The following is a 71,864-nucleotide window of genomic DNA, read 5'->3' on the forward strand; positions in this document are numbered from 1 at the left end:
AGGGAGGGGGGAGGGGAGGGCAGAAGGACTGAGGAGGAAGTTTTGGTGGGTGGCAGTGAGGGAGGGAAAAAAGAAAGGGGGGAGAGAAAGAGGGAGGGAGGGGGAAGGAGGCAGGGAGGGAGGGAAGGAGGAAGGAAGGAAGGAGAAGTTGAGTGTGTGGGTGGAAGGAATGGAGAGAAAGAAAGAAAGAAGGAAGAAAGGAAGAAAGAAAAAAGAAAGAAAGAAAGGGGGGAGAGAAAGAGGAAGGAACTGAGGGAGAGAAAGAGAGGTGGAGGGAGGGAGAGAAGGGGGAAGGTGGCAGGGAGGGAGAGAAAGAGAAAGAAAGGAAGGAGAAGTTGAGTGGGTAGGTGGGTGGGTGGAAGGAATGGCGCAAAAGAACGAAAGAGGGGGAGAAAAAGAGAAAGGAAGGAAGAAAGGAAGGAAGGAAGGGGGAGGGAGGGAGGGAGTGGAGGGCGGAAGGACTGAGGAGGAAGTTTGGGTGGGTGGCAGTGAGGGATGGAAAAAAAAAGAGGGGGAAGAGACAGAGAAAGGAAGGAAGGAATGGAGGGAGAGAAAGAGAGAGGGAGGGAAAGAGGGGAAAGGAGGCACGGATGGAGGAAAGGGGGAAGAAGGAAAGAGAAGTTGAGTGGGTGGGTGGAAGGAATGGAGAGAAAGAAAGAAGGGAAGAAAGAAATAAAGAAAGAAAGGGGAGGGAGGGAAGGGGGAGGGAGGGAGGACTGAGGAGGAGGTTTGGGTGGGTGGGAGTGATGGAGGGAAAGAAAGAAAGGAGACAGAAAGAGAAAAAAGAAAGAAAAGAGGGAGGGAGGGAGAAAGAAAGAAAAGTAATGAAAGAAAGAAAGAGAGAGAAGTGAGGGAGGGTTGGATGAAGGAAGGAAGGAAGGAAGGCAGGAAGAGGAAAGTTGGGTGGGTAGTTGGGAGTGAGGGAAAGAAAGGAAGAAGAGAGAGAGGAAGGAAGGATGGAGAAAGTTGGATGGATGGGTGGGAGGTAAGAAAAGTAAGAAAGAGGAAAAGAGAAAGAGAGAGAAACGAAGGAAGGAGGGAGGGAGGGAGAAAGGAAACAAGGAAGAAATAGAAGAGAAAGAAAGAAAAAGAGAGAAAGAGAAAAATCCTATTATTTTTAATTGTTTCATGACATGACCACCAAGCATCACTTGCTGAATCACATTTCCATGAAGCCACCCCCCGTCACATGACTAGTAAGCCCCTCCCACCCAATCACATGACCATCAAGCCACAGCCACAAAATAAGTCACACCCACAGAGTGGTAGTAAAATACTTGGGAAACACACACACAAACATACAAACATACATACACACACACACACACACACACACACACTGCTTTGGAACCATTATTCCCTGAGTAATTCAATGGGGCAGATCTGTTGAGGTGGTTCCCCTCCTTCTCCTCGGGATTCCTCCTCCAAAGGATCTGAGATTCATGGATCCCTATCGGGACCCCCTACCTGCCACGGCTGCAGCCTTGGAGACCCCGACCTCTTTTCTCCCTCCGTCCTTCTCCTCCTCCCTCTGGGGGAATAGGCGGCATTCAAGACATGGGCCAGAGTCTTCATGAGGCTGTAAAGGTCATAGTAATTTGGGATCTGTTTTCTGTTCCGTTTCTCCTGGGTCTCCAGTGGGGCTTTTTGGGTGCATCTTCTGCGGCCTTTGACAGAAAAGACGTTCTTGGAAAGAGAACAGAGAAAATAAAGATCTTGAAACTTTAGTTCCACAAAGAAAAGGGGTTCAAAGGCTTCATCTATTGGCCTTCTTTTGGGAAGATAACCAAACTTCAAAATACTGTGGATGTATTTGAGAAGTCTGCGCTTGTCCATTGTATATGCTCCAAAATTTGTGAGGATCCAGACTTTCTCTTCAATGAGTCCCGGCAAGCGCAGAAATGTTAAATGGAAAGGAAGAATTCTGTCCCAAAGGGGATCAAATTCCATGAAGTGAACAAAGACATTGACTTGTCTCCACTTAGAGAGGGCATCCCTGAGATAGGCTATATATCCTGTTGTTGAGAATTGTTGTGATAGAACCACATAAATTCCATTCCTGACAAGCATAGGAGGGAAAATCCTCATGAAATTCTCTCCCTTCTCTGTGTCTGAAGCAAAGAGGCCAATCAGGGTCCATCTGAAATGGAGGAGCAGTTGGACAATGGCTGGGTACTGGATCCCTTCTTTGATGTCCGTCTGGTGGAAAAAAGGGAATTTGCTTTTATCACTCAGAGCATCTGAAGCACTTAAATATCTGATCTGAAAAAGCAATGAAAATGCTGTGTCATATTTGGGCTCAGATCAAATCCAAAATGTTACATTTTAATAAATCCATCCTGCTCCTCATAAATGTATTAGAACAATTTGTAGTTAGACGTTGTTTGAATTATTAAAAACAGAATATTAGCAAGATTGTGTAATAAAAATGAAAAAGAATAAATTTTAAAAACTATACACATTGTGAATAATATTACTGTACCACCTCTACAATTTACCACAATTAGATTATCACATTGAAATGCCGACTGAAGTATTATATTCCAATAAGGGGCCTATTATAATTTTTGAGGATTGGTGCATCTTTTTCTGTTTCTGTATCTGCTTGAGCTGGGGGTCAGACTAGATGGCCACTGAAGTCCCTTCCCTCTCTATCATTCTGTAAGTCTCCTGAATGAGAAGGGGGGTCAGATAGATGGCCACTGAGGTCCCTTCCATTCTCTATCATTCAACTGGTGTGTGTGTGTATGAAAGAGCAAACTGTCCCATTCTTTCCTTCCCAAAGTAGCATTTTGTAAGAATCGTTCTGATTGGATGGTGGCGAAGTGTCTCATGTGGCCAAAAGGCTGTGGCTGAAGGTGGATTTGTGTGACGAAAGGGCTGGGGCCAAGAGCTAGGGGCCTTTGGGCGAGGGAGAGAAGGCAGCGGCCGATCAGCTGCGGCGGAAGAAAGAGCTTCGTCCAACTGGCGGAGGCAAAAACTCCCATCCCCCTCTCTGAAGCCCCAAACATCAGATGGATGTAAGAACATGGCGGAAACCTTGGCATCTTATGCTTTGATAGTTGGGGCTGAGGTACCTGGAGAGCTATGAGGTTTTCATTTAAGCACCACTCTCACTCAGGCCCTTTCTCTGACTGAGTTCCTTTGATGATGAGGGTCCCAGATTCAGTCTCAGAGAAAACAACCCCAGGTAAAGAAAGGTGTTACACGCTCCATTGGCTGACCAACTGTGGCTACCATGTCATTTCCCAAAGACCGTAACTATTGAACTGGATTGATTAATTATCAGATAATTATTATGACAAAAGAATCCAAGTCTTGTTCACAGAGTATACAATCCAATGTGAAACTATGATAATATCATTTTGTTAGTGTAAATTAGTGAGTTCCAATAGGTATTTAGCATGCTCAACATGTGTACCTACAACAGAACTTAAAACAGAATAAAAGAATTGGAAGGGACCTTGGAGGTCTTCTAGTCTAACCTCCTCCTCAATCAGGGGACCATTTACTCTTCCAGACAAGTAGCTGTGTGGTCTCTTTTTAAACATCTCCAGTGTTGGAGGACACACAACTTCTGGAGACAAGTTATTCCACTAATTAATTGTTCTAAATTTGAGGAAAGGTCTCCTTAGTTCTAGGTTGTTTCTCTCCTTGATTAGTTTCAATCCAATGTTTCTTGTCTTGTTTACCGGGTTTTGGAAAATAGGTCAACCCATCCTCCCTATTCTTTGGGGCAGCCCCTGAAATATTGCACACTGTTATTAGGTCACTGTGAGAAAAGGAAAAATAATGACACAGGAGCCAGGTGAACAGGAACAGATGATTACTATCTCCTTAATCAAGGAGAGGCCAACTCAGGTAGAGAATCACCCCTGAAGAAGGCAATTGACATCTTCACACCTCCATTTTTATACCAAATCGACAATTCATGCGTGACTCTCAGTAAACCGAACATTCCCATAAGTGATGACGTGAGCTATGACATATGTTCTTGATGTGGTTTTTCCTCTTACTAAGGGACTAGCCCGAGTTTCATATCCTGTTTTTCACACAATGAGCTAAAAATACAACATGTGTTCATAATACTGCTTCACACGCATGGTGATATAATGGTAGAGAGGGAAGGTCATTTGAGTATAAAAGTCAACTTGATATTACAATATGGCTTCACTTTGATTGTCTTCTTTACACAATAGAAACCATCTTTACATTTTCCTCTCAGTCACTCAAAGTCCTTTTCATTAAACTAGACATATTCAATTCCTGCAACTGTTCTTCATATGTTTTAGTCTCCAGATTTTTAATCATCTGAGTCTCTACATTTCTTAAATAATATTGTGATCAAAATCGAATGCAGTATTCCAAGGCATTATAAAGCGATACTATTACTTCACATGATTTTATCCATCGGTTGATGCAAATGTTTTTGGCTTTTTTGGCTGGTGCCAAACATTGTTGGTCCATTTTTAAGTGATTGTCCACTCCAAGATCCATCTCACAGTTACTACAATTGAGGCAGATTTCACCTAATCTGTAAGTGTACATTTGGATTCTCCAGCGTAAGACTAAAACCTTACATTTCTCTACATTAAATTTCATCTTGTAGGGGGGCCTGGGACAGGAGTTTATCCTCTGTCCTGGTGCTTCTTGACCTCTCAGCAGCTTTCGATACCATTGACCATGGTATCCTTCTGCACCGGCTGGAGGGATTGGGAGTGGGAGGCACTGTTCTTCAGTGGTTCTCCTCCTACCTCTCTGGTCGGTCGCAGTCAGTGTTAGTGGGGGGCAGAGGTCGACCTCTAGGTTGCTCCCTTGTGGGGTACCTCAGGGGTCGGTCCTCTTCCCCCTGCTATTTAATATCTACAGACCCAAACTCAACCCTGATAAGATGGTGAGGCTGTGTGTTTTGCCTCCCAAGGACAATTCTATCTGTCCGTCCATCACCCTGGGGGGGGGGGGTTTATTGCCACCCGCAGAGAGGTTAAGCAACTTGGGCGTCCTCCTCGATCCACAGCTCATATTAGAGAAACATCTTTCGGCTGTGGCGAGGGGGGCGTTTGCCCAGGTTCGCCTGGTGCACCAGTTGCGGCCCTATTTGGACCGGTAGTCACTGCTCACAGTCACTCATGCCCTCATGACCTCGAGGCCCGACTACTGTAACGCTCTCTACATGAGGCTACCTTTGAAGAGTGTTCGGAAACTTCAGATCATGCAGAATGCAGCTGCGAGAGCTATCATGGGCTTTCCTAAATATGCCCATGTTAAACCAACACTCTGCAGTCTGCATTGGTTGCCGATCAGTTTCCGGTCACAATTCAAAGTGTTGGTTATGACCTATGAAGCCCTTCATGGCACCAGACCAGATTATCTCTGGGACCGCCTTCTGCTGCACAAAGCCCAGCGACCAGTTTGATCCCACAGAGTGGGCCTTCTCTGGGTCCTGTCAACTAAACAATGTCATTTGGCGGGGCCCAGGGGAAGAGCCTTTTCTGTGGCGGCCCCAGCCCTCTGGAACCAACTCCCCCCAGAGATTAGAATTGCCCCCACCCTCCTTGCCTTTCGTAAACTGCTTAAAACCCACCTCTGCTGCCAGGCATGGGGGAAATGAGATACCCTTTCCCCCTAGGCCTTTACAATTTTATGCATGTTGTTTTTATATTAGAAGATCCATTAAACTCTATTTTAAAGTTAATAGACCAGTTAGAAGAATATGGATCGCTGGCCGGTTTGAAAATAAATAAAAATAAGACACAAATATTAACTAAAAATATGATAGATCCCCAGATTCAACAACTAGAAACAAAATCAAATATGAAAATAACCAAAGAAGTTAAGTATTTAGGTATTTGGATAACAACAAAATCTATGACATTAAAAGAAGATAACTATACCAAACTTTTAAAACAAATTAAAAATGATTTGAAGACCTGGAGTAACTTGCAATTGTCTCTACTAGGCAGGATTTCCACAATCAAAATGAATATTCTACCCAAAGTATTATTTTTATTCCAAGTAATTCCAATTAACCCAGGAAAAGATTTTTTTATAGAATTAAATAGAATAACAAAAAAAATTATATGGCAAGACAAAAAACCTAGAATAAGACAGTGTGCTTTAGAAGACATAAAAGAGCGACGAGGCCTTGCCTGTCCAAATTGGAAGTTATATTATCAAGCGGCAACTTTGACTTGGACCAAAGAATGGCTTACTTTACAAAATAGAAGATTATTAAATTTAGAAGGACATGATTTAATGTTAGGATGGCACACATTTATATGGTATGAAAAGTATAAAACACATTCCTACTTCAAAAGACATATCATTAGGAAAACACTTATAGATGTTTGGAATGAAGTTAAAAAAGATTATTTTTTAGTTATGCCAGAATGGATATCTCCCATTGAAGCCATAACTTTTCCAAATTTATTACAAGAGGATAAGATCTGGAAATATAAAGATTTAGTAGATAATCAGTGGAATTTGAAAACAAAGCAGGAACTGTTGGAATCGGGTCTGGCAATAGACTGGTGGCAATATACACAGATCAAGTCGAGATTTCATAAAGACAAAACAACATATATACTTAGGAAGGACAATAATATATTAGGTAAATTACTAACCACAGATCAAAGAAAATTGATAGGAAAAACATATAAATTTTTAATTAATAGTAAAAATATAGAATGGATATTAAAGGATAACATGATTAGTTGGTGTAGAAATTTAAATAGAGAGATAGACTTGAATACCTGGGAAAAGGTCTGGACGTATAACTAGAAAATAACAAAGTCAACTGCTTATAAAGAAAACCAGATCAAGATGTTTTATAGATGGCACTTACCACCAAGTAGAATTTCAAAAATGTACCAAACTAATTCGCCTAATTGCTGGAAATGTAAAATAGAAATAGGTAGCTATTATCACTGTTGGTGGACGTGCCCATAAAGCTAAAGAGTACTGGAACATAATAGAAAAATGGCTGAAAGAAATAACTCAATTAGATATTAAGAAAGCACCAGAATTTTTTCTATTGGGCATATCAAATTATAAATATAAAAAGATATATATTATTTAATAGTTCATATATTAGTAGCAGCTAGGATAGTCTTTGCACAAAAATGGAAAGATAGTGAGATTCCAAAAGAAACAGATATTCTTAAGAAGATTTTAGATTGTGCCGAATTAGATATGATGACGAGACGGTTAAATAATCAAGAAGAATCAGAATTTTATGATATCTGGCAGAAAGTATATATTTGGTGGGAAACAAGGAATAAGAGATAAGCGTGTTGCTATACTATTTTGCATATTTGAATTTAGTATTAGAATTGTATAAGATGGTAATTAGTAGTATAAATATAAATCCTTTTCATCTCTTTTTTCTTTTTTTTTCTCTTTGTTTTTTCATAAAAACTTTCTTTTTCATATATACCTTTATAAATTTTGATACAGACTTAGATTTATATTTAGATTGACATTTTTATTCTATATAACAATATGTATTTTATAGATAAACTTTTTACTTTCATATGAAGACTTCTATTTTGAGTGGAGCGACTGTAGCTCCATTAAATGTTATATGTTTTGTTTGTTGTGCTTGTTACTTTGAAAAAACCAATAAAATATATTTTTTTAAAAAAGAATTGCCCCCCCTCTCCTTTTGTAAGCTCCTTAAAACCCACCTCTGCCATCAGGCATGGGGGAACTGAGGTATTCTTTCCCCCTAGGCCTTTACAATTTATGCATGGTATGTTTGTTTGTATGTATGTTTAGTTTTACAATAAGGGTTTTTTAGTTGTTTTAGTATTGGATTTACATGCTGTTTTTTATTATTGTTGTTAGACACCTTGAGTCTACGGAGAGGGGTGGCATACAAATCCAATAAATAAATAAATAAATAAATCTAGATCCTTCTGGATATTCACCTTATCTTCTGGGGTACTGGCTATTCCTGCCACTTTAGTGTTGTCTTCAAATTTGATGACTTCCCCATTTCTCCCCTCATCCAAATCATTCATGAATTTGTTGAAGAGTCTTGGGCCTAAAATGGAACCTGGGGGTCCCCCACTGCTGGTTTCCCTCCAGGCAGACGTAGTTCCATTGAGGACCACCGGCTGACTCCATCTGGGCATCAGGCTGCCTATCTCACATAGTTTTAGCTTACTGAGAAATAGGTTGTGGTTTACCTTGTCAAAGCCTTTCTGAAATCCAAATGTTGTATACTATGTGCACTGCCTTTCACTGGTCCACTAATTTAGTAAATGAAATAACATTTATTTATTATCTGTTTTTTATCCTGCATTAGTCCTAGTAAGTCATTCACATCTATACTGAATAACAAGGGTTCAAATATGTATCTTTCCTTTCCCTGCTTGGTAAGCATAGGTCCTTCTTCTAGTGGCTGCATTGAGCCCAAACTTCCCTCTCCAACAAGGGCTTGGATCAGGGCCAACAGGCTGAGCTCCATTTGGAGGGCAATCCATTTTCTCCATCCTCTTTCTCTGTTCATTCAGTCAAATGTTGCACTAACATCTAGAAAACCTGCAAACCTTGTTTTTGCTCACTGATATAGATTAGATATTTCACGACCAATTTGAGCCAATAGATGATCATTAACTTATGCATTGTTTCTTCTAAAATCTACATAGCTTTTAACCCTACTTAAAACCTTCTGGTTCTTCTGCAAGGAATGCATTTTTCTCAAGTTTAACTAAGAGGATCATGGCATAAATTTTAGCCACAATATCTGCTAGTCCATTTGGTCTATAATTGCTAGAGTCCTTTTTATTCCATATTCTAGGTACATAAAATGCAACTATTGCCAACTTCAATCCTAGTAGATAGGGCAGGTGTTGTCTTCTAAAATGAAGATGCCAATAGGGGCCTCAACAACTAGAGATATTTTTGGATCAATTAACTAGTTGGTAGAATGTCTTCTCCAGGGAAGGTATTGCTTGCATTTCAGGCCTTTTATGATTAATCTCAACATGAACATAATGGGGTAGAACATTGACATTTTGGCTAATATGGAGGAAATCAGTTCCCGAATTCCATGCAGAAAAGATGGTGGCATCTATTGCTCATCTACCATGACCCACCACTTACTTTTACCAGGTGGAGAAAAAGACACACAAACCTGTGGGACTTTGTAGATGCCTCCTATTGTTGACATCTGGATGGAGATTTCCTTGTCAGCTGCATCAAGAAGAGCCAGAAGGTTGTCCTTCCTTCCACAGCCGTAGTTGGGGGCATTGGCTTCTCCAGTGGAGAGAATGTCCAGCAAGGCATCTGAAGTGCGAAAAGTGCTAAAGTAGTTGTCATGGATATTGCAGCCAAGTGTGAGGTTGTGCAGGAGCTGGGAATTCTTGTTGATCAGTTGAATGTTGAAAATTAATCTTAAGCCATGTGAAAAACCATAAAGATCCCTATTGTAAAAAAATGTTATTATAATCAACAGCAACAGCAAATACTTCTTTTAATATATATTCCTCCACAAGCCTACTTAAGCCAAAATTGAACCAAAAGCAGCAATCAGTTACACAAATATGGAAATCGGCTGAGATACAGCAACTACAAACCAATTCCACCACTGCTTCAAATAAAATTCATTAGTCAAATGATAAATTACAGATTGAACAGAGAGAGGAAAATAATCTGCAGCCCTTTCAGGTTTTTTCAGCCTTTTTGGATTTGAATCTCTTTCACAAAATCAGAGAAAATAGAAAAGCTGTGGAAATCAAAATCATTCAAGAAATTAGACATATTCCCCAATATAGTAATAAATGGGGGGGGGGGGAGAGAGAAAAGAAGAGGTGTGTTAGAACGAAGGGAGTGCCACTCCGTCATTCTGAATGACTTACGGATCACGGAAAACAAACTGAAGAGAAGGAGCCATGTTGAAAAGCAACTTTGTACGCAATATTTCATATCCAGTGAGGACTATACCAATGAGATGGTCTCCTGCGCTGTAAAAACTCTGTGGTTGTTTTCCATCCTGGTGCTCCAAACCCAGCGGGCATTTCCTTCTCAGCTTCCCAGACACTGGATGGGACACAAGCAGCACCAGAAGCAGGAGGTCCATGATTCATGAGGTGACTCAATCAATCTCCTTCCTGTTCCTAAAGAAGAATTAGAAGAATTCAAAGGATTCTCACAAGGTGGAATATGATTGAAACACAGCTTCCCCTGGAAAGGAGAGAGACGTACATGCAAGAGCACGGATTCTGCCTGTCCTCCAACTCCATATTTCTCTGCCCAAAGTCTCCCCTGGAGGATTCAATCAAAGAGCAGGGCTGAAAGTTTGATCTTAATTCTCCCTCTGAAGAGAGATCCCTGGATAATTAAACTTTGGAGAATTCTCTGGAGAGAAATGAAAGGGAAATAATCCCCAATATGGCACATAATGGCAGGGGCAGAGATAGAATTAAATCGGTCATCTAGAATTGAGAGTTTTGGGAGCTCCATGCTTGAAACTGACCCTGGAGGGAATACACAGCAACTGTGGATGAAGAAACAAATAAATCTCAGATCTGTTGGCATGAAGACAAAATCCCAGGGGCCAGTTAATACCAAAGCATCTCACAGATCTGAAATAGCTGCCTGCTGAGTTAAAGCCAACATGTATTTAACTTTATTTTGAAAGCTAAAGCTCAAAGGCCCCACACAAAAGGGCTGATGCAACTTTAGTGAAAAACTAGTTGCCAAAACTTTGCAGAGTTTTAAAAAAAACATTTCTCTCTCTGTCTCTCACATACACACAGACACACACAAAGAGAGAGAAATTAGAAAAAAAACTGGCTAGATTAGCAACCTGAAGATGAGTAGACTTCAGCTACCAGTATTCCACAGTCAGCACTCAGGGACCTTCCTGCCCTGGGCCTTTCCATGCTTTAGCTGTCCCTTTCATTGCCTGTACGGGGCAGTCTGTGTTCTGGCTTTTAAATCATAACTGGCCTTATCAGGCAGTGAGTTGGACAACTAAAGCTGGCAAAACCCATCGGGGGTTTTTTAGGCTCATTCTCACCAGGCCTTTTGAACATGTTTATTTAAAGATAAATAAATAAATATAAGAATGATCAGATGTGGTTACATGTAAAACTACATTACCCAGAGTGCAATTTCACTACATTTCCCCTAATGAAATGTCTTTGAGGAACATGTCTCAATACAATATCACTATTTCTGCCTGTGGTGACTTTTGGTGGTCTGAAGATGGCCACAGATTGGGGGGAAAGGAGGCCTTTCCCCCCTCCTGCCTCCGTCCCTCCCCCTCCCTCTGTGAAGTGTCTTCAAGGGCTTTGGGCCTTTTGTGGCCCCTGTGAGGAAAAGGCCTTTCCGTCTAGAGGAGCCTTGGGGGCATCAATACAGGCAGCCCTCAACTGACGACGGTTCCCTCAGAGACCGTTTGTAGAAAGAAGGGACTCAGGCCGCACGAATCCCAGCGACCGATTAGGTCCCACAGAGTGGGCCTTCTCCGGGTCCCGTCAACTAAACAATGTCGGTTGGAGGGCCCCAGGGGAAGAGGCTTCTCTGTGGCGGCACCGGCTCTCTGGAACCAACTCCCCCCGGAGATTAGAACTGTCCCTACTCTTCCTGCTTTCCGTAAACTCCTTAAAACCCACCTTTGCCATCAGGCATGGGGGAATTGAAACATCTCCCCCTGGGCATGTTTAATTTATGCATGGTATGTTTGTGTGTGTGTCTGTTAGTATATGGGTTTTTTAAAATCTTTAAATATTTTAATTAATTGGATTATTTACGATTTGTTCCACTTGTTGTGAGCCGCTCCGAGTTTTCGGAGAGGGGCGGCATACAAATCCAAATAATAAATAAATAAATAAAATTTTCACCCTTATGACCCCAGGGTCACATGGTTGACTTTCTGATGCTTTGCGGCTGACTCAAATTTATGACGGTCACAGTGTCTGGGAGTCACGTGACCCCCTTTTGGGACCTCCTGACAAGCAAAGTCAATGGGGAAGCCAGGTTCACTTCACATCCTGTGTGAGTCACTCAACATCTGCAGTGATTCACTCAACAACTGTGGCAGGATAGGTCATACAATGGGGCAAAATTCGTTCAACAATGGTTTCGCTTAGCAACAAATAATGTGGGCTCCACTGTGGTTGCAAGTCAAGGACCCTCCTCATGGTGGATATAGAAAGTCTGCAGAGATGTTTCTGAGATGCAAATAAAAAAAATCAAACCAAAATTAATCCCTTTCCCTCCTACCTTTAATACAACAAGTAAGCTATTCAATTCAGCTGAAAATCTATTTGAAATCTTTGAGGTGGAAAAATAACAATCCAGAAAGTAGATGAATGTGGCCGTGTAAACAGTTCCTGATCTGTTGGTTTCCCTGAGCATATCTAATACACCTGATAAATGGTTGCACCTTTTTTCCTGTAAGGAGAAGCTTCTGATTATCATACCAGAAATAGCAAAATTGGATTTTTATATGCACAACTGCGCACAAATACATGAAATTATGTTTAATATTATTTAATCTAATAGTTTCAAGTAAAAAAGCGCAATGAGTCTAATTTCTCAGACTTCATGGACTCAGCCATCAAATAATATCCATCACCCACGGTATAAACCTAATTCCTCCAAAACAGGCCTGGCAGAATTCACCTCTTATTTCCAAAGGGAACCTGTTGCACAAGACTCGAGGTGCAGCCTAAAAGAAAGGCTCTTCCACTTCATCCCGTTTCCTTGTTCAGGGACGGAAGAGACTCCGAAAGCCCCCTCCCTCTTTGGGACCTCTTCAGCGCACATCCCAAAGGGGCTTTTCAAAAGACAGCCAGGAGTTCTTGGGTTTTTTCCCTTGAAAACGTTTCCCTTCCCGTGCCAGAAGCTTCTTCAGTTCTGACTGAATGGTGGGTAATGGAAAGATTTGTCCCCTTTGCAGTCGTTTGGTGGTGAGTATTGAGAAGGTCAGCCGTGAGCTCTCTGAGAGGCCTTGAGGCCCCCTGGGGGTTTATCTGCACCCTCAGGGTCTCCTGAATCAGAGGGTGAATATGGGGCAGGGGGACCTCCTTGGAACTGGGGAGACTGTCTTGGGAGAGAGCAAAGTCCACCCTCTGGACAGAGGAGACCCATGGTTGGAAAAAGGGCTCAAAGAGGACATCTGTGTTACAAGTAACAGCCTTCTCTCAACAGAGGGGGGGATATGGACCCCTCTCTCTCCTGTCTGCCACACAGTCCTGAGGACAAGGGATTTTGGGGGTTCGCCCAGTCTGTGTGCAAGGAGTCGTCCGGGTCTGCAGGTTTCCAGAACTGAGAGGATCGATCCCAGCCTGGCCTGCTTTCTGCCTCCATCCTCCAATGCAGAACACAGGAAGTCTCCTTGGTGGGAGGAGGAGGGGACCCCAGAGACCCCTCAGGCCCCTCTTTCCAGGACGAGGTTTAACATTGGGGCCCTTCCACCCAATTCCTGCCATGCACAAGTGGCAGAACTCCTGGCTGACCCACAAGTATGGCCATCTGCGATGGGGAAAGGGAGGTTTTATAGGTGTTATTGCAGGAAGTCCAGATTATTCTTCCTTGCAAAACTGAAAAAAAATGCACTGCTTGAAAAAGAGAAACTTATTGACATCCATTAAGGACATTAATAGCCTTTGTCATTCCCCCCTCAGGGGACGATGAGCTGGAAGAAGAGACGACAGAGATGGAGAGGGGGGCTCCTTTGGCCTTGGAGGAAACTGGGGAAGGGCAGAGTCAGTCCAGGCCAGGCTGTTCAGGATTAGAAAGGCTTGCAGACAGGGAGGAGGAGAGGGGGAGGGGGAGGGGGAAGAGGAGGAGGAGAGGCAGAGCTCAGGCGAAGAGCAAGGATCACCCCCTCCTGATCCCAGAGCACGGAGAGAAGAGAGAAGGGGAGATCAACACAGACTGAGCCCTAAGTGGGAGGAGAGCCCCGCCCCCCTTCGCAAGGCACACCTGGGGACTGAGATGGAAGGAGGGGGCAGTGGTAGGGGCACTTTTCAGGAACAAGCCTTGAATCTGTGGAGTCTCATGGACCCTTACCAGTGATAGGCTTCTACAGGAACGGTCAGGAATGCAGTTCCAGTAGCAAAATTTGGAGCTCCACCCCAAAGCACCCAATTTGCACTGAAAATTTAATGAATTATGTGAATATAGATAAATTAATGAACAAGTGTTATAGATACACAGAAAATATACCAATATACAACATTGATAAATGAATATTGTTTAGTGTTTAGGTCTTGTTATGTAATGTCATGTGGTGTCTTTTGAAAGATGGTTTTGTACATATGTATATTTGTATTTATATGTTTTAAAACTCTTCAATAAAATATATTTTCCTTTAAAAAAAGTATATGGAATAAAAAGAAAAAACGGGGAGTGAAAGGCCTTGGGAAGATCTGGGGCTAAATGACTTGGGGAGGGAGAGAGAAGGAGAGAGAGAGGAGGGAGGAGGAAAGGAGGGAGGGAAGAGAAAAATACACAGAAGGGAAGAGTGGTGGGATTTAGCTAGTTCTCCCTGGTTCAGGAGGTTGGGATTTCGATCCTAAATAGAGGCAGATGTAGGTTCCGTTGCGTGGGCGGAGGGTTGGACTAGATGACCTGCACGGTCCCTTCCAACTCTGTGGATGTGTTCACCTGAACCAGCTGAATTGCCTGGCCCTAGCTCTTCCTTCTGGCCTCCCCTGCCTGGCCCCGTCCTGCCTCACCCCTTTCCTTCTGAGCGCCCTCCCTCCCCCCAGAAAACGACCTGTCTCAAGATCCCGTGGATCCCTTGGGCTCAGGCAGTGGGATTCCCCGCCGGTTCTCTCTCTGCGCCAAGCGAAGGAATCGAAAAAAGGCTGCTGAGCCCAGAATGGAGTTTCCTCGAAATTAGGAATTATGAGCTTCCAGAAAGGAGTAGGACCAATGGTAATTCTTCCTTCTCCAGCGTCATCGGTCTCCGGGCAGACTCTCCTTTGACTTCAGCCCCTGGAGGAGAGAGTTCCGCCCAGAGAAGCCAAAATCCCCCCTCCCACTTTCCCCGCTTCTCTCCTCCTTCAGGTGAAGCCACAAAGGACTCTGCCCAGAAGCCGATGACGCTCAAGCAGGGAGAATTCCCATTGGTGCTGTTCCTCGTTCCGGCCTCGCCCACCTCCAATGGCCGAGATAAACGCTTCCTCGCGACACCCGCGCCCCCCACCCCCCATGCGGATTCTTTCTCTGGGGCTGGAAGCATCTGGCTGCACACACAGAGAGAGACACACAGAGAAAGAGAGAGAGAGACGTTTCCCCTCATGGAAATTTGCATAATCCATCGTAGAACAAAAGGTTCCTTTTAATTATTTTTATTATCATGACATAAAATAGAAAATAAAAGTAGTAAAGAAACGAGGAAGGGGGAAAGAGGGGGGAGAAAAAGTGGAATAAAGAGGGGGGAAAGGAAAGGGAGAGGAAAGGAAAAAGAAAAGGAAAGAAGATAGAGTAAGGACAGAAGGAGAAAGGAAAGGAAAAGAAGGTGAAGGAAAAGAAAGGAAAGAAGAGAGAAGGAGAGAATATGCAAAAAAGAAAGGGAAAGGAAAGGAAGATAGAAGAAGGACAGAAAGGGAAAGGAAAGAGAAAGAAAGCAAAAGGAAAGGGAAAGAGAAATGAAGGGGGAGGGGGAAAGAAAAGGAGCTAGAAGAAGGACAGAAAGGGAACGGAAAGAAAAAGAAAGGGGAAGAATAAGGGAAAGGGAAAGGAAGGGGGAGAGGAGGGAAAGAGAAAGGAAAGAAGACAGAGGAAGGACAGAAAGGGAAAGAGGTGGAGGGGCGGAAGGGCTGAAGAGCCAAGTCTCAGGATCTCCGGGATCCCTTTGGATCAGGCAGTGGGTCCCGCTGGTTACCCCTCTGCCCAAAGGGAAGGGGTCGCCGCGGGAAGAATGCATAGATTTGGGGGTTGAGAGGGGAAAGGGGGGTTTCATTTCAAAGCCTCATCTTAGCTGGCCTGCCCTAACTGGTGATGGGGGGGGGGTTAAAAAAAAGAAAAGAGAGAGAAACGGAGGGGTGGGGTGGGCTGGTGAGGAGAGAGAAGGCAACTCGTACTCCCTTATGCACAGCTGCTCCCAGTCCAGGGAGAGGGCACAATCGAGAGGCGCTCTGGATCCTAAGCTCTGGGTTGCCTCCAAAGTAAAAAACCTCCTTAGCTGCTGGCTGCCCTTTTGCTTTGTGCACCTCGGGAAAGCAGCGCTGATTGGCCACCGCAGCCTGCTTGATTCTCTCTCCTCGCCCTCCCTTTGCCCCATCCCGGCTAGCCTGCTGGCTAGCACAACAACGCATGCGCAAATGATTTAAAAAAAATAAATTTAAAACTTTAATTTTTAAAGATGTGATCCTGCCAGTCTGCTAAAAATTTCATTACTCCCATAGCGTTCCCTCCCCCCCTTGTGGGCAGCAGCCCATGATGGGGTCTTGGGTGTTGTGGGCGGGGACGGAGACGGAGGATCACGGAAGGGGGCGGATGGGCGGCTTGCTTTGGCTGGATGCAAAGCCCCGTATGCTGCTGTGAACTCTCGGGGCGAAAGAAGCAGGGCCCCTTCCCTTCTCTTAAAGGTGCAGTCGCCGCTACCACGCGCTTGACGGGGGCAAAAAATAGGGGGGGAGGGAGAGAAAAAAAATCCTGTCAGGTTGTTTGGACGGCAGGGGGAGAGAGAATGGTCATAGCCGGGAAACAGCCCTTGCAAAGGAGAGAGCCCCAAAAGGAGGGAGACTCCCACCCACAAAAACAAATGAGGCAGGCGGGATCCCTGTACATCACCCGAGCGGGGGCCGCTCGCCTCGGAAACGTATTTCCTCAGGTCGCGCCATTGGCCTGCGCGCTAGCTTGGCTATCCGACGCCAGCTAGGCCTCTCACAGCGCTGCCAGGAAGAGAGTTTGGAGAGGGCGTCCCTGAGGCAGACATGGCGTTGCCGGCTTGCGGTTTACCATCAGCCACCATCTTCTCAGGTGACGGTTGGCCTCACAGACGGTTGAGAGCGGGTGGGTGGGGGTGGAACAGGCAGCGTCACTTTCTTTGGGAGACGGGGGGAAGGGCCAGCGTGGAAGGTAACCCCATGCCTTGGGGGGGGGGGATATCTCTGCTCAAACCTGAGAGAGGGGCCTCGCTTAACTCTGAGGAGGGGAGACTCCCTTTGGCGGGGTGGGGTCTCTCGCAGGAGCGCCGGGGAGGGAGGGGGGATTCGTGGGAAGGCGCCCCTCTTCTCCCTCACTCCTTTGTGAGGTGAATTTTTGTGACATGTTCAAAAGTAATCAAAAGCAATCAAGGCTATAATTTGAGTCTCATGTTTAGTTTACTTGACAGCTATTTTGGTAGCACCCTCAAAACTCTTCCAGGTGTAGATACAACTGCCAGCAGTAAACCTGTGGGCGGTTTTGCTTGGTTTTTTTTTTTTTTTAAATTTTAGAACGTAAACAACTGGTTTTCAGAAATTATGGGTTTTTAATGCACAATCTTTTCAATGTGCCCTCAAATGCTTGGAGGCAGGATAATTAAGTCATAAAAAATATACCTTTAAAACAAGCCCAATTTTTAGAGCTCATAGATTTCAATCTGTTTTTTTATCTGGATGTTAGTTAACCAAAGATAGATTTGTGTGGATGGCCACACAAATCAAACTGAATAAATAAGATACTATAGCCATTATACATTGCTTCAAGTTCTAGTATTAGAAGAAAGTGCAATATTTATGGACTTTTCTCAGAATAAGCCTTCAATTTGCCCTCCTTTTCTACATGTTTTCCCCAAAATAAGACCTATCTTGATAATATGGCCAATTGGGCTTTTGAGTGCATGGCAATAAGGCCAAGTGCATATTTTAGGGTTCAAAAAATATAAGACAAGGTCTTATTTTCAGGGAAATACAATATGTATGTATGTATGCATGCATGTTGATCTATTGGAGAACCCCACCTGATTCGGGGAAAATAAATATTCCCTTTAAAAAATGAAGGGAAAGAAAAGAAATCAATATTGAAAAAAAGCAGAAAAATATATTTTCACCCGTCATCTTTTAATTTTTCTAAAACCTATACTTTTTATTACTACCTATAAAAACTGTGGATGAACCAGGTCATATTTCCCTAATATTTTTTACATTCCTTAATATAAAATAACCTATACTAGTATAGGAATTTTTGGTTTTTTGCTTACACAACTATTTGCAGTAGATCAGGCTAGGGATTAGTCTGAAAGCTAATGTTATTTGGATAATTCCTGTTTATGCAAACAAAATGTTAATACACTATATTTTGCATGGTGTATGCAAATATGATCTTTTTGATAATGAGCTGTGAATACCGATGAAAACTTGAAAATTAAAACTAAGAACATAAAAGATTACAAATATTTTTAAAATGTTTATTAAAACAAACCTATGTTGAATGAAAAGTCAGACATATAAAAGTCAAGCATTTAAAAAGCAGAAATCCAGAGGAATTGAAAACTAATAAGGATCTTAATAAAACAAATTCTCCAAAGGGCAGGGGAGAAATAGTGGTCAAGGGATGAAATATAGAGAGATAAAGAAAAATAGCAAAAGGGAGTAGGGATATCTTTAAAAATATTAAAAAGAAGAAAGAAGAGGGGAAATCTTAGGGTTAGGGTTTTGTCCAAATAGGGCATAAAAATGACTGGACAGAATAAAAGTGGCTAATATTTTTCCTCTTACTTCTACTTAAGAGAAGGGAGCTTCAACTAGTCAGAAGAGCAAAGTTCCACAAGCTTTCAATACTCCATATTTGCATTCTTCCTCAGATGTGTTTGTCTTTGCCAGATTAGGGCTCTTTTCTTCTAAATGTAGCTGAATTTAGAGATACCTTATAAGGAGGAATAACCAACAAGGCAGCAGCAACAGGGTTTCACTGATTTCTCTCTTCACTGGTTCCTTGGGAAAGAGTTTTTTGATTGGCCTCAAGTTCCTGTCTCAAAAAGAACCTCAGACAAACAGGTGGGGTGTTCCTTTAAGATTGGTTACAAACCCCACATTTACAGAGCAGCAAATCCTGAACTATGTCTGTTGGTCATTTCCAGTATTTCCCGCCTATTTCTTGCCTTTGTTGAGCATTTGCCTGAAAGGGGGCTGGCAGGATATAGGGATGAAAAGCGCCCCAGGGTCCAGATGGGGAAGACATTATGATAGGAGTTGTAGCTGATAGCACAAGTCTTGTTGAATACACCCTCAGTATTCTCCTGTAAGCAAAAGAAGAAATACAATGTAAAGCTTCCTTCTCTTCTTTCCTGTGCATTTCATAGCACCAAAGATCCCACAGGAAAGGAAAATAAAACATCTGAGTAACCTGCCCTCTAACATACATGACCACATATTTTAGGAAGCTTCTAACAAGTTGAGTTGTCTTGTATATCAAAAGACTAAAATGTCTGCATGCTTTAAGGATAATGCAGGCATTCAAAAGGGAGGGACTTGCTGCTGTTGAAATGGATTTCACCAAGAAAGGTATCAGAATAAATCAAAACTGATCCCCTGATACTCTTGCAAAGTAAAAGGCAGTAATGGCAGGTGCTTTTTGTTCTCCATACATACTTAAGCTTGATGCCAGCAACTTCATGAGAGTTTAGGGATAACCCACTGTATTTTAATTCATATATTAATTATTATTTAGCACATAGCAATAGCTTTGGGGATGGTATGGTTATCCACTGACTCAGCTGCTTTGTTGTGCAGGTATAATACCAATTGATGGAAGCCCCACCATCTGCCTTCCTGCTGAAGAATGGTTGTCCATTAAGGTGACGGACAACATCCAGGTACCAAGTTCTCAGGAAAGCTTTGAGTGTATAAATATTATTGATAAGATATAAGTCTTAGCAAACCTTGTAAGCTTTTGTTGAACTATGTTACTACTAAAATGTATGCATTATCAGTATTAATTTTTACAGTTTAGGTCTTCTTGTGTTATGTAATGTCATGTGGTATCTTTTGAAAGCTGGTTTTGTACATTATATTTGTATTTATATGTTTTTAAAACTGTTCAATAAAAATGTTTTTTATTTTTTTAAAAAGTATGTGGAATCAATAGAAAAAAACAAGGAGTAAAAGGCCTTGGAAAGCTCTTGGGCTAAATGACTTGGGGAGGGAGAGAGAAGAAGAAAGAGAGAGAGGAGGAGGAGGAAGGAATTGAGGGAGGGAAAAGAAAATACAGAGAAGGGAGGAGTGGTGGGATTTAGTCAGTTCTCCCTTTGTCAGGAGGTTGGGAGTTTGATCCTAGGTAAAGGCAGATGTAAGTTCCGTTGCGTGGGCGGAGGGTTGGACTAGATGACCTGCAAGGTCCCTTCCAACTCTGTTGGTGTGTTCATCTAACTGGCTGAATTGCCTGTCCCTGTCCCCTCCTTCTGGCCTCCCTTGCCTGACCCCACCCTGCCTCCCTTCTGATGGTCCCTCCCCCCTCCCCCCTCCCCCCCTGAGAAAACGACCTGTCTCAAGATCCTGTGGATCACTTGGGCTCAGGCAGTGGGATTCCCCCGCCGGTTCCCTCTCTGCCCCAAGCGAAGGGGTCTTCCAAAGGCTGCTGAGCCCAGAATGGAGTTTCCTCGAAAGTAGGAATTGGGAGCAGTCAGCAAGGAGGAGGACCAATGGGAATTCTCCGTAATGCAGCGTCATCGGTCTCCGGGCAGACTCTCCCTTGACTTCACCCAAGATCCCCCTCCCTCCCACCTCCCACTATCTCCGCTTCTCTCTCTCCTCCTTCAGGTGAAGCCGCAAAGAATTCTGCCCAGAAACCGATGACGCTCAAGCAGGGAGAATTCCCATTGGAGCTGTCCCTCGTTCTGGCCCCTCCCACCTCCAACGGCAGAGATAAACGCTTTCTCGCGACACACACACTCCGCCCCATACAGAACCGCGGGTTCTTCATCTGAGGCTGGAAGCATCTGGCTGCACACACGCACGCACGCACACACACACACACAGAGAGAGAGAAACGTTGCCCCCCAGTGAAATTTGCATAATCCATCGTAAAAGAAAAGGTTCCTTTTTATTATTTTTATTATGGCATAAAATAGAAAATAAAAGTAGTAAAGAAACGAGAAAGGGGGAAAGAGGGGGGAGAAAAGGTGTGGAATAAAGAGGAAAAGAAAAGAAAGAGAAAGGAAAGGGGAAAAAGGGAAAGGAAAGGAAAGAAGATAGAAGAAGAAAGGGAAAGGAAATAAAAAGAAAGGGAACGAAAGGGAAGGAGAAAGGAAGGGGGAGGGAAGGGAAAGGGAGATAGATAGAGGAAGGAGAGAAAGGGAAAGGAGTGGAATGGAAGGGCTGAAAAGCCAAGTCTCAGGATCTCCCGGAAAGTTGTTAACTTTCTGAGCAGTTTGGCAAACTAGTTTTTCGAAGAAACCATAAAGGCAGAGAACAGGTTGTTAAATTACTTGACTCCCACCACTGGTTCCCACCCTTATTCACCCCCTTCTTGGACCTGGAGGAATATTATGCAGCATTAAACTTTTGTGACCTGTCTTTAGACAGGATCCCTTCAACATCCTCCTGGGAAGAGTCTCAAGTTCTTTTTCTCTTGACATCTTCCAGCCCTTCACAGACAAGACACGCTTGGAAGAGGAGCAGAGAAAATCTTTAGGCAGACATTGTAGAGTGGAAAATTAAAGGACCTGAAAACTTCTACTTTATTTTTCTGCTTGAAAGAAAAAAAATCACAGTGGAAATTTCATTACAAACTTTATTTTTAAATTTTACTTCTTTTTTTTAAATTTTGGTGCGAAGTACAGAAACAAAAAATAATGATCCCAAATTGAAATCCCAAATAGCTGTTCTGCTAAAAGTTTTCTGCAACTTTTTTTTAAAAAAATAATTCTATAAGATGGATGAAGATTTCCCTTCCAAGCTGACAACCGATCAAACATGGCATTTCACATCATTCTGGCATTCTCACAGTATCAGGCAACCAGGATGGTATTTGGTTCCAAGAGCTTTCTTCTGACCTCCTGACCTCTTTTCCTACTCATTTTCTCCCACAAACACTTTACCTGCTGTCAAGAGGAACAAGTGTCCAAATTATTTTCTATAAGCTTTCACATTCAGTAGCTGTTGCTGAACAGCTTAATTCCCTGAATTTTAGAAAGATCTCTTTAGCAAGATTTATTGAAAGGGGGTGGAGCTGCAAGAATTCCCATCGTTCAACAATTTCCCATTTTGAAACATATAGATATAGTTTTCTTTGACTCCGACATACAATCTAAATGGAAATTAAATAAAAGTCATTAACAATTTTTCAAATATCTCAATGTTGTTATATATCATGTTTTTGCATTTGTTCTGGATGTGAGATTCTCCTTTGTGTTCAGGTCTGGCCTCAGAAGGATAATGTAGCACTTGGGGATAAAGATGCAACCTAGCAGACCAGCACTGGAGGCTAGGATGGAGAAGACCTGAACAGCCACCATGTATTTCCCTTTGGTGCTCAGGTAGGTGGGCACAAAAGTCACCCAGACACTGCAGAAGACCAGCATGCTGAAGGTGATCAGCTTGGCTTCGTTGAAGGCCCCAGGCAGATTCCTGGCCAGGAAAGCCACCGTGAAGCAGATGGCAGCCAGGAAGCCCATGTAGCTGAGGGTGACATAAAACATGACAACAGCCCCTTCGTTGCATTGCAGGATGATCTCTCCATGTTGGGAGTGGAGTTCAGATTCAGGGAAGGGGGGAGAAACTCCCAGCCAGATGGAACAGATGATAATTTGGACAGCAGAAGAAGAGAGGATGATGGAGTTGGCCAAACTCTTCCCCAACCATCTCTTCATTTGGTTTCCTGGTTTTGTGGCCAGGAAAGCCAATACCACCGTGATGGTTTTGGCCAAGAGAGAAGAAACAGCAACTGAGAAGATGATGCTGAAAACTGTCTGTCGGAGAAGGCAGGTGGCTTTCCTTGGTTGACCAATGAAGAGTGAAGAAGACAAGAAGCAAAGCAGGAGGGAGACCAGGAGGATGTAAGAGAGGTCCCGGTTGTTGGCTTTGACAATGGGGGTTTCTCGGTATTTAATGAAGATGATTAAAACGAGGCCTGTGATTAAGAACAACAGTAGGGCAAATGAGACCAGAATGATGCCCAGAAATTCTTCATAAGACAGGAAGGTTATAACTTTGGGGATACATTGAACTCTGTGCTCATTAGGATATTTATCATCCGGACACTTGGTGCATTTTTTAGTATCTAAAAAATAAAAGGCAATATTTCTTTTATATTTTTTTACATTGCATGAAATATCTTTTTTGGACAACACCTAATTCCAGGAACATTTTCCAAGAAGTATTTCTAAACTACTTCATTTTAAAAAGCTAAGAAGGAAATTTAAAAAAATGTATCTAGTTATATGAAGTTGAGGAAAGTCCTAGGATATTAACCATTTGCTAGGCAATAGAACATTCATATGAATCAATATTATTAGAGGTTAATAATGAATCATATCATCTTTTTAGCCAAATATCCTGAATCCTGCCCCATGGCAGTTAATATAAGGGACTTGGAGGATGCCTAGAGTATCCTCTTTTTTTTTAATATTTTTATTTTATTTTATATGACTTACAAACATTTAGACATCAAACAATACAACATTAAACATTTACACTTGATATATTTACAAGATTAATTTTTTAACAATTCTATTTACTCTACCTTTTTCTTAATTTCCACCCAGTTGTAAATTTTTTCCCACACTTTGTAATAGTCCTTATTTTGTTGGTTTTGAATTTCGTATGTTAATTTGCTAAATTTGGCGCAGTCTAATATTTTTTTAATTACCGTTTCTTTGTTTGGAATCTTATCTTGTTTCCAGACTTGTGCATATGCTAATCTTGCAGCAGTAAGTAAGTGATTTATTAAGTAGTAATTTTCTTTGCTATGTTTGCCTCTAATTATGCCTAATAAATACATTTCCGGTTTTATTTCAATTTTATAGCCCAATATTTCTTCCATCCATGCCCTAATTTGAATCCAAATTTTTTTTGCTTCGTTACATTGCCACCATATGTGGTAGTATGTTCCCACTTCTTTTTTACACTTCCAACATTTGTTACTAATGTTTACATTCATTTTGGCTAGGCGTGCTGGCGCATAATGCCATCGGAAGAACATTTTATAAAGATTTTCTTTATATGGTGTTGACAAAGTCATCTTATAATTAACTGACCATAGTTTTTCCCAGTCTTCTAGCTGAATTGCATATCCAAAGTTAGTCATCCAAGATATCATGTTAGGTTTAACAATTTCTTCGATGTTTTCATAGTTTAATAGATAAATATACATTTTGGTTATAAATTTTTTGTCAGATCCTGTCAATATTTTGTCTATTTCATTTTGTTTATTACATATTCCAAATTTTACCAAGTCCCTTTTATATCTGCTTTGAATTTGGTAATATGGAAGCCAATCTATTACTATGCCTTCCTCTTTAAGTCTTTCTCTAGTTTTAAGACTTCCTTTAGTATTTAATAGGACTTCGTAGGTTATTTTTTGTTCTTGGCTTATTATATTTGGATGAATTTGAGCTTCTAGAGTGGATAGCCATCTGGGTATTTCATTATAGTGTTTTTTCCTGACTTTCCGCCAGTGTGTCAATAGTGTATTCCGAATTTGGTGTTGTTTAAAGTGAGAATGTTTTGAATGTTCTTTTTCCCACAAATGTGCGTGCCATCCTTCATTTATATCGTGGCCTTCTATTGTTAGAATTCTAGGATTTTCAAGGTTGACCCATTCTTTAATCCATAGTAATTTAGTGGCTTGGTGGTATATTTCTAAGTTGGGTAAACCGAATCCTCCTCTTGTTCTTAAATCTTGTAGGGCTTTCATGTTTATTCTTGGTTTTTTATTGCACCAGATAAATTTAGAAATTATTTTATTTATTTTAGCAAAGAACGATTTGTTTAATTGTATTGGTGCTGTTTGGAAGAGATAGAGCCACCTTGGAAGTATATTAGACTTTATTGTATTGATCCTTCCCATTAAGGATAAATTTAACTTTGACCATTTTTCTAAATCTTCTTTTGTTTTTGTTAATAATTTCATATAATTTAGTTCTTTCAGTGAAGAATACCTTGTCGTAAACCAAATCCCTAGATATTTAATTTTTTTTTCTATTTGAAAACCTGTTTCTTTTATTAATAATTTGTTTAAATCTTGATTACAATTCTTGGTTAATATTTTAGTTTTATTCCTATTTATTTTTAAGCCAGCCACTTTCCCATAGTTCTCTAATTCTTTTACTAAGTATATCATTGAGCTAACTGGGTTCTCTAAGAAGAAGACCAGATCATCAGCGAAGGCCTGTGTTTTATAAATTTGTTGTTTAATTTGGGTGCCTTGTATTGATGATTCCCCACTAATTCGGTTTAATAGTATTTCTATAGACATTATATATATTAAGGGAGATAGTGGACAGCCTTGTCTCACTCCTTTTTTAATATCGAATGTATTGGTTAAATCTCCATTTATAATTATCCTTGCCTTTTGTTTGGAGTATATTTTATTTATTGTATTTTCAAAGTTCTCTCCTAAATCCATAATATTTATTAATTTTTTGAAAAAGTTCCAATTGAGGTTATCGAAGGCTTTCTCAGCATCTAGAAATAGCATTGCAAACTCCTTATCATTATGGCTTTCATAATATTCTAGCATATTTAATGTAATTCTTATATTATTTCTAATTTGTCTGTTAGGTAGGAAACCATTCTGATCAGAGTGTATTATTTTGTTTAATATATTTTTTAATCTGTCTGCTATAATTGACATATAAATTTTGTAGTCTACATTTAACAGAGATATTGGTCTATAATTCTTAATATACTTTGGATCTGTGTCTTCTTTATGTATCAGCGTTATGTTAGCTTCTTGCCATGATACCGGGCATTCTCCATTCGTTAACATTTTATTATAAATTTCTAATAATAATTCTCCCGTTACATGGAATGTTGCCTTATAGAATTCAATTGGGAAGCCATCTGGGCCTGGTGTTTTATTATTATTCTGTTTCATAATTGTTCTTTCCAATTCTTCTTTTGTTATTTCTTTGTTTAATATTTCTTTATCTTCTTTACTTATTAAATTGATTTTACATGTCTCTAAATATTTTAATATATCTTCTTCCTTAATATTTTCTTCACTATACAATTCTTTATAGTATTCTAATGCAATTTCTTTCTTTTTTTTTAACTGGTAATGTGTTGTTTCTTTTTTATCTGTTAATTGTTGGATTAATTTCTTCTCTCTTTCTTTCCTCAATTTATACGATAGCCATCTGCCAGGTTTGTTTGCGTGCTCAAATTGATTTTGTTTTACTTCTCTTAGTTTCTTAGTTACTTCTTCTATCTCTATTAATTCTAGTTTGTGTTTTATCAGCATAATTTGTTGCCTTATATTTAGGTTTCCTGGGTCTTTTTGGGATTCTTTTTCTAATTTTCCTAATTTAAATATCCACTCTTTTTGATTTTGTCTTTTTTCCTTGTTTTTTCTTGATTTATAAGCTATTGTTAAGCCTCTTTGATAGGCTTTTGCTGTATCCCATAAATTCTGGAGGGAGGTATCTGGGTTGTTATTTTCTTTTAAAAATAATTTCATTTCTCTTTCAATCCAATCTATATATTCTTGTTCTTTTAATAGTTGTAGATCTAATCTCCAACTCCTATTTTTCTTCTCCTCCTCATTCCATATAATTTTTATTGGGTTATGATCAGCCCAATCGTTTTTATCAATTTGAATTTGTTTTATTAAGTTTCCTATCTTATTATTAACCCACGCCATATCAATCCTAGACCAACTTTGGTGCGCATTGGAGTAGAATGTATATTCTTTTTTATTTTGGTTTCTTGTTCTCCAACAATCCCTCAAGTTTAATTCTTCACACATCTGATCAAACGTTTTTGGCAGTACTTTTCTTTTTTTATATCGATTTTTATTAGCACTTTTGTAATCCTTAATGGGATCAATAATACCATTAAAGTCACCTATCATGCAAATGTCTTCTACTTCTAATTCAATCAGTTTCTGGTGCAAGTTATAGAAGAATTTTTTTAAATTTTTATTTGGTGCATAAATTACTACTAGTGATACAAATACATTAACAATTTTAACTGTCATGATTAAAGTTCTTCCCTTTTTATCTGCATATATTTTCCTTGGATCTAATTCTTTTTTAACGTAAACTGCAATCCCTCTTTTTTTGTTATGTGATAAGGACGTAAATACTTTCCCAATTTTCTCATTTTCTAATTGCTTTTCATTTTTTTGTGGAATGTGTACTTCCTGTAGACAAACAATGTCTAAATTTTGTTTTTGTAATTTATTGAATATACTATTTCTTTTCATAAATGAGTTTAAGCCATTTACATTAATTGAGATTAATTTAATTTCTGATCCCATCCCCCTTTAATTCCTTATTTGTCTTCTGTTTGTCCTGTTTTCTTTCTGTGCTCTTGTCAATATTCTTTCTTCCTCCTGTACTATATCTTTAGAGGTTCCTTCTTTCCCGCTATCTGAATCTACCTGGGGTTCTTCTATCTCTTTTTGACTTCCTGTTTCCACCCTCTCTTCCACTATTAATTCATCATAAAATTCCTGAGCCATAAGTTCATTATTTACTTTTATTTTTTTCCCCTTCCATGTGATAAGCATCCCCTCCGGAATTAACCATCTGAAGGTAATTTTACTTTGATTTAACAAATCTGCCAATGGTCGGTATCCCCTTCGATTGTCCCTTAATTTTTTGGGGATTTGCTTAAGAACTCTGATTTCCTTCCCATTATGAATTATTGCTTCGTTTTTTGTAATTTTCAATATTTCATTTCTAATCTCCTTTTTTACACATCTCACGTGTACTTCCCTAGGAAGCTTATGTTTTCGGGCGTAGTTAGTGTTCACCCTGTAAATCTCATCTATTCCATTAGCTGTTTCTTGTTTATCTTTTTGTAATATATTAGCTATCATTTCTGTCATTGTCTCTACTAAATTCTCATCTTTCTCTTCTTCTACATTTTGGAATCTGACATAAAATTCTGCTCTATCGACCTCAAAATTAATTATTGATTCTTCTAACTCTCTATTTAATTGCATCAATTTATCATCCATTGTTACTACTTTTTTTATCATTTTGTTCTACTTTCTTTTCAATTTGTTCTATTCTTCTTTCATTTTTTTCCAAAATTTGATGGATTATTTCAATTTTATTATCCATTTTTTGCATATCTTCCCTCATTGCCTCATGGTTCCTATCTAATTTTTTCCTGCAGTTTGAGCATTGTTTCTTGAATTGCCATTAATGCCTCCTGTGTTGTTTGTGGGGTGTTGCTAATATTACCGGTACTGCTGGCCTTTTCTGTTGCTAACATGCTAACTATTGATTTTTGGGTTGAGGGGGAACCAGATGGTTTTTTTGTATATTTCTGGAAAGTTGCCATTTTAATCTTTTTAATTGATTATTAACTTGAATTGTCTAATATTTTCTTGGAATCAGATAAGTCTAATATATAGTTAGATATATATAGATATATATATCAGATAAGTCTAATATATAGTTAGATATAATGCGCAATTAGACTTTTAATATTGAGCTACTTGTTGCTGAGCTGTTATTGTTCTTTTCTTATATTCCCACCCTTTTCCCCCCCTCTTCCTTTACTCCAATAGATCAGTATAATTCATACAATGTAATTCAATATATTCAATATATTCAATAGTAATATTAATATTATTAAGCTAATATATATATTCTAAGTATAGATATAGATATTGTAGATATGTTATAGCTGAGATAGAAATTGAAATACAAATTAATTACTTATTTCATTGTATCGTTAATACCATTCACTTCATAGGAATTCAATTCATCCAGAAAATAATAATAATCAGCCTTTCTATTTGTTGTGGGGTTTTACCTAATTCTTCGTCCTTAGATTTTTAAGTTCACATTCAGGTTCAGTATATCAGAGTTCAATCAGGGTTCAATCAGGGTTCAGTCAAAGTTCAATCAGAGTTCAATCAATCAAAGTTCGGTCAAATTTCTTTTTCTTCCGCTATAAATAGCAATTCATCAGTTAATCCGTTAATCAGGGAGAAAGTTAATTAGTGAATCAGTTAGTCAGTTTTTTCGATTTAGGGAAGGTAAAGAGGAGAGAAAAGAGATATAAATAAGTGCTTAGTTAAGCTAACTTCCTCCTCCCCCGATGTTCCTCTTCTCTGCACCTTCTTTTGGCTCTTTCCGCTTATCTTGTCAGCTACTGCAGGCTCCTTCTTCACTTCCAAGCACACTCCACCGCTGCTGTTTATTTATTCCTCTGGTCGTGGACCTCAGCTCTTTACCATTTGTTCTTTAAGCTTCTTTAAACTCTGGAGCACTTCCTCCCTTTTCCAATCTCTCAGCAACCTCCGTATCTCCGTGTCTCGTCACTACCGCTGTGATTCTGTAGTTCCTGCAGTCTCTGTCGTTTGGCTCTTTTTTTCAAAAGTTAGTATTCTCCACCGTTTCTTTTAGTCACAAAGCTCACAAACAGTTGTTAAGTTATTTAAGTTGTTTTTCAGGTTTCTCCTCCACGGGGTGCTTGTTAGTCCACTCCTATTGTTTTAGGTTTTAACTCCAAACGTCTTCCGGGTTTTCCAGGTTTCTCAGTAGAATTTTTTTTTTAGTCTTTTCTCCCCCACCGCTGAGTAGCCGCTAACCAACTTTGGTGGGTCCCACGCTGCTGCTCTCTCTTAACTTAATCTTCCATTAATTTGACTATGTATATTTTTGTTATCATACTTGGGTTCTTCTTCTTTGTAAATAGGATTGTAGTTACACTCTCTTGCTTCCTCTGTTACGCTGGGCTGTCACAGCACTAATGTCACCATGTTGGTTGGTGACTCTCTTGCTTCGAGGTTTGCTAGGTTCTCACTCCTGCACACGGGGTGCTTGCTTCACACCTCCATGCTAGGAGGAACCCTCGCTACTTCAGCCACCTCTCCAACGTGGTTGCGTCGAAATTCAGCCAAATTTCAACCCCCCGAACTGCAAAATCAGGCTTGGGAGAGCAGAGCTCTACTCTCGCACGCCTGCTCGCTGTAGACCCGCCCCCGGAAGTCGCCTAGAGTATCCTATAACATCTGGAAGCAATATGCAATTAAGGAGAAACTTCCTAACAGTGAGAACAATTAACCAGTGGGCTCCAGAGTTTTTGTGTTCTTCAATATTGGAGGTTTTAAAGAAGATATTGGACAGTCACTTGTCTGAAATGATATAGATCCATGATGGGAAACTATGGCACGGGTGTCAGAGGTGGCACGCAGAGCCCTCACTCTGGGAATCTGTGCCATTGCCAGCTGATCTTCTGATTTTCAGTGCAGGCAGTGGAGCACCGAGAAAGAGCCTGAAAGCAGCCTGCAAAATGGTCCAGAAAACTGCCCAAAAAAGACAGTTTTAGCGCCATTTTTCGGACCAAAATTGACTTGGAAAACAGCCAGAAACAGCCAGAAAATGGCCCAAAAAATGGCTAAAAGAGGCATGTCCACACTGGCCAGCTAGTCTTTGAGTTTCCAATGCTCCAGCATGTGTATCTGCATGATCTGGTTGGGCGCACTCGGTGCCAAAAAGGTTCTCCATCACTGATATAGGTTCTCCAATTTGAGCAGGAGGATGGACTAGAAGACCTCCAAGGTCCCTTCCAGCTCTATTTTCATTGATCGATGGATCAATATGACGGGCAGAATATTTGTGTAATGAGTTCCCAAAAAAACTATGCACAACACCACATGATGGACCTTCTCAGTGATCCTGAAGGGGAGGCCAATATACAGTGAATTGGAAGGTCTTTCAGAAGATGGACCTGAAAGAATTCATCAAGTGTCAAAGATCTCAGATGTTCCTAGAAAGGTAAACTTAGCAGCACTTCTGCAAACTAAAAACCAGAAGAGATATTTCCTCTGCTGTTAGTAAAGATTGACCAGTCTTCCACCCCCTTCTCCAATCTACTTCTCAACCCTCCTTCAAAGTCTTTTTGATTTACTTCCTTTTAGATAAGATATTCTGCAGGTTTAAAAAAAAAACCAGGTTTGCTCCAATCTGCCTTTTAAGTTGTACTTTAATGAAAATGTTCTGGATGGATCCAGTTCCACCAAGCCTCCCATTTTCCTCAGGATCACCCACCTTCCTGAGTGGAGAAGGTCCCCTCTGGACAAGGAACGCAGTCGTAGCAGCAAACTGGCTCTCCTTCTCGAGCCCTCTTGACAAATCCAGGATGACAACTTTCCACACATTTGGACTCAGGCAGGGACTGAGCAGAAAAAAGAGGAAGTGTTAGGAAATACGTTAGGACTCTCCATCTATAGAAAATGTAGGTAAAAATGGCAGGAGAATTAGCCTCTAGTCTTCACTGAAGTAAACATGAAATCTCTGACTTCTAAACAGATGCAGGAGGTATAACAACTGGCAGATTCTTCATTTAATTCCTCCCTTTTGCTTTTGGAATTTAACATTACAATAAAGTACTTTTCTATTTAATAAAGTCTGGTGGGATGGAATTGCAGAAAAAAGATTTAGGTATGAGGATATATTCACATTAAATCTGAGAATAAAGTTTACTCTAAAAGATTTAGGAAACTTTTATATCATTGAGGTTTTTAATGTGGAATAAAACTGTGATGAAGAAAGAAACCTCTGACCAGTAGGATCTTGAAAGATTTCCATAAAACATGGCACAGTTACTCCACTTAGGTCCTGTCTGTTGAAGAACCTCCATTAGATGACATCAGCTGGCATGTAAGGCCAACCACCCTGGAGAGTCTAGGCTTTCCCCACTTGAAATGGGACCTCAGGATTTGGAAAACAGAGAAAAGACAACAAAATTTATCCCACCTTATTAAGCAACATTAGCCGTGAAAGAGCATCTTGGTCGATAGAAACTGTCTCTCTTATAAAATACGCCAGAATCTCTTGCTTGGGATCCTCCTTGGGGAGCAACAAGTAGTAGCCAATGCCCAGATCTGCTTTTATCTCTCCATTTTGGTCCAAGTACAGTTTATTATCTGAAATATTCCAAAATTCATTCTTCTCCAGAAAGGGATGAAACTAGAATGGGAACATACAGGAATTTGAATTACAGAAAACTTTGTTTCTTATCCCACATTAAATATTTCTTCTACAATTGTTTAATCTCCAAATACAGTTAAATAATACTGCCAGTATCTTCAAAAGTGACTGAGAAAGTTTCAGAAGAAATTGTCAATCATATACTGACAAAATATAGAGAAAATATAATTGACACAATGGGTCAAAGATTCTAGAGCAGATGACAAATAAAATGAATAGAGTAGGAAAAAAAGATGATTCATAAACTCTTTGAAAACAACAAATAGATTCCCAGAAAACATGGGGGTTTATCAAGAAGTAAGGTATCAGGCTAATCTTCTCCCTGGTCATCCTATTTAAGGTCTTGGTATATTCGGGTTTCTTCTCGTGTAGGATTTGGAAATTTCTGGCGACGTTTCGATGAGGTCTCACTCATCATCTTCAGGCTGGTGTTTCTGTCCTTGTTCTAAGGCGAACACTGCGAGACCTGAGCTGCCTTCCTTCTATAAATACTGGTGGCTGGGTGTGGTTTGATGGCTCAGCAATTGCCTGCTGTGTAGAAACTTCCTGGTGAGTCAGTGGGGCAACATCTGGGGTCGTTGATGTAGCTGAGGTATGCTGATTAGTTAATGGTTGTAGATTAGGCGTGATATCCTGAGTAGTTGGAACTTGCAGGCTACTTGATTGTTTTACAATGTGTGTTCTGAGTCTGGTTTCCATGGCTGGGATACGTTTGAGGGCTGGTTTCCAGATGTCTGATAAGCGGGAGGTATCATCCCGCTTGTTCATATTTTGGGGATGTTTTTCTATCTCGATGGCTTCCATGATTATTCTTTTGCTGTAGTGTTCTGTTTTGAACAGGACAATGGCATCGCCCTCCTCCCTTACATCAAAGGCACCACAGATAAAATCAGTAAAATTCTCCACAAACACAACATCAAGACAGCCTTTGGTACAGATTAAAAAAATAGCCAACATCCTAAGAAACCCGAAAGACAATATCCAACTAGAAAACCAGGGAGTTTATCAAATACCGTGTAAAATCTGCCAGCCACATATATTGGACAAACTAACAGGAGAGTAAATGCACATGTTGCAGAACATAAGAATGCATTAAAGAAAAAAGAAAAAAACTCCTCCCTTTTCCAACACTTCAAAACTACAGGACATGAAATTGATTTTGACAGTACCAAATTAATTTCCAAAACAGAACACTACAGCAAAAGAATAACCAGTATGGAAAAGGGTGGCGCATTGGTAGCATAAGTTGAGCTGCGTGTGTGTGTCCCAGCGAGATTTTGCTTGTGTGCGTGCAGAATGGGAATCCGCCTTGGGTGGGGGAGAGTGCATCTTATACTCCGAAAAATACGGTAAGGCAAGGAAGAGATCAAAGGATCCACTCATAGCCTTGAGGAAAGACAAGAAGGAGGAGAGCTGAAGACCAGAAGTCTGGGAGCCCCTTTTCCAACGGACACCATCTCTCGATTGAGGAGGGGGGATGCAGCCCTCTTCCGATCACTGACACACGTCACACACCAGCCTAAGATCTGCTCACTGTTACTCCAGGGTGTCAGACATGGAAAAATGAACTCAGTTACAGGAGAGGAGACTTTAGCTGAACGTGAGAGAGAAATATCCTAAAAGGATGAGCTCTTTTAGAGCTGAGCCAGGAAAGCAGAGAAGCTCAGTCTCCCCTTCGTGGATTCTCTGAATGCAAAGACGGAGCCGCCATCAGTCAGAGAAGCTTTAACTGGGATTGCTGCAGAGAGGAAGGGTTGGGCTAGATGATCTCAGGGGTCTCCTCCAAATTTATAAAGGTCAAATTCCACAATGCTAATCACAAACCTATACAGCATTTTCAAATTAACAGTGTTTAATATCGAAATGCCATGGGATCTAGTCTTTGGAACAGGGGCGGGTTCCTACCGGTCCAGTCCAGTCCAGTCCAGGCTCAACAGTAGCCTCGTACTGGCCTCATACTGGTCCCCAGGGGCTGCCATTTCCCCCCAAATTGTTTTGAATGTCTTTTTGATTTTGGGATTTCTTTATTTTTTTTCTTCTTCTGTGCATGCAAAGAAGCCAGGTTTTCAGCACTGCACATGTGTCACCATTTTGTTTTGGGCGGCTTTTAAAAAAATAAAAAAAATAAATTTAAATGTTTTTCCTTCTGAGCACGTGCAGAAGCACATCTGTTTTTCGGCCCACTCGTGATGTCACTGGCCTGGTACCGGTCCCTGTAGGCTGGCATTTTTTTCCCAATTTTTTTTTGAGTATTTTTTTATTTTGGGGTTATTTCTTTAATTTTTTTCTTTTTCTGATCATGTGCAGAAGCTGAGTTCCAGCACTCTACATGTCGCTGTCATCTGTTTTTGGCTTTGTTCTTTTTTTGCCACACTCTGCAGGAGGAAGCAAACAGGTAGCAAGGCCTTTGTCTCAAAATGTCTCAAAATGGGTGAGCAGTGTGATCGGGCAGTAGGAAAAGCAAGTAGGATGCTTGTCTGCATTGCTGGAGGTATAACAAGCAGGAAGAGGGAGATTGTGATCTCCTTATATAGAGCGCTGGTGAGACTACATTTCGAATCCTGTGTTCACTTCTGGAGACCTCACCTACAGAAAGATATTGACAAAATTGAATGGGTCCAAAGACAGGCTACAAGAATGGGGGAAGGTCTACAGCATCAAACGTATCAGGAAAGACTTCATGAACTCCATCTGCAGAGTCTGGAGGACAGAAGGAAAAGGGGGGACAGGATCAAAACATTTAAATATGTTAAAGGGTTAAATAAGGTTCAGGAGGGAAGTGTTTTTAATAGGAAAGTGAACACAAAGAACAAGGGGAGACAATCTGAGGTTAATTGGGGGAAAGATCAAAAGCAACATGAGAAAATATTATTTGACTGAAAGAGTAGTAGATCCTTGGAACAAACTTCCAGCAGACGTGGTTGGTAAATCCATAGTAACTGAATATAAACATGCCTGGGATAAACATATATCCATCCTAAGAAAAAATACAAAAAATAGTATAAGGGCAGACTAGATGGATCATGAGGGCTTTTTCTGCCGTCGGTCTTCTATGTTTCTGTGTATTTAGGGAGGCTTTCTAGGCCCAAAGGGGGCACAGGGGGCTTGCGGGGCCTCTGCTGACCTAGGAGACGTTTCGGGAGTTGCTGGTCAGTAAGGGAGAGAGGGAACCACTCCGGCAATCTTTGTACACAGCTGCAAAGTTTTCCAGGCCGATAAAAGTTGCAGGCATGGTGGGGAAGGTGGGGAGCAGTTTGGGAAGCTGTTTCCTGCTGGCCAGCACCTCCTGAAGCTTGTTCGGAGCTTCTCTGGCTGGCACATGGTTCTGACAAAGTGGGAGGGGACCAGAGAGCTGCCGCCCCCTGTTTATCCCCCGCTGAACAGTAGAAGCTCCGGACACGCGAGGAGGGAGGGAAGGAGGGAGGGACAAAAAGTAAGAAACAGGGAAAGAGGGAAGGAAGGAAGGAGAAGTTGAGTGGGTGGGTGGAAGGAATGGAGAGAAAGAAAAAGCGGGGGGAGAGAAAGAAAGAAAGAAAAGAGGGAGGGAGGAAAGGGAGGAAGGAAGGAAGGAAGAAGTTGAGTGGGTGGGTGGGAGGAAGGGAAAGAAATAAAGAGAGGGGGAGAGAAAGAGAAAGGAAGGAATGGAGGGGGAGAAAGAGAGATGGGGAGGGAAGGGGAAGGAGGCAGGGAGGGAGGGAAGGAGGGAGGGAGGATGGAAGGAAGGAAGGAAGGAAAAGTTGTGTCAGTGGGTGGAAGGAATGGTGAGAAAGAAAGGGAGAGGGGGAGAGAAAGAGAAAGAAAGAAAGAGCGAGGGATGAAGGAAAGAGTGAAAAGGAAGATTGAGTGGGAGGGAGGGAGGGAGGAAAAGAAAGAAAAAGAAGGGACAGAGATAGGAAGTAAGAAAGAGGGAAAGGGAAAGAGAGAAAGGAAGGAAGGGGGAAAGGAGGGAGGGACGGAAGAGGGAGGGAGGAAGGGAGGATGGATTGATGGATGGATGGATGGAGGATGTTGGATGGGTGGGAGGGAGGGAGGGAGGGAAAGTAAGAAAGAGGAAAAGAGAAAGAGAGAGAAAGGAAGGAGGGAAGATGAAGGTTGGTTGGGTGGATAGGTGGGAGGTAGGGAGGTAAAGAAAGAAAGGCAGGAAGAAGAAAGGAAGGAAGGAAGGAAACAAGGAAGAAAGAAACAAGAAAGAAAGAAAAAGAAAGAGATAAAGAGAAAAATCCTATATTATTTGTTCCATGGCATGACCACGAAGCATCACCTGCTGAATCTCATGACCATGAAGCCACACACACCACCTGGTCACATGGCTAGTAAGCCCCTCCCACCCAATCACATGACCATCAAGCCACAGCCACAAAATAAGCCACACCCACAGTGTGGTAGTAAAATACTTGGGAAACACACACACACACACTGCTTCAGAACCATTATTCTCTGAGTAATTAAATTGGGCAGATCTGTTGAAGTGGTTCCCCTCCTTCTCCTCGGGATTCCTCCTCCAAAGGATCTGAGATCCATGGATCCCTGTCAGGACCCCCTACCTGCCACAGCTGCAGCCTTGGAGACCCCGACCTCTTTTCTCCCTCCGTCCTTCTCCTCCTCAATCTGGGGGAATAGGCGGCATTCAAGACATGGGCCAGAGTCTTCATGACACTGTAATTGCCATAGTGATTTGGGAGCCGTCCTCTGTTCCTTTTCCTCTGGGTCTCCAGTGGGGCTTTCTGGGTGCATCTTCTGCGGCCTTTGACAGAAAAGACGTTCTTTGAAAGAGAACAGAGAAAATAAAGATCTTCAAAGTTTCTGTCCACAAAGAAATGAGGTTCAAAGGCTTCATCTTTTGGCCTTCTTTTCGTCAGATAACCAAAGTTCAAAATACTGTGGATGTATTTACGAAGTCTGCGCTTTTTTATTTTATACCCTGTAAAAGTTGTGAGGATCCAGACTTTCTCTTCAATGAGTCCCGGCAAGCGCAGAAATGTTAAATGGAAAGGAAGAATTCTGTCCCAAAGGGAATCAAATTCCATGAAGTGAACAAAGACATTGACTTGTCTCCACTTAGAGAGGGCATCCCTGAGATAGGCTGTATATCCTGTTGGTGAGAATTGTTGTGATAGAACCACACAAATTCCATTCCTGACAAGCACAGGAGGGAAAGTCCTCATGAAATTGTCTCCCTTCTCTGTGTCTGAAGCAAAGAGGCCAATCAGGGTCCATCTGAAATGGAGGAGCAGTTGGACAATGGCTGGGTACTGGGTCCCTTCTTTCGGTTCCATCTGGTGGAAAAAGGGGAATTTGCTTTTATCACTCAGAGCCTCTGAAGCAATATCATATTTGATCTGAAAAAGCAATGAAAATGCTGTGTCATATTTGGGGTCAGATCAAATTCAAAATATTAGATTTTAATAAATTGAACCTGCTTCTCATGAATGCATTGGAACAATTTGTAGTTAGACATTGTTTGAAATATTGAAGACAGAATATTAGCAAGATTGTATAATAAAAATGAAAAATAATAAATTTTAAAAACTATAAACAGTGTGAATAATATTACTGTACCACCTTTACAATTTACCACAATTAGATTATCACATTGAAATGCTGACTGAAGTATTATATTCCAATAAAGGGCCTATTATAATTTTTGAGGATTGGTGCATCTCTTTCTGTTTCTGTATCCCAGATTTTTTCTGGAGGACTTTTTTTAGCTTCTTCTCCAGTTATACAAGAAACAGGGAGACCTCAGTTCCTAATACGATTTGTCAGTTGTATAATCCAAGATTTCTCTTTAATTGAAATTTTGTCTCTTTTCGGAGCGTGTCAGTTTTCTTGGACTCAAATTTATGCCAATATCCCTATTTTCTGAATTTAGACATAGCAGAAATTGTATAAATTCCCAATACAACTGTGAGGGCAGCAGCTGGACTCCTTTTACTCACCCCAAGACCTCAGAGGCCGTGATGGTGTTGGTTATGCTAGAGATTTCTCTCTGAGGGTTTAGGACATTTTGCCTCCGCCAGTTGGACGAAGCTCTTTCTTCCGCCGCAGCTGATTGGTCGCTGCCTTCTCTCCCTCGCCCAAAGGCCCCTAGCTATTGGCCCCAGCCCTTTCATCACAAAAATCCACATTCAGCCACAGCCTTTGGGCCACATGGGACACTTCGCCACCATCCAATCAGAACGGTTGTAACAAAATGCTACTTTGAGAAGGAAAGAATGGGACAGTTTTCTCCTTCATATACACACACACCAGTTGAATGATAGAGAGGGAACGGACCTCAGTGGCCATCTAGTCTGTCCCCCTTCTCATTTAGGAGACTTACAGAATGATACAGAGGGAAGGGACCTCAGTGGCCATCTAGGCTGACCCCCCCTTCTCATTCAGGAGACTTACAGAATGATAGAGAGGGAAGGGACCTCAGTGGCCATCTAGGCTGACCCCCGTTCTCCTTCAGGAGACTTATAGAATGATAGAGAGGGAAGGGACCACAGTGGCCATCTAGTCTGAACCGCCTTCTCATTCAGGAGACTTATAGAATTATAGAGAGGGAAGGGACCTCAGTGGCCATCTAGTCTGACCCCCTTCTCATTCAGGAGACTTATAGAATGATAGAGAGGGAAGGGACCTCAGTGGCCATCTAGGCTAACCCCCTTCTCATTCAGGAGACTTACATAATGATAGAGAGGGAAGGGACCTCAGTGGCCATCTTGTCTGACCCCCCCTTCTCATTCAGGAGACTTACAGAATGATAGAGATGGAAGGGACCTCAGTGGCCATCTAGGCTGTCTCCCAGCTCAAGCAGGATAATAGAGGGGAACTCGGTGGCCATCTAGTCTGACCCCCTTCTCCTTCAGGAATGATAGAAAGGGAAGGGACCTCAGTGGCCATCTAGGCTGAACTCCCTTCTCATTCAGGAGACTTACAGAATGATAGAGAGAGAGAGAGAGAAATGCAAAGGGAGTTAGAGAGAGGACCATGTAGCAGTGTGTTCCCCCGGCCAATTTAGCAGGTCAGAATATGTCAAATGTGTATGGGTGGAAGAACGGGGTGGGAATGTATGACCACCAAGGTCCCTTCCAATTCTTCTTAAATGTGTATGGGTGGAGGGCGGGGGTGGCCCCCTACCCTCACTTCTGGGGCCTCCGAGTTTTTGCCTCTCTTGACACTTTCTTTGGTCATAAGTGCTCCATGCATTGTAAAAATTCCAAAGATTACCATGAGGAGCAGGTCATAAAGGGGCCCCAGACAGTAACCAGTAACTTCACATCTGTCCTTTGCTAAGAGAATGCTATCTAGCTCTCTCCCCCACCCCTCTTTTGAGAGGACTGCTCTGTTTGGGTTCCCAAATTAGCTTTTAAAGGATTAGCTTATTGTGAGGCAGGGAGTTCCACCAGCCAATTTATCAGCCCATGAATTTGACTGGAAGACCAATTCTCCTGCTTGCGAAGGGGGTTGGACTAGATAGCCTCTGAGGTCTCTTCCCTCTCTATCATTATGTTTCATTCTCCTGCTTGAGCTGGGGGCAGACTAGATGGCCTCTGAGGTCCCCTCCATTCTCCTGAATGAGAAGGGGCAGACTAGATGGCCACTGAGGTCCCTTCCCTCTCTGTCATTCTGTAAGTCTCCTGAATGAGAAGGGGGTCAGCCTAGATGGCCACTGAGGTCCCTTCCCTCTCTATCATTCTGTAAGTCTCCTGAATGAGAAGGGGGGTCAGACTAGATGGCCACTGAGGTCCCTTCCATTTCTACCATTCAACTGGTGTCTGTTTGTGTATGAAAGAGCAAACTGTCCCATTCTTTTCTTCCCAAAGTAGCATTTTGTAAGAACCATTCTGATTGGATGGTGGCAAAGTGTCCCATGTGGCCAAAAGGCTGTGGCTGAAGGTGGATTTGTGTGACGAAAGGGCTGGGGCCAATAGCTAGGGGCCTTTGGGCGAGGGAGAGAAGGCAGTGGCCAATCAGCTGTGGCGAAAGAAAGAGCTTCGTCCAACTGGTGGAGGCAAAAAGTCCCACCCCCCTTTCTGAAGCCCCAAACATCAGAGGGGTGAAGAACATGGGGGAAACCTTGGCCTCTTATGCTTTGAGAGTTGGGGCTGAGGAAGCTGGAGAGCTATGATGTTTTCATTTAAGCACCACTCTCACTCAGGCCCTTTCTCTGACTGAGCTCCTTTGATGATGAGGGTCCCAGATTCAGTATCAGAGAAAACAACCCCAGGTAAGGAAAGGTGTTACATGCTCCATTGACTTACCAACTCTGTCACTTCCCAAAGACCGTAGCTTTTGAACTGGATTGATTAATTATCTGATAATTATTATGACAAAAGAATCCAAGTCTTGTTCACAGAGTATACAATCCAATGTGTAAGTATAATACTATCATTTTGTTATTGTAAATTAGTGAGTTCCAAGAGGTATTTAGCATGCTCAACATGTTTACCTATAACATAACTTAAAACAAAATGAAAGAATTGGAAGGGATCTTGGAGGTCTTCTAGTCTAACCTCCTCCTGAATCAGGGGACCATATACTCTTCCAGACAAGTAGCTGTCTGGTCTCTTTTTAAAAATCTCCAGTGTTGGAGCACGCACAACTTCTGGAAACAGGTGATTAATTGCTCTAAGTGTCAGGAAAGTTCTCCTTAGTTCTAGGTTGTTTTTCTCCTTGATTCATTTTAATTCATTGCTTCTTGTCTTGTTAACCCATCCCCCCTATTCTTTGGGGCAGCCCCTGAAATATTGCACACTGTTATTAGGTCACTGTGAGAAAAGGAAAAATAATGACACAGGAGCCAGGTGAACAGGAACAGACTTTTACTATCTCCTTAATCAAGGAGAGGCCAACTCAGGTAGAGAATCACCCCTGAAGAAGGCAATTGACATCTTCACACCTCCATTTTTATACCAAATCGACAATACATACGTGACTCCCAGTATACCGAACACTCCTATAAGTAATGACGTGAGCAATGACATATGTTCTTATGTGGTTTTTCCCCTTACTTAGGGACTAGCCCCAGTTTCATATCCTGTTTTTCGCACAATGAGCTAAAAATACAATATGTGTTCATAATACTGCTTCACATGCATGGTTATATAATGGTACAGAGGGAAGGTCATTTGAGTATAAAAGACAACTTGATATCACAATATGGCTTCACTTTGGTTCCCTTCTTTACACAAAAGAAACCATCTTTACATTTTCCTCTCAGTCACTCAAAGTCCTTTTCATTCAACTAGACATATTCAATTCCTGAAACCATTCTTCATATGTTTTAGTCTCCAGACCCTTAATGTAAGATCCTTGCTGGAATGAGAGGCTGCGCTCTTGTGGTGAATAACGGTTCTTTTATTAACAAGTAGTAACGGTTACAGAGCTAAACATAATACAACGTGGCTGTGCCTGGCAGCTATATATATGCCCAGCTGCCAGGCTCAGCCAACCAATCACATTAAGGTATTCTTCCGCCCAAGGAATATGGGGCGGATACAAGGCTTAACTGTCCTCTGGACACAACACCCCTTCCCACCTGGTTGGTACACACAAAATCCTCTAAATAAGCAGGACGCTTGTGTGTCCTTACTGAACGGCGGGGTTCAGCCCCTAATAGGGGCAAGGATGATTCTGTTTCTGTAGACAATGGTTGTGGTTGATCTTCTGTGTGTATTTCCTGATGTAGTGGTTGCGGTATTGGTCTTTGATACTGATTGTCCATGGAGGTAGTGATCTCTGTATAGTCAGATGGTGTGGTGCAGGTTGACGGAATGGATGGTGCTTGTGATGCCGGCGAGGCAGCTTCTAAGGTTCGGCGTCGTAGTTGGTCTATGTGCTGACGCCAGGTCCGTCCGTCACTTAGTTGGACCCTATAAGAACAAGGGCCTGTTACTTCAGAAACCCAACCTGGCTCCCAACGGTGTTCTCCTCCCCCATAGTTTCGTGCATACACGAGATCTCCTTGGACAAATGCTCTCGTGAAATTTGGTGTTTCCCTGTCTGTATTGGGAGTATATGTGGGGTGAATCCTATCTAACCTAGTACGCAGGCGTCTGCCCATAAGTGCCTCTGCTGGGCTCCTGCCTGTGGTGGGGCAGGGAGTTGAATGCTGAGTTATTAAATAAAGATTTACTTTGTTCCTCCAGTCCAAACCTTTGAGGCGGCCGAGGGCCTCTTTAGTGGATCTCACGGCCCGTTCTGCCCTGCCGTTGCTACTAGGGTGCCAAGGGGCTGTTAAAATTTGTCTGATTCCTAAGGCGGCTAAAAATACCTGGAATTGTGAGGATGTGAACTGGGGTCCATTTTCGGTTACCAACTGGTCGGGTAACCCATGTGTGGAAAAATGTCGAGATAGCACGTTAATTACACTCTCTGATGTCATGGAATGTAGTATGTCTACTTCTACCCAGCCTGAATAAGCGTCTACTAGTACCATAAACTGATGACCATGGAAAGGGCCGGCCAGGTCAAGGTGGATTCTGAACCATGGCCCTCTAGGTATTTCCCACTGTCTCGGACGAGCTTCTGGAGGCATGGGCCTGGAGTTCTGACACTCCGGGCAGCGATCTACCCAGGTTTGGATGGCTTGGTCTAAACCCGGCCACCAGACATAGCTGCGAGCCAAGGCCTTCATCCGAACAATGCCTGGATGGCATTCGTGGAGGAGGCGCAACACTACATCCTGTAGAGAAGGAGGAATGATGACTCGTGATCCCCACAGTAAACACCCTCTATGCGTAGATAACTCACTCTGTCAGGTTTTAAATGGGGCAAACCCACTGGGCAAAACTCCTGTGGGCCATCCGCATTTAACCCAGTCTATGACTTGAGAAATGGTGTTATCGGAGGAGGCGTGGGCAGCTATGTCAGATGCAGACAATGAGTTATTAAGTTCCTCTACAAGGAGGACCTGTGATGTAGGTGAGGGGTCTGTAACTGGTACTGGCAGTGGACAGCAGCTAAGGGCATCTGTGTGTGCCATATCCTTTCCAGGATGATATTGCAACTGATATATATAGGCCGCTAAAAATTCTGACCACCTGGTCATTCTGGGGGATGTAAATTGAGAAGACTCTTTAGTGCCCGCTATTATGCCCAATAGGGGTTTGTGGTCAGTTTGCAAAACGAAGGGTCTGCCATACAAATAGTCGTGAAACTTCTTTACTGATGCGACAAGGGCTAAGGCCTCCTTGTCCGTCTGACTATAATTTCTCTCGGTGTTGGACAATGTTCGTGAAAAATATGCTATAGGGGCTTGGGAGCCATTTGGTAATTGGTGGCTGAGAACGGCACCTATGCCATAAGGAGAAGCGTCTGCAGGCAGTACCAATGGCCATTGGTCATTATATTGGATAAGGACTGCATCAGATGATAGCAAGTCCTTGACTGCCTTAAATGAAGCCTGTTTTACATCTCCCCAAACCCATGGTCTGTCGTTTCCCAATAGTCTATGTAGGGGTTCAGCTATGGTTGCTTTGTGTGGTAAAAAGGTATTATAAAAGTTGAGGAGGCCTAAGAAAGCCTGTAACTTAGACTTGTTCACAGGTGCAGGTGCCTGTTTGATAGCTGATATCTTAGCCTGTGTTGGGTGGATGCCGGCAGCGTCTATGGTGTAACCTAGAAAATCAACACGGGGAACTTCTATGTGGCACTTGCCACATTTTAAGCGAAGGCCTGCCTTTTGGAAACGGGATAGGACACCCCTGACACGTGTGAGTAATTGTTGTTGTGAAGTGGCTGATATAAAAATGTCATCAAAGTATGGCGTTACGCCAGGTAGTCTGTATAACAGCCTCTCAATGATGTTCTGAAACAGGCCAGGAGCCACACTTACGCCAAACTGGAGGCGGCGACAATGGAATGCACCTCGGTGGGTGACCAGAGTTTGAGCCTCCGCAGTGGCATCATCCACGGGGAGTTGTTGGTACACTTGCGCCATATCCAACTTGGCAAAAATTGACCCCTGGCCGAGGGAATGTAGTAAGTGCTGTACCACTGGTACCGGATAGGGGTTGGAGCTTAGGGCGTGATTGAGTGTCACCTTATAGTCTCCACATAGGCGGAGAGACCCGTCGGGTTTGATTGGAATTACCAGTGGTGTTTCCCATTTGGAATAATCAGTGGCCTCTAGAACCCCCTGCTGGATGAGTTTGTCCAACTCTGCATCCACTTTTTTCCTGAGTGCAAAAGGAACTCTTCTGGGTTTTAGTCTAATGGGGGCCAATTTGGGGTCTAGGTTAAGGGATATTGGTGTTCCCACATAACAACCCAAAGTGTTGCTAAAACATCAGAAAACTCATCAAATATACAAGAATATACATCAGGGGTCACTGAGTGAATTCCCGAGACAGACAGCCCTAGTTTGGTAAACCAGTCCCGCCCCAAAAGAGATGATAGGGGATTAGCTACAATTATTAATGGAAGAAGTCCAGAATATGCCCCTTTTTTAACATGAAATTTTCCCTCCCCCTTGGTTGGGATTAGGTTTCCCTGGTAGTCCCTCAGTTTTACACTTGTTGGGCCCAATTTGGCTTGGGACGGGTCTGCAACAAGGTGCGAAAATGTGTCCCAAGAAACCAAACTTCTGGCAGACCCGGTGTCTACCTCCATTTCTAGGGGTGACCCCTCAATAGTTACAAAGAAATTTTATTGGTCCCACTTCCAGCTGCTAAAAATACTTCTTCTTCCCCATCAAATAGCTCTCGATCTGGTTTTGTGGTGAAACAGTCACCACGGTGTTCTGGCAGGCGTTGGTTTGTGTTGTGTGACAGTGTGGCACGGTTGGCGGGTTGGTTGGGAGTCGAACGGCAGACTCTTGCTAGGTGACCCGCTCTTCCGTAGCTGTAACAGGTTGCCATGCGAAATTGGCAGGATGAGCGAGGGTGTGGATCTCCGCAGCTGGGGCACGGTGGGTAAGACTGCCGTGGTGTGGTGTGGTCCTCTGGTTGGCTCCATGGGTTGGTGTATGGTGGCGGTGGTACGAAGTCGAGCGATTGTTTCACCTTGATTGGTGTTGTCAGTAGAAGAACAGGTTGCCGCGTGAATGCTCGGTTGTGGAGGAGATTTCACGGTTTCCGGAATACGGCGTTGTATTTCAGCGGACAAGTGAAATGACGTCTCTGCGGCACAGGCGTCATCAATAGCTATGGCCAGGGTAAGCTTGGGGTGGGCCAGGAGGCGGCGCTGAAGCTGAAGGTCTCGCACCCCGCAAACCAGCTGTTCCAACAGGGAACGTTCCAAATTCTCGAAATCACAGTCCCGCGCTGCATCCTGGAGTGCCACCACGTATTGAGTGATTGACTCCCCCTCTGCCTGGATGCGATGGTGGAAATGAAAACGGCATGAAATGAAGGATGGAGTGGGAGCATAATGTTTTTTGAGTTTGTCCATCAACTCGTCCCATGGAACCTCATAGACCACTTGTGGTGCTACGAATGCACGTGCCATGTGGAACATGGGTTTGCCACAGGCATTCAAGAAACATGCCCTACGGCGAGCTTCTGCCAATTCGTTAAGATCTTGCGCTTTGAGGTAGCATTCAAAACGGTCGAGGAAACTTTCCCAGGTGTCGTTAATGGGGTCGAATGGATCGAAGGAAGCAGGAAATGTGCTGTGGCTCGCCATAGCGGTGATGAAGGTCTTTGGCCTGGTGGTTGTTTGGCTGCCAGAGGCTCTGCAGCATCAGCAGGGTGCAGCGGCACAGTGTGGTGGTCACCGAGTAGCTGGCAAACCCGGCGGTGATGCTGTATAGAGTTGTGTGGCCGGCCCCGCAGGTAGAACTCGGTGGTGGTGGTGGCAGTACGGGAGGCGCAGAAATTTTGGAGGCCGCTGAGCAGTTGGGAACGCTCGACGGCAATGACGTAGCAGGCAAAAAAGGAATTTCTTCGGCCGCCGAGCAGCTGAGCTCGGCGGCAGCGCAGCAGCAATGCAGCGGCAAGAGACTGAGGAAGCTTCCCTCAGTCGGTGAGCATTGAGGAGCCCGGTGTTGTGGCTGCAGCGTGGGCGGCCCATTGCGGTGGCGGCCGAGCAGGCAAAGACGAAGGAGTTTCTTCGGCCGCCGAGCAGCTGAGCTCGGCGGCAGCGCAGCAGCAGTGCGGCATCACAAACTGAGGGTCTTCCCTCGGCCGCCGAGCCCTGAGGAGTCCGGCGGCGTGTCGGCAGCGTGGGTGGCGAAGACAAGGGAGAATCCCTCGGCCGCCGAGCAGCTAAGCTCATCGGCAGCGCAGTAGCAATGTCGTTGGCAAGAGACTGAGAGGGTTTCCCTCGGCCGCCTGGTGGCTGCCAAGCAGCTGGAACGCTCGGCGGCGAAGACAAGGAGGCTGAGCTTGGCGGCGGTACGGCAATAGCGTGGGCGTTGGGACTCAGGGGAATTTCCCTCGGCCACCTAGCAGCTGAGGGACTCGGTAGCGTTGCGGTAGGAGGGAATTCTGGCAGCCCCTGGCAGCAAGGAATATTTCGATGGGTTTTCTTCGGTTTCTGAGTGGCTCGGTGTGGTGCCGCAAAAATGGTTACCTTCTCTCTGGTGCCCGTTTCCTCGTCACCAAATGTAAGATCCTTGCTGGAATGAGAGGCTGCGCTCTTGTGGTGAATAACGGTTCTTTTATTAACAAGTAGTAACGGTTACAGAACTAAACATAATACAACGTGGCCATGCCTGGCAGCTATATATATGCCCGGCTGCCAGGCTCAGCCAACCAATCACATTAAGGTATTCTCCCACCCAAGGAATATGGGGCGGATACAAGGCTTAACTGTCCTCTGGACACAACACTTAATCATCTTAGTCTCTACATTTTTTAAATAATATTGTGATCAAAATTGGATGCAGTATTCCAAGTGTGGTCTTGCCAAGGCATTATAAAGTGATACTATTACTTCACATGATTTTATCCATCTGTTGATGCAAATGTTTTTGGCGTTTTTGGCTAGTGCCAAACATTGTGGGTCCATTTTTAACTGATTGTCCACTAAGACTCCAAGATCCCTCTCACAGTTATTACAATTGTGGCAGATTTCACCCAATATGTAAGTGTACATTTGGTTTCTCCAGCCTAAGTCTGAAACCTTACATTTCTCTACATTGAATTTCATCTTGTTAGGGTTCAAGTCTATCTAGATCCTACCAGATCTTCACCTTATCTTCTGAGGTGCTGCCTATTCCTGCCACTGTAGTGTTGTCCTCAGATTTGATGATTTCCCCATTTCTCACCTCATCCAAATCATTCATGAATTTGTTGAAGAGTCCTGGGCAGTGTTCCCTCCAATTTTTTGGGGGGGTGGGCGGAAAAGTATAGTGTCTGAGCGGCAGTCCCTTCGGGACTGGGTGGCACAGAAATAATAAATAAATAAATAAACAAACAAACAAACAAATAAATTAAAAAAAACCACCCTGTTTTGCCTCAGATAATTTCAAAATAAAATACTGTACTGTGTGACTATAACAGTGAGCTCATAATAGGGCAACTCTATCAATATCAAAATGCCACTTAAATAGTTGAGCTAGTTTTAAACTAGATTTTGATTTTCTTTCTCTATTCCTTACTCCCATTCTTTTTCTTTCTCTTTTCCTTCCTCTCTTTTTTCTGTTTCTCTCTCTTCCTCTCTCTCTCCTTCCCTCTCACTCTTTCCCTCTCAGCTTCTGGGCAGGTTTGGAAAACTCTGAGTTGATGATGATTTTTAAGTGAGCGATTGCTCACTGCTCAGCTTAGAGGGAACTATGGTCCTGGGCCTAAAATGGAACCTGGGGGACCACCGGCTGACTCCATCTGGGCATCAGGCTGCCTATCTCACATAGATTTTAGCTTACCGAGAAATAGGTTGTGGTTTACCTTGTCAAAGCCTTTCTGAAATCCAAGTGCTGTATACTATGTGCTCTGCCTTTCACTGGTCCAGTAATTTAGTAAATGAAATAACATTTATTTATGATCTGTTTTTTTTAATCCAGCATTAGTCCTAGTAAGTCATTCATATCTATACTGAATAACAGGGGTTTAAATATGTATCTTTCCTTTCCCTGCTTGGTAAGCATAGGTCCTTCTTCTCGTGGCCCCATTGAGCCCAAACCTCCCTCTCCAACAAGGGCTTGGATCAGGGCCAACAGGCTGAGCTCCATTTGGAGGGCAATCCATTTTCTCCATCCTATTTATTTCTTCATTCAGTCAAATGCTGCACTAACATCTAGAAAGCCTGCAAACCTTGTTTTTCCTCACTGATATAGATTACATATTCCATGACCAATTTGTGCCAATAGATGATCATTAACTTATGCATTGTTTCTTCTAAAATCTACATAGTTTTTAATTCTACTTAAAACCTTCTGGTTCTTCTGCAAGGAATGCATTTTTCTCAAGTTTAACTAAGAGGATCATGGCATAAATTTTAGCCACAATATCTGCTAGTCCATTTGGTCTATAATTGCTAGAGTCCTTTTTATTCCCTATTCTAGTTACATAAAACGCAACTATTGCCAACTTCAATCCGAGTGGATAGGGCAGGTCTCGTCTTCTAAAAGGAAGATGCCAATAGGGGCCCCAACAACTAGAGATATTTTTGGATCAATTAACTAGTTGGTAGAATGTCTTCTCCAGGGAAGGTATTGCTTGCATCTCAGGCCTTTTATGATTAATCTCAACATGGACATAATGGGGTAGAACATTGACATTTTTGTTAATATGGAGAAAATCCTGAATTCCATGCAGAAAACATGATTGCATCTATTGCTCATCTACCATCACCCACCACTTACTTTTACCAGATGGAGAAAAGCACAAACAAACCTGTGGGACTTTGTAGGTGCCTCCGATTGTTGACATCTGGATGGAGATTTCCCTGTCAGCCATATCAAGAAGAGCCAGAAGGTTGTCCTTCTTTCCACAGCCATAGTTGGGGACATTGGCTTCTCCAGTGGAGAGAATGTCCAGCAAGACATCTGAAGTGTGGAAAGTGCTGATATAGTTGTCATGGATATTGCAGCCAAGTGTGAGGTTGTGCATGAACTGGGAATTCTTGTTCATCAGTTGAATGTTGAAAATGAATATTAAGGCATGTGCAAAACTATAATGATCCCTATTGTAAGAAAAAATGTTATTATAATCAACAGCAACATCAAATACTTCTTTTAATATATACTACTCAAAAAAATAAAGGGAACACTCAAAGAACGCATCCTAGATCTGAATGAATGAAATATTCTCATTGAACACTTTGTTCTGTACAAAGTTGAATGTGCTGACAACAGCATGTGAAAAGCAACACAATTAGTGTTGTTTCCTAAGTGGACAGTTTGATTTCACAAAAGTTTGATTGACTTGGAGTTATATTCTGTTGTTTAAGTGTTCCCATTATTTTTTTGGAGCAGTGTATAATCTTCCACATGCCTAGTGAACCAAAAGAAATAATCAGTTACACAAATATGGAAATCGACTGAGGTACGGCAACTACAACTGATTCCCCAATTACTTCAAATAAAATTCATGATTCAAATGATAAATTAAGGATTGAAGAGAGAGAGGAAAATAATCTGCAGCCCTTTCAGCTTTTTCTCAGACGCCTTTTTGAGTCTCTTTCACAAAATCAGACAAAAACGAGAAGCCGTGGAAATCAAAATCATTCAGGAAATTAGACATATTCACAATATAGGAATAAATGAGGAAAAAACATAAAATTAGGAGAGTTTTAGAATGGAGGGAGTGCAACTCCATCACCCTGAATGACTTACGGATCAGGAAGAGAAGGAGCCACGTTGAAAAGCAACTTTGTATTAAATGTTTCTCGTCCAGTGTGGACTATACCAATGAGATGGTCTCCTGGGCTGCAAAGGCTCCATGGTTGTTTTCCATCCTGGTGCTCCAAACTCATCAGGCATTTCCTTCTCAGCTTACCAGAGACAGGATGGGACACAAGCAGCACCACAACCAAAAGCAGGAGGTCCATCATCCATGGGGTGACTCAATCAATCTCCTTCCTTTTCCTAAAGAAGAATTCAGAGGATTTTCAGAAGGTGGGATACAATGCAGTTGCTTTCCTGGTTGAAACACAACTTCATGTGGAAAGGAGAGAGATGTACACGCAAGAGCACAGACTCTGTTTGTCCCCAAACTGCCTATTTCTATGCCCAAAGTCTCCCCTGGAGGATTCAGCCAAAGAGCAGAGCTGAAACTTTGATCATGATTCTCCCTCTCAGGAGAGATCCCTGGATGATTCAACTTTGGGGGATTTTCTGGAGAGAAGTAAAAGGGAAATAATCCCAATATGGCTCATAATGGCAGGGGCAGAGATGGAATTAAATCGGTCGTCTAGAATTGAGAGGTTTGGGAGCTCCATGCTTGAAACTGACCCGGGAGGGAATACATGGCAACTGTGGCTGAAGAAACAAATAAATAAAAAATTGTTGGCATAAAGACAAAATCTCAGGGGCCTGTTAATGCCAGAGCATCTCACAGATCTGAAATAGTTGCCTGCTGAGTTAAAGCCAACATGTATTTAACTTTATTTTGAAAGTTAAAGCTCAAAGTCTCCACGCAAAAGGGCTGATGCAACTTTAGTGAAAACTTTGTTACCAGAACTTTGCAGAGTTTAAAAACTCTCTCTCTCTCTCTCTCTTACACACACACACACGCACGCACACACACAGAGAGAAAAAAAGAGGGAAGTTAGAAAAAAACTGGCTAGCTTAGCAACCTAAAGATGATTGGACTTTAACTCCCAGAATTCCAAAGTCAGCACACAGGAACCTTCCTCCCATGGACCATTCCATGCTTTAGCTGTCCTTCTCATTGCCTATAGGGGGCAGTCTGTGCTGTGGCCTTTAAATTCTAACTGACTTCCTCAGGCAGTGAGTTGGACAACTAAAGCTGGCAAAGGCCCATCTGGCTTTTTTAAAGGCCCATTCTCACAAGGCCTTTTGAACATGTTTGAAGATAAATAAATAAATATAGGAGTGTGCTGGTCACATGCAAAACTACATTACCCAGAGTGCAATTTCACTACATTCCCCCAAATGAAAATGTCTTAAAGAAATATGTCTCAATACAATCTCACTGTTTATCCCTGTGGTGACTTTTTGGTGTCCGAGGATGGCCACAGATTGGGGGGAAGGGAGGCCTTTCCCCCTCCTACCCCCTCCCTCCCCCTCCCTCTGGGAAGCATCTTGAAGGGCTTTGGGCCTTGTGTGGCCCCTGTGAGGAAAAGGCCTTTCCGTCTAGAGGAGCCTTGGGGGCATCAATACAGGCAGCCCTCAACTGACGACGGTTCCCTCAGAGACCGTTTGTAGAAAGAAGGGACTCAGGACCATTTTCCACCCTTATGACCCTTGCAGCATCTCCAGGGTCACGTGATTGACATTCTGATGCTTTGCGCCTGACTCACATTTGTGACGGTCACAGTGTCTGGGAGTCACGTGATCCCCTTTTGGGACCTCCTGACAAGCAAAGTCAATGGAGAAGCCATGTTCATTTCACGTCCCAGGTGAGTCACTCAACAACCGCAGTGATTCACACAAGAACTGTGGAAGGAAGGTTGTGCAATGGGGCAGAATTTGCTTAACAACGGTCTCGCTTAGCAACAGATAATTTGGGCTCCACTGAGGTTGCAACTCAAGAGCCATCTTCATGGTGGACATAGAAAGTCTGCAGAGATGTTTCTGAGATGCAAATAAAGAAAATCAAACCAAAATAAATCCCTTTCCCCCCCACCTTGAATACAACAAGTAAGCTATTCAATTCAACTGAAAATCTATTTGAAAGCTTTTAGGTGGAAAAATAACAATCCAGGAAGTAGAAAAATGCGGCCGTGCAAACATTTTCTGATCTTTCGGTTTCCCTGAGCATTTCTAATATACCTGAAAAATGGTTGCACCTTTTTTTCTTGTAAGGCGAAGCTTCTGATCGTCATAGCAGAAATAGCAAAATTGGATTTTTATATGGGCAACTACACTAAGGTCACCTATGTTGTTTAGCTGATGGGACCTGGAGGAAGGCAACTCTGTGTGTTCTTGTAGGTCTCTGGGCGGTATGTGGCAGGAGGCCATCCCGTAGATATTTATTTTTATTTTTTATTTGTCAAACAATTATAGGGTGATAATTTGTACAAATTAAACATTAGATAAGTAATGATAAAAAGTAACAAAAGAAGACAATAGGACAGGGACGGTAGGCATAGTGGTTCACTTATGCACGCCCCTTACAGACCTCTTAGAAAGGGGGAAAGGTCAATTGTAGATAGTCTAAGGTTAAAGGTTTTGGGGCTAGGAGTAGAAACCACAGAATCAGGTAGTGCATTCCAGGCATTGATTACTCTGTTGCTGAAGTTGTATTTTTTTCAGTCAAGTTTGGAGCGGTTGACATTGAGTTTAAATAGATTTCGTGCTTGTGTGTTGTTGCGGTTGAAGGTGAAGTAGTCGTTAACAGGTAGGACATTTTGGTATATAATTTTATGAACTATAATTAAGTCGGAACGGAGACAACGGAGTTGTAAGTTGTCTAAACCAAGAATTTTAAGTCTGGCGGAGTAAGGTATTTTGTTGTGAGAAGAGGAATGAAGGACTCTTCTTGTAAATTATTTCTGGAACCTCTCAATTGTGTTGATGTCAGATATGCAATGTGGGTTCCATACAGGCGAGCTGTATTCTAGGATTGGTCTGACAAATGTTTTGTAAGCTCTTGTTAGCAGTTCAAAACTACCAGAGAAGAAGCTGCAAAGGATTAGGTTAGCAACTCTTAAAGCCTTTTTGGCAATGTTGTTGCAGTGGGCTCTAGGACTTAGGTAATTGGATATGAGAACTCCAAGGTCTTTGAAAGATCGAGGGTTATCAAAAAGTTCAATTCCTCCAAGTTTATATTTAGTATTCTGATTCTTTTTACCAATGTGTAAGACAGACAGTGGTGGAGATAGCCTGGCCCTGAGCCATAGAGGGCTTTATAGGGAAGACCCAATGCCTTGAATTGTGCCCAGAGACGAATAGGGAGCCAGAGCAGCTCAGGGGGAGTATAGGTATTGTATGGGTGTACCGAGGTGCACCCATGACAACTCATGTGACTGTATTCTTTTGGAGTCTGCAAACACTTTTCATTTTTTAAAAAAAAAATATTTTTATTGATATTCAAAATAAAAGACATAACAAAACGTACAACATTTAACATAGAAAGGAGCTACAATTGCTCCGCTCAGCATAGAGGTTTTCTTAATACAGAAAAAAAACAACTAATTATAGTTTAGATCAGTACAGACAAGTAAACATATCTATATAATATATGCTATAATAGAAATTTCAACTTTTCAATATTTTCCATCAATTATATAATTGTAATTTATACTAATTCAGAAAAATAAACTTATCTATCAAATATCTCTATATGGTATATTTCATCTGGTAAATTTAACTATTTAACACTTTATTTTAATATTTTAAAAAAAAATTTTTTCATGTTCTACCAGTTGTAAGCCTTCTGCCAAGTTTTATAAAATTCTGTTTCTACTTGGGGTAGCCTCAAGGGTAGCCTCATGTAGAGCAGTGTTTCCCAACCTTGGCCACTTGAAGATATCTGGACTTCAACTCCCAGAATTCCCCAGTCAGCATTCGCTGGCTGGGGAATTCTGGGAGTTGAAGTCCAAATATCTTCAAGTAGCCAAGGTTGGGAAACACTGATGTAGAGCACATTGCAATAATCAAGACAGGAGGTGATGAGGGCCTGACTAACTGTGTGTAGAGCCTCTTGGTCCAAATATTTAAAATAATCTTTATTGATTTTGTACACATAAAAGAAACATTCAAAACAGACAAACATACATGGGGAAAGGGGGAATAGGGGCTAAAGGGGAACAAAGCAGTATGTTAACGTATATAGTATTAAATTTCAATAGTGATTAAAAACAAAAACAAACATAAGTCATCAACCATATTGTTGACTATCATTGTTGAGCGACCTTAGGTTAGGTGTTGATGTCTAAGGCAGTGTTTCCCAACCTTGGCAACTTGAAGATATTTGGACTTCAACTCCCAGAATTCCCCAGCCAGCAAATGCTGGCTGGGGAATTCTGGGAGTTGAAGTCCAGATATCTTCAAGCTGCCAAGGTCGGGAAACACTGGTCTAAGGCATGGAATTGTATACTTGTTTTCTTAAATTGTAAATATTTTGTTGATTTTTTTCTTAGGCCTTTTTGGTGGGGTGCAAGCTTATCCCCCCCCCCCGGGGGGGGGAGTTGAGTTCTATCATGGTGTAGTATTTCTCTATTGTCATTGCGTTCGGCTATGAGAGGAAGAAGTGTCCAGGCTGCCTGAGGTAAAGCCCCTGCCTTTCCTCCCTTCTTCCTTCCCTCGTTCTCTCGGGATGGGGTGGGGGAGACACAGCCCCAGAACAAGGAAACTTTTTGGCTGCAGGTAAGAAATCTTTCTCTCAAACCTCCTCAGAAATGAATCTTCATGGCTGGGCAGCCTTCTCGGAGCGAAAATGGAGAAGTGGTTGACAGAAATTAGAGACAGAAATAGAATTTACCCCCGAAGGCTTTTTATTTGGAATCTAGAATAAAAAAATATCCTAGACACATATTATATTTAGTCACACACATAATCACCCCAACTAGAATAGTTTATGCCCAGATCTGGAAAAATAATAAAAATATACCCTCAAAAGGTCAAATTATCAAAAAGGTATACAGATGTGCAGAATTGGATGAGATGACAAGGGATATTAAAGGACAAAGTAATAATAATAATAATAATAATTATTATTATTTATTAGACTTTTATGCAGCCCCTCTCCGAAGACTCGAAGCGGATAAGGATAAAGACTTGCAGCGGATAAAGATAATGAAACCATCAAAATATGGGAGAAATGGCACAAGTGGATTCAAAAGACACCAGATAGAATGATAGTTAACTTCAGGCTATATGTGTACCGAAATATTTGACAACTTTTTCTTCAAATGGCTTATTGTAAATATATGTATATGCTCACATTTTTTTTCTATTTTAATATCTTACTTTTTGGATTGAAGTAAGTTTCCCATTTTTCCTTCTCTTATTACAGAAGTAAAGACAAATGATAATTGTATATTAAAAAACGGGCAATGATCTGTAAATAGATGTTTTTCTTTATGTACCAAAAACAATAAATAAAACATTTGAAAAGAAAAAAGGAAAGGGAGAACGATTCCTTATAGTGCAGCGTGCAGCCAAAAGGTCCGTTGTCTTGGTGCTAGTCCTTAACGTGCACTCTTTCCGCCCGAGAGGTTTCTGTTCTGCAGGGATGGCTGAGGCAACGGAAGCCTCTACCGCCCCCTGCAGGCCACGTTCAGCTGCGGGCAGAGCTGCGTCTGTCAGTGCTGCTCTCAACATGGCTGCCTGGCGCCTCGTTGCAGGGAAGAGTAAACGGAGCGGGGGGGGGGGGAGTCCAGGCCAGAGTCCCTGCGAGGCTCCCCTCCCCGGAAAAAGTCCAGCTCATTCGCCGTCCGTCTGGTGTGTGGAAGCCGCAGGAATGGCGTTGAGGGCGGTGGGGGAGAGAAAGAGAAAGAAAGGAAGACAGACTTTGTGATGCACGCAAGGAAAATAGCAGAAGCCTCTCTTTCTTTCTCCCCTCCACACCTCCAACTCCGGCTCTGTGGGTTCCAAACCCCTAGCCAGGCCAGCAGCCGATCTATGATTGCACTTCCTGCTCTGTGGTAACGGTCAACGGAAGCCTCCCCTTCTCTCCTCCCCCCCCCCCCCCCCACCTATGACAAGGCCAAAAAAATAAAAAGGTATTCTTTTCGTGGAAACGCCGACCTGCTTCTGGGCGAGGACTGCTTCGGGCTGCGATTTTGCGCACGCGCAGAAAACTGAAGTGCGGGCGTACGTGTTCCCCTCTCATCGCGAACGGCTGCCCTTTACTACCCCCGCCCCAAAGCCTCTTGCAGTGCCTGCACGCCAAATCCCCCCATCACTTCAACGCAGGGAAAATGGAGGGGCCAAGTCTCTCTGGTCTGATTGCCTGCTCCACCCCCAAATCTCTTCCCCCAAGGCTTGAGAGAAGCCCTCGAGTCTCGTGCGCAGAACGGCAGCTTCAAAGGACCAACGGAATATGCACAAGAGAACGTTTCCTCTCTAGGATTTCATGCCTCTCTGGCCTTAACCCTTGTGCTGCCACTCGATCAGGCATAGGTGATGCAGTCTCTATCCATTAACTCCCCAGTGTCAATTGGTGTCGGGCCTTTCTCGTGAGCCGAAATGAGCCCCTTAGTGACCCGTCATCCACTCCCTCCACCAGATCTCAGCCCCGCTTGGATTGCGGGCACCAAAGAGGCAAAAGACCGTCTCTTTTGCCTCCTGCTCGCAAGGAGGCTGCCGTGGCCGACCACCAGAGGGCTCCCTCCTCAGGTGACGCTGCCCTGGCAGCTCTTTCGACTCAAAGGGGAGCTGAGCATGCGCGTCCGTCTTTTGCCCGCCTCTCCTCCGTTCCCCAGCCTGATGAAAAGGCACGGAGGGGGGAGAGGCCGGGAGGAGCATCCCCGGGAAGAGGGTCCCACCAGATGGCAGGCAGCCGTGGGAGGGAGGGAGGGAGGGAGGGGGAGGGCTTGGAAGGAGGTGGGGGGCTTCCTATCTCCTCCGAGCCACAATCGCAGCCAGCGCGGGAATTTCTTCCCTTTGGGGCTTCTTTCCCACTTAGTGCCAGGAACGTTTGGATGCTCTTTGGGAGCCCCAGGAAGGAACCCCGCCTTTATAAAGGGTGGGTGGCCCCTGTCTCCCCTCCCTCCAACCCAGGATTTCCCTCCAGGAAAGAAGCTGCTGGCGGCATTGCTGGGGGTTCCCTGCAGGAGGGGGGCGTTTGGGGACCCCGAGTCTGCGGAGAGGGGCGGCATACAAATCTAAATAATAAATAAATAAAATAAATAAATGGAGAGACATAAAAGCCTCCCCCCTCCTGTCTGTCTGGGAATCCCTTGTTCATAAGACGAAGGCATGGAAGGGATATTGTTGGTGTGGTGTTGTGGTTGTGTGTTGCATGATGTGGGTGAAGGAGAGCAGTGGAGGAAGAGGAGGAAGAAGAAGAAGAGGGGGGCGTAAAGCCCGGGAGGGAACCGAAGGGAACGTGAGAACAGCAGGCGGGGAGCGGAAAAAATGCCCGAGAAAGGCGGCGAAGGATTTTGGAAGCTGAGGCTGCTGTGTTGGATGGAGAAATTGGCACGCATCGCCGTTTTCGAGCGCAGGATTTTAAAACCTTCACCCTCTCCTTCACCCACATACAACACACAACCACAGCACCGCACCAACAATATCCTACCCACGCCTTCGTCTTATGAACACTTGATCGCTTCTGGTTCTTCTCTTCTGGGACAGTTATAAAGGGAGAATTGCAGGCTTCCTTGAGTAGCTGTAGAAGAAGGGCTGAAGGAACTGTGATTTTTCACTCCTGTTTTGTTCCCTTCTGGGAAAAAATAACCTACGGCCAGCCCCGAGGAACAAACCTCCCCCTTTATTGGTAAAATATACAGCGGTCTGCAAATCCACATAAACTCCTTCCACGTCCAACAACCAGCAGCTATAAAACTCTATTTTTGCTCTAGGATTTCACCTCCCCAGGACTAGCTGGGCTCCCCTCTGTTGTTGTTCAGCCTGAGGCTGATCAGGGACCAGCTGCGTCTCTGCTGGCTCCATGCCCGGAGGAGGATGACAGCGAAGAGGAGGGGGCTGGGCAGTCGGACGGGGGAGAGTACAGTCAGGAATGTGACAAGGAAGAACAGCATGAGAGCCCCGGGGGGGGGGGGGGCTCTCCCCAGCCAGTAGCTTGGAGTCATTAGGTGACGAAGCACAAGCTGTCATTGACATGCGACAGAGACGTTTAGATCAAAGGAAGGAGCAATTGAAGAAATATTATCAGCATTGAATTAGGAACAGCAGGGCTTGGGTGTGATCCTCATTAGTAGGGAAGCGTTTATAAGGCAGGCAAGCTCTTGAAGCCATGTGGAGTGTTATCAGTTTGGAGTTGCGGTAACCTGCATTGTTTCTCGGCGTCTCTGTTCCTGGCAGTCTGGAAGACCCGTGGAAGGTGTATATCTGCTATCTGCAGCCTCGTCTTGGCAGCAAGAATCCTGTATTGCTGCATGGACAATTGCCTTCGTGTATATATTTGGAGTTCCAGCGTTTTCCTGTTTCGTAAGGACATTTTCTGTTAGCTTTGTTTCTCTTGAACTTTATAAAACTGTATTTGCATTTTACCGGTGTGTCTGGCTCATCTTTTTGGGTTGGTCATAGCTTCCGGAGTGACCCAGACAGAACACCCTCTAACCTGGGAGGAGACAATGGCACCTGGGACCCCTTGGGGACCCCTCTCCCCTCAGTGGCATATATTTGGGGGAGGCTCAAAGGCATCACCTTTTGTCCCCCTAACGTCAAAATGAAGCTTGAAGGCCGTTGCGGGGGTGGGGGATAAAGTGGATAATGGGGTGGGGGGATAAATGTCCTGCCCCGCCCAGGTTTGGGCCATCCGATACCTATTTATTTATTTATTTTATTTATTTATTGCTTTTGTCCATTACACAATGAGGGATATATTGGGTATACATATAGTAGATATATAATGAAGGTTATACAGGATATACTCATAGAAGAATATATCTAAGAAAGAATAGAAGAAATAGGAATAAAATACTTCAATGAAAGAATAGAAGAAATATAGGAAAAGAAGAAATATAGAAAAATATATTATAAATATATTATATGATATTATAATATAATATAAATACAGTGATACCTCGTCTTACAAACGCCTCATCATACAAACTTTTCGAGATACAAACCCAGTGTTTAAGATTTTTTTGCTTCTTCTTACAAACTATTTTCACCTTACAAACCCACCACTGCCACTGGGATGCCCCGCCTCTGGACTTCTGTTGCCAGCGAAGCACCCATTTTTGCGCTGCTAGGATTCCTCTGAGGCTCCCCTCCATGGGAAACCCCACCTCTGGAATTCCATGTTTTTGTGATGCTGCAGGGGGATCCCAGCAGGGGAGTCCCAGCAGCACAAAAACAGGCGCTTTGCTGGCAATGGAAGTCCAGAGATGGGGTTTCCCAGCAAGGGGAGTCTCAGTGAAATTGCAGCATCGCAAAAACACAGAGGTCTGGAGTTGGGGTTTTGAGGACTTCGGTGTTTTTTGCAATGCTGCAATTTCACTGATGCTCCCTTCACTGGGAAACCCCACCTCCAGACTTCCGTTGCCAGTGAAGCACTCATTTTTGCGATGCTGGGATTCCCCTGCAGCATCGCAAAAACACAGAAGTCCGGAGGTGGGGTTTCCCATGGAGGGGAGCCTCAGGAGAATCCCAGCAGTGCAAAAACGGGCGCTTCGGCTGGCAAAAGGGGTAAATTTTGGGCTTGCACGCATTAATTGCTTTTCCATTGATTCCTATGGGAAACATTGTTTCGTCTTACAAACTTTTCACCTTAAGAACCTCGTCCCGGAACCAATTAAGTTTGTAAGACAAGGTATCACTGTATAATATAAGAAATATAGGAAAATAAGTGGGAGTGGTGTCGGAGAAAGTTTTTGCATTTCGTTGAGGTATCCACGACATAGAAAACTGGTGCCAATTAACACTGAAGCCCCCCTCCCCCCATAAACCGGGCGGGGAGTCTTTCCATCACCCGCGCAGCTCGAGCCTTTGGTTCCCCCCACCAGAGGCAACAAGACCCCGGTGATGCCGGGTATGGATTCGCCACGGCCCGAAAAACAGCAGCTGCTTCACTCAGAGCCCCTTCCTCCACTCCCTCCCAACTCTGGCGCTGCTCCTTTTCTAGGGGAGCTCAATGGAGGCCCCGTCCCCCGAGCGCCCCCTCCGCCTCAGAGAGGTCACACCATTGACCTGCGCACTACCTCGGCGCGTCTTTTAAGACGTTCTCAGTCGCCCTCCAGGCCTCCCACAGCGCTGCCGGGAAGAGAGTTTGGAGAGGGCGACCCCGAGGCAGACATGGGGTTGCCAGCCTCCGGTTTACCACCCTTTGCCTCTTTCCGCAAGACGGACAGCAGCCCATCTTCCCAGGTCAGTTGGCCCCATAGACAGTTGGGAGCGAGCGGTGTGTGTGTGTGTGCGTGGAACAGCTGCTTTCTTCGGGAGTTGGGTGGGGGAAGGGAAAGGGCTGGCGTGGAAGCTTTGCATTCCCCTCGCCTGGGGGGGGGTCTCCGCTCAAACCTGAGAGGGGGCCCTGCTTAACTCTGAGGACAGGGGGGGGCTCTCTCGCAGGAGCCCTTCCCGCCACCCGAGAGCTGCAACGGGCAAGGCGGCAGTGTAGTGTATGAGAGAGAGAGAGAGAGCAAAAGAGAGGGAGAAAATGAAAGAAACAAGGAGAAAGAGAGAGAGGGAAGGAGGGATAGAGAAATAAAGAGACAAGGAGAGAGAGAGAGTGAGAGAGAATATTTTTAGGATTTTTTTTTACTAAACTTTTTTAGCCCCCCACCCAAATGGTGTCCCTCTTTCCTAATCTTAAAATCTGGTCACTTTAATCTTCACTCCTTTGTGACTGGATTTAATGAAGCACAGTGGACCAACACCAGCAGATGAAATGGCTCCCCAAATCAACACCGACTGTGGACACTTCACACCAGTGTTCCCTCTAATTTTTTTGGGGGGTGGGCGGAAAAGTATAGTGTCTCAGCGGCAGTCCCTTCAGGACTGGGCGGCACAGAAATAATAAATAAACAAAAAAAACAAACAAAAAAACAAATAAAAAACCCACCCTGTTTTGCCTCAGAGAATTTCAAAATAAAATACTGTACTGTGTGTCTATAACAGTGAGCTCATAATAGGGCAACTCTATCAATATCAAAATGCCACTTAAATAGTTCCTCTCTTTTTTCTATCTGTTTCTCTCCCTTCCTCTCTTCCTCTCTCTCTCCTTCCCTCTCACTCTTTCCCTCTCGGCTTCTGGGCAGGTTTGGAAAACTCTGAGTTGATGATGATTTTTAAGTGAGCGATTGCTCACTGCTCAGCTTAGAGGGAACTATGCTTCACACTGAACTTCAAGCCTCTTGCAGTGGGTGCCTCTCCATTCTCCCTTCATCCTCTGGGTCCTTGGTTTCCACATGAGATGCAAAAGTTTCCAGTTTCTATCCAGAGATGGATAGAAGAAATCATAAAACAAAAAAATAGATTTAAAGCTTGAAATGTTCTTACTAGGAATTATAAAGGGGAAGATAAATAACAATAATCCATATCTTATCCTACATATAATAACAGCAGCCAGAATCACATACTGGAAAGCAGCAACAATTCCTTCGAATACAATGATAATAACTAAAATTTTAGAATGCATGGAAATGTGTAAATTAGCCATGGAAATTCATGTTAAAGAGGAAACAGATTTTTTTAAAAATGTGGAATAATTGGTATAATTGGTTGGAAGATAGTCACAAAGTTAAATAGTTAGTGATGTATACAGGACGTAAAGTGCAAGGTGGATAAATTTAGACAAGATGTTATGAGATAGAGATAATTGTAATGGGATGGAGTTTAATGAATTATGTGAATATAGATAAATTAATGAACAAGTGTTATAGATACACAGAAAATATACCAATATACAACATTGATAAATGAATATTGTTTAGTGTTTAGGTCTTGTTATGTAATGTCATGTGGTGTCTTTTGAAAGATGGTTTTGTACATATGTATATTTGTATTTATATGTTTTTAAAACTGTTCAATAAAATATATTTTCCTTTAAAAAATGTATATGGAATAAAAAGAAAAAACGGGGAGTGAAAGGCCTTGGGAAGATCTGGGGCTAAATGACTTGGGGAGGGAGAGAGAAGGAGAGAGAGAGAGGAGGGAGGAGGAAAGGATGGAGGGAAGAGAAAAATACAGGGAAGGGAGGAGTGGTGGGATTTAGCTAGTTCTCCCTGGTTCAGGAGGTTGGGATTTCGATCCTATGTAGAGACAGATGTAGGTTCCGTTGCATGGGCGGAGGGTTGGACTAGATGACCTGCAAGGTCCCTTCCAACTCTGTTCACGTGTTCACCTGAACCAGCTGAATTGCCTGGCCCTGGCCCCTCCTTCTGGCCTCCCCTGCCTGGCCCCGCCCTGCCTCACCCCTTTCCTTCTGAGCGCCCTCCCTCCCCCCAGAAAACGACCTGTCTCAAGATCCCGTGGATCCCTTGGGCTCAGGCAGTGGGATTCCCCGCCGGTTCCCTCTCTGCGCCAAGCGAAGGAATCGAAAAAAGGCTGCTGAGCCCAGAATGGAGTTTCCTCGAAATTAGGAATTACTGTATGAGCTTCCAGAAAGGAGTAGGACCAATGGTAATTCTCCATTCTCCAGCGTCATCGGTCTCCGGGCAAACTCTCCCTTGACTTCAGCCCCTGGAGGAGAGAGTTCCGCCCAGAGAAGCCAAAATCCCCCCTCCCACTTTCCCCGCTTCTCTCCTCCTTCAGGTGAAGCCACAAAGGACTCTGCCCAGAAGCCGATGACGCTGGAGCAGGCAGTATTCCCATTGGTGCTGTTCCTCGTTCTGGCCCCTCCCACCTCCAACGGCCGAGATAAACGCTTCCTCGCGACACCTGCGCCCCCACCCCCCATGCGGATTCTTTCTCTGGGGCTGGAAGCATCTGGCTGCACACACACAGAGAGACAGAGAGAGAAAGAGAGAGAGAGAGACGTTTCCTCTCAGGGAAATTTGCATAATCCATCGTAAAACAAAAGGTTCCTTTTAATTATTTTTATTATCATGGCATAAAATAGAAAATAAAAGTAGTAAAGAAACGAGGAAGGGGGAAAGAGGGGGGAGAAAAAATGGAATAAAGAGGGGGGGAGAAAGGGAGAGGAAAGGAAAAAGGAAAGGAAAGAAGATAGAGTAAGGACAGAAGGAGAAAGGAAAGGAAAAGAAGGTGAAGGAAAAGAAAGGAAAGAAGATAGAAGAAGGAGAGAATATGCAAAAAAGAAAGGGAAAGGAAAGGAAGATAGAAAAAGGACAGAAGGGGAAAGGAAAGAGAAAGAAAGAAAAAGGAAAGGGAAAGAGAAATGAAGGGGGAGGGGGAAAGGAAAAGGAGCTAGAAGAAGGACAGAAAGGGAAAGGGAAGGAAAAGAAATGGAAAGAATAAGGGAAAGGAATGGGGAGAGGAGGGAAAGAGAAAAGAAAGAAGACAGAGGAAGGACAGAAAGGGAAAGGAAAGAAAAAGAAAGGGAAAGAGAAATGAAGGGGGAGGGGGGAAGGAAAAGGAGCTAGAAGAAGGACAGAAAGGGAAAGGGAAGGAAAAGAAAGGGAAAGAATAAGGGAAAGGAATGGGGAGAGGAGGGAAAGAGAAAAGAAAGAAGACAGAGGAAGGACAGAAAGGGAAAGGAAAGAAAAAGAAAGGGAAAGAGAAATGAAGGGGGAGGGGGAAAGGAAAAGGAGCTAGAAGAAGGAAAAGAAAGAGAAAGAATAAGGGAAAGGGAAAGGAAGGGGGAGAGGAGGGAAAGAGAAAGGAAAGAAGACAGAGGAAGGACAGAAAGGGAAAGGGGTGGAGTGGGGCGGAAGGGCAGAAGAGCCAAGTCTCAGGATCTCCAGGATCCCTTTGGATCAGGCAGTTGGTCCCGCCAGTTCCCCCTCTGCTCAAAGGGAAGGGGTCGCCGTGGGAAGAATGCATAGATTCGGGGGTTGAGAGGGGAAAGGGGGGTTTCATTTCAAAGCCTGATCTTAGCTGGCGAGTCCTAACTGGTGATGGGGGGGGGGGGGTTTAAAAAAAAGAAAAGAGAGAGAAACGGAGGGGTGGGGGGGCTGATTAGGAGAGAGAAGGCAACTCGTACCCCCTTATGCACAGCTGCTCCCAGTCCAGGGAGAGGGCACAATCGAGAGGCGCCCTGGATCCTAAGCTCTGGGTTGCCTCCAAAGTAAAAAAAAAAAACTCCTTAGCTGCTGGCTGACCGTTTGCTTTATGCACCTCGGGAAAGCGGCGCTGATTGGCCACCGCAGCCGGCTTGATTCTCTCTCCTCGCCCTCCCTTTGCCCCATCCCGGCTAGCCTGCTGGCTAGCATAACAACGCATGCGCAAATGATTTTTAAAAATAAATTTAAAACTTTATTTTTTTTAAGATGTGATCCTGCCGGTCTGCTAAAAATTTCATTACTCCCATAGCGTTCCCTCCCCCCTTGTGGGCAGCAGCCCATGACGGGGTCTCGGGTGTTGCGGGCGGGGACGGAGACGGAGGGTCACGGAAGGGGGAAGGAGGGGAAGGGGTGGATGGGCGGCTTGCTCTGGCTGGATGCAAAATCCCGTATGCTGCCGTGAACTCTCTGGGCGAAAGAAGCAGTGGGCCCTCCCTTCTCTTAAAGGTGCAGCCGCCGCTACCACGCGCTTGACGGGGGCAAAAAACGGGGGGGGGGGGTTGAAAAAAAACCCTGTCAGGTTGTTTGAACGGGAGGGGGGGCGAATACAGTAGTCACAGCCAGGAAGCAGCCCTTGCAAAGAAGGGAGCCCCAAAAGGAGGGAGACCCCCACCCACAAAAACAAATGAGCTAAGAGTGATCCCTATACGTCCCCGAGCGGACCCCCTCGCCTCGGAGACGTGTTTCCTCAGGTCACGCCATTGGCTAGCTTGGCGCCTATTTTAACCCCCAGGCCTCCCACAGCGCTGCCGGGAAGACAGTTTGGAGAGGGCGACGCTGAGGCAGACATGGCGTTGCTGGCTTCCGGTTTACCATCAGCCGCCATCTTCCCAGGTCAGTTGGGCCAACAGACGGTTGGGGGCGAGTGGGGGGGGAGGGGGGGAACAGCGCGCGCTCTGCCCACGCTCAGAGGCAGCGTCACTTTCTTTGGGAGACGGGGGAAGGGCCAGCGTGGAAGGTAACTCCATGCTTTGTGGGGGGATATCTCTGCTCAAACCTGAGAGAGGGGCCTCGCTTAACTCTGAGGAGGGGGGACTCCCTTTGGCGGAGAGGGGTGGGGTCTCTCGCAGGAGCGCCGGGGAGGGAGGGGGGATTCGTGGGAAGGCGCCCCCTCTTCTCCCTCACTCCTTTGTGAGGTGAATTTTTGTGACGTGTTCAAAAGTAATCAAAAGCAATCAAGGCTATAATTTGAGTCTCATGTTCAGTTTACTTGACAGCTGTTTTGGTAGCACTCTCAAAACTCTTCTAGATGTAGATACAACTGTGCCAGCAGTAAACCTGTGGGCCGTTTTGCTTGGTTTTTTATTTTTATTTTAAATTTTGGAACGTAAACAACTGCTTTTCAGTAATTATGGATTATTAATGCACAGTCTTTTCAATGTGCCCTCAAATGCTTGGAGGCAGGATAATTAAGTCATAAAAATACACCTTTCAAACAAGCCCTAATTTTTAGAGCTCATAGGTTTTAATCTGTTTTTTAACTGGATGTTAGTTAACCAAAGTTGTATAGTGGGTGGCCACACAGATCAAACTGAATAAATAAGATACTATAACCGTTATACAATGCTTCAAGTTCTAGTATTAGAAGAAAGTGCAATATTAATGGACTTTTCTCAGAATTCTCTAAGCCTTCGATTTGCCCTCCTTTTATATATGTTTCCCTCAAAATAAGACATCTCCTGATAATAAGGCCAATTGGGCTTTTGAGTGCATGGCAATAAGGCCAAGTGCATGTTTTAGGGTTCAAAAAATATAAGACAAGGTCTTATTTTCAGGAAAATACAATATGTATGTATGTATGCATGCATGTTGATCTATTGGAGAACCCCATCTGATTCAGGAAAAATAAGCATTCCCTTTAAAAAATGAAGGGAAAAGAAAAAAAATTCATATTTAAGAAAAGAAGGAAAATATATTTTCATCCATCATCTTTTAATTTTTCTAAAACCTATACTTTTTATTACTACCTATAAAAACTGTGGATGAACCAGGTCATATTCCTTGATATAAAATAGCCTATACCAGTATAGGGATTTTTGGTTTTTAGCTTACACAACTATTTGCAGTAGATCAGGCGAGGGATTAGTCTGAAAGCTAATGTTATTTGGATAATTCCTGTTTATGCAAACAAAGTGTTAATACACTATATTTTGCATGCTGTATGCAAAAATGATCTTTTTGATAATGAGCTGAGAGAATGGAGGAAAACTTTAAAACTAAAACCAAGGACATAAAAGATTACAAATATTTTAAAAATTGTTTATTAAAGCAAACCTATGATGAATGAAAAGTCAGAAAACTTGGATCATACATATAAAAGTCAAGCACTTAAAAAGCAGAGATCCAGAGGAATTGAAAACTATTTAATAAGGATCTTAATAAAACAAATTCTTCAAGGGGTGAGGGAGAAATATTGCACAGGGATGAAATATAGAGAGATAAAGAAAAATCACAAAAGGAAGAAAGGATATCTTTAAAAATATTAAAAGGAAGAAAGAAGAGGGGGGGAGACTCGTAGGGTTAGGGTTTTGTCCAAATAGGGCATAAAAATGACTGGACAGAATAAAAGTGGCTAATATTTTTCCTCTTATTTCTACTTAAGAGAAGGGAGCTTCAACTAGTCAGAAGAGCAAAGTTCCACAAGCCTTCAAGACTCCATATTTGCATTCTTCTTCAGATGTGTTTGTCTTTGCCAGATTGGGGCTCTTTTCTTCTAAATGTAGCTGAATTTAGAGGTACTTTATAAGGAGCAATAACAAACAGGGCAGCAGCAGCAGCAGGGTTTCACTGATTTCTCTCTTCACTGGTTCCTTGGAAAAGAGTCTTTTGATTGGCCTCAAGTTCCTGTCTCAAAAAGAACCTCAGACAAACAGGTGGGGTGTTCCTTTAAGACTGGTTACAAACCCCACATTGACAGAGCAGCAAATCCTGAACTACGTCCGTTGGTCATTTCTGCAGCCAGTATTTTCCTCCTATTTCTTGCCTTTGTTGAGCATTTGCAGGATATAGGGACGAAAAGCGCCCCAGGGTCCAGATGGGGAAGACATTTCGATAGGAGCCGTAGCTGATAGCACAAGTCTTGTTGAATACACCCTCAGTATTCTCCTGTAAGCAAAAGAAGGAATATAATGTAAAGCTTCCTTCTCTTCTTTCCTGTGCATTTCATAGCACAAAAGATTCTGCAGGAAAGGAAAATAAAACACACCTGAGTCACCTGCCATCTAACATACATGAGCACATATTTTAGGAAGCTTCTAACGAGTTGAGTTGTCTTGTATATCAAAAGACTAAAAGTCTACACACTTTAAGGATAATGTAGGCGTTCAAAAGGGAGGGACTTGCTGCTGTTGAAATGGATTTCACCAAGAAGGGTATCAGAATAAATCAAAACTGAACCCCTGATACTCTTGCAAAGTAAAAGGCAGTATTGGCAGGTGCTTTTTGTTCTCCATACATATTTAAGCTTGATGCCAGCAACTTCATGAGAGTTTAGGGATAACCCACTGTATTTTAATTGATATATTAATTATTATTTAGCACATAGCAATAGCTTTGAGGATGGTATGGTTATCCACTGACTGAGCTGCTTTGTTAGGCAGGGATAATAGCAATTGATGGAAGCCCCACCATCTGCCTTCCTGCTGAAGAATGGTTGTGCATTAAGGTGATGGACAAGATCCAGGTACCAAGTTCTCAGGAAAGCTTTGAGTGTAGAAATATTATTGATAAAAGTCTTAGCAAACCTTGCAAGCTTTGGTTGAACTATGTTACTATTAAAATGTATGCATTACCGGTATTAATTTTTACTGTTTAGGTCTTCTTGTGTTATGTAATGTCACGTGGTGTCTTTTGAAAGTTGGTTTTGTACATATGTATATCTGTATTTATATGTCTTTAAAACTGTTCAATAAAAATGTTTTTTTTTTTAAAGTATGTGGAATCAATAGGGAAAAAACGGGGAGTAAAAGGCCTTGGAAAGCTCTTGGGCTAAATGAATTGGGGAGGGAGAGAGAAGAAGAAAGAGAGAGGAGGAGGAGGAGGAGGAGGAGGAGGAGGAAGGGAGGAGTGGTGAGATTTAGTCGGTTCTCCCTTTGTCAGGAGGTTGGGAGTTTGATGACCTGCAAGATCCCTTCCAACTCTGTTGATGTGTTTATCCAATTGGCTGAATTGCCTGGCCCTGGCCCCTCCTTCTGGCCTCCCCTGCCTGGCCCCGCCCTGCCTCACCCCTCTCCTTCTGACGCCCTTCCCCTCCCCTCCGAGAAAACGACCTGTCTCAAGATCCCGTGGATCTCTTGGGCTTAGGCAGTGGGATTCCCCGCCGGTTCTGTCTGCGCCAAGCGAAGGGGTCGTGGAAAGGCTGCTGAGCCCAGAATGGAGTTTCCTGGAAAGTAGGAATTGGGAGCAGTCAGCAAGGAGGAGGACCAATGGAAAATCTCCCTTCTGCAGCGTCATCGGTCTCCGGGCAGATTCTCCCTCGACTTCACCCCCTGGAGGAAAGAGTTCAGCTCAGAGAAGAAGCCAAAATCCCCCCTCCCTCCCCCCTCCCACTTTCCCCGCTTCTCTCTCTCCTCCTTCAGGTGAAGCCACAAAGGACTCAGCCCAGAAGCCGATGACGCTCAAGCAGGGAGAATTCCCATTGGTGCTGCCCCTCGTTCTGCCCCCCCCACCTCCAACGGCCGAGATAAACGCTTCCTCGCGACACCCCCCCCCCCTTTGCAGAACGGTGGATTCTTCCTCTGGGGCTGGAAGCATCTGGCTGCACACAAACGCGCGCACACACACACATACGTTCCCCCCCAGGGAAATTTGCATAATCCATCCTAAAACAAAAGGCTCCTTTTTATTATTTTTATTATCATGGCATAAAATAGAAAATAAAAATTGGAAAGAAACGAGAAAGGAGGTAAATAGAGGGGAGAATAAGGGTGGAATAAAGAGGAAAAGAAAAAAAAAGGAAATTGAAAGGGAAAGGGAAGAAAATAGAATAAGGACAGAAAGGGAAAAGAAAGGAAATTTTGGCAAGAGGGGGCGGTTAAATGGGGGGGGGGGGAAGGGAAGAAAAGACTTCCTTGCTTTTCCACAGCCTTTGTCCTGGTTGCCCATCCAGGTGGGACCCTCAGCCTCCCTGCTTAGCACCTGAGACGCTCCAGGCAAAGCTGCCGGCCGAGCCCTCGAAGCCGTTCCGGGAGAATCTCCGCAGATCTTTGGCCGCTTGAACTGGTTTCTCTTGCGGCTCCTCCACCGCCTTTCTCGGGCGCTTTGCCCGCCCCTCGCCTGCTGCTCTCACGTTCCCTTCGGTTCCCTCCTGGGCTCTCTAGGCCCCCACCCCTCCTCCTCCTGTTCCTCTTCCCCCACCTCCTCCTCCTTCTATTCTTATTCTTCCTCCTTCTCCTCTTCCTCTTCTTCTTCCTCCTGTTCTTCCTCCCCTCTCCCCCACTCTTCCTCCCCCTACCCTGCTCTCCTTCACCCACATAAAATACGCAACCACAACACTGCAGCAACAATATCCCACCCACGCCTTCCTCCAGCAGGGGAATCCAAGATAGACAAACACACGCACACACGCACAAAGCCAGGAGGGGGGGTTGTATCTCTCTCCCTCCCATGAGGGGTTCCCAACCACCCCCCCCACCAGCCCCCTGCAGGGAACCCCCAGCAATGCTGCCAGCAGCTTCTTTCCTGGAAGGAAATCCTGGATTGGAGGGAGGGGAGAGAGGGGCCACCCTTTGCTTGGCGACGCTGGGGAGGCCCCTTATAAAGGCATGGTTCCTTCCTGGGGCTCTCGAAGGGATTCAAACGTTCCTGGCACCAAGTGGGAAAGAAGCCCTAAAGGAAAGAAATTCCCGCGCTGGCTGCGATTGTAGCTCGGGGGAGATAGGAAGCCCCCACTTCCTCCCAAGGCTGCCTGCCATCTGGTGGGACCCCCTTCCCGGAGATGCTCCTCAAGGCCCCCCTCCCTTCCAGACCCCACTGCAGCCTCTTGGCTAAGGGGGGGATGTCTAGGCTCAAAGAGTGGGGGAGGGGCGGACGCCGGGGAAGCCTTTCCTCTCCTCCCCCCTGCATTTTCATCAGGCTGGGGAGCAAGAGAAGCAGAGACGGGCAAAAGGAGTACGCGCATGCTCACCTCTGCTTTGAGGCTAACGAGCTGCCAGGGCAGCGCCGCCTGCGGAGGGAGCCCCCTGGTGGTCGGCCACGGCCACGGCAGACCCCATTGCGAGCCGAAGACGCGCCTTTGGATGGGAAGGGCTCCAGGCAGCCCCGATCTTCAGTGGGGAGGAGGAGATCCTTGGCCCCTCCTCCTCCCTCTCGGGAGAGATCCCTGGCTGAATCCACGAGATTCTTTTACTCAGAGATTCTGCAGGGACAGCCTGGATTATTCAATAATAATAATAATAATAATAATAATAATAATAATAATAATAATAATTTATTAGATTTGTATGCTGCCCCTCTCCTAAGACTCGGGGCAGCTCATAACAATAATAATAACAATTTTACAATGGAAACAAGAAAAGGACTTTGCTTGGCCAATGCTGGGAAAAAACCCTAAAGACCGGATTCCATCCTGGGGCTCACGGGGACCCACCCCCACCCCATAGCCTCCCATCTGCAGGGACCCCCTTGGATTGCTGCACAGCGGTTCCTCCCAGCCAGTGAAGGGCTACCAAAAATTTTACTACCACACTGTGGGCATGGCTTGTGCAGGATGCCGTGCATTTTCTTTCAACTTTCAGTGCAAATTAGGTGCTCTGGGGTGGAGCTCTATTTTCGCTACCCTACTGCATTCCCCACATCCGGGCAGCAGCCCACCTCAGCCATCCCCGCTGCAAGGACAGGGGTCAATGAAGCCGGGAAGCCCTTGCCCCTCCCCCCTTGGAGCCTTTCCATCAGGCTGGAGAGCCAGAAAAGCAGAACAGGCAAAAGGCAGACAGGCATGCTCAGTTTCATTTGGAGGCTAATCAGTGTGAGGCCAGGAAGGAGGAAAGAGGAAAAAAGTGAGGAGCACACAGCAGCAGGGGGGAAAAGGAGAGCCGTGCCAAAGAAGTCTGGGCTTCCATACCCTACGAAAATAGACTAACAATCTTGGGTCTAGAAAGCTTAGAACTATGGCGCCTAAAACACGATTTGAGTATTGCCCACAAAATCATATGCTGCAACGTCCTACGGGTCAATGACTACTTCAGCTTCAACCGAAACAACACAAGAGCACGCAACAGATTCAAACTTAATATTAACCGCTCCAAACTTGACTGTAAAAAATATGACTTTAACAATCGAGTTGTCGAAGCGTGGAACTCATTACCGGACTCAATAGTGTCAACCCCTAACCCCCAACATTTCTCCCTTAGACTCTCCACGATTGACCTCTCCAGGTTCCTAAGAGGTCAGTAAGGGGCATGCATAAGTGCACTAGTGTGCCTTTCGTCCCCTGTCCAATTGTCTTTCCTTTCTCTCATATATCATATATATTTTCTTCCTTTCATATATCTTCTCCTCTATTTTTACATATTATCTTTATATATATATTACTTCATGTCTATCCTCTTCCATATGTATTGTGTATTGGATGGATGAATGAATGAATGAATGAATAAATAAATAAATAAATAAAATCTTTTTCCCCTTGCGAAGTACTTACTCCACCCGCAGCTGAGATGAAAAGGCATCATGCGGCAATAATAACTGTGTGACTGTCCGTCAGCTTTCCAATATTTTTAAATCTCCCCCTCCAGTTCTCCTCCTCGGAAAGCGGCAGGGAGACCAGCACCGGCAGGAGTTGCGGGGGGGGGGGGGGGCTTTTCCTCCCCCCTCTTTTCTCAACAGTTGATTGGCACCTGTTCACCGAGCTACCTAGCCTGAGGTTGGGGGCAACCCAGGAAGGAGAGTGTGGGAAACGCAAAGCAAATTGTCACCTCAAGCAACACTGGTGAAATTATAAATCGAGGACTTAACAGTTCACTTGAACAATGATGATCGTTCA

At 43.6% G+C, this 71,864-nt stretch overlaps 1 protein-coding gene across 1 annotated transcript; it reads right to left on the reverse strand.

Moving 5' to 3' along the window:
• Positions 1-30,793: 30,793 nt before the first annotated feature.
• Positions 30,794-49,117, reverse strand: LOC139155121 (vomeronasal type-2 receptor 26-like). Its single transcript, XM_070730210.1, has 4 exons — positions 48,835-49,117; positions 36,613-37,407; positions 31,902-32,047; positions 30,794-30,806 (listed from the first exon to the last, which is right to left on the reverse strand). Exons 1-4 carry the CDS (start codon positions 49,069-49,071, stop codon positions 30,794-30,796), a joined length of 1,191 nt encoding a protein of 396 aa, XP_070586311.1. The 5' UTR covers positions 49,072-49,117.
• Between the last annotated feature and the right edge of the window lie 22,747 nt (positions 49,118-71,864).

This window comes from Erythrolamprus reginae, assembly GCF_031021105.1.
Source record: "Erythrolamprus reginae isolate rEryReg1 chromosome 13 unlocalized genomic scaffold, rEryReg1.hap1 SUPER_13_unloc_1, whole genome shotgun sequence".
NCBI classification, from domain to species: Eukaryota; Metazoa; Chordata; class Lepidosauria; order Squamata; family Dipsadidae; genus Erythrolamprus; species Erythrolamprus reginae.

Excerpts from the sequence above, each read along its gene's own strand:
- LOC139155121 (XM_070730210.1), bottom strand. The coding sequence starts at position 49,071 with ATGAACAAGAATTCCCAGTTCATGCACAACCTCACACTTGGCTGCAAT. Across the intron at positions 37,408-48,834 it reads GCACCTACAAAGTCCCACAG|ATCAAATATGATATTGCTTC; the intron begins GTTTGTTTGTGC and ends TTGCTTTTTCAG. Across the intron at positions 32,048-36,612 it reads CAAGGCTGCAGCTGTGGCAG|TTTCATCCCTTTCTGGAGAA; the intron begins GTAGGGGGTCCT and ends TTCCCATTCTAG.